Below are 60,703 nucleotides of genomic sequence, written 5' to 3'. Positions count from 1 at the left end.
TTAGAGACTTTACAATTGCCCCAAATAGGTGAATACACATGGCAGTGATGCATATAACATTTTGTTTATAAATCTTAAAAATTGAATTAAGCAATTTCCAAAATGTTAATGTGAATCACGAGAGAAAAAGCAATCAAGAAATGATTTAAAATTTGCTACTGTATATACACATGTAAGAATGTATTAAGAAGACTGAATCTTTATAAGCAGGTTAGATTGGGGGGGGGATGAATGTGGAGTATAAACATTTATAATTTGAATCATTTATTGTTATTAATTAATTTAAACTTGTCAATGAATACTACTTATTGATCCCAAGGTAGAAATATGACCTCTGATCGTATCTCAACAGATCATTGTCAATTATGCAAGGTGTAATGTAATTTTTTTTAAGAATAACATTTTTTACCAGTTTATAAAAGTTTTTAGACACCCAAATTATATTTTGATTTTAATAGATTATTCGACAAGGAGGGGGTGGGGGGGGGGGGGGGGGAGAACAGTTTATATTTGAGTTTGTTTGGGAGTGGGGGTTCCAAGTCATATATTTGACAATTTTTTAATGTAATTTAAAATGAGACTAAGCCATACTACAGTCATGAACATGAATAGTATAGAACAAAACACAAACTAATACATGTAAATGTATATATACATAGGAAGTATTACAGAACAGATGATTGATCCATATCTTGGTTCTTAAATTGAATCATATATCATGTACATATTATATTATTGTTTCTTTGTTCAAGGCATTTAAGATGGTATGTAGGTCATGATCCCAAGTGCTCTTCCTGAAATTATCAAATATCATAAAAACCATTGAGATCCCCACCTTAATCCAAAGATATTATTCCTCCTTAGGTCATGCAGGCGCATCAGATCATTATGGCATGTAAGTCATGACCCTAAGGGGTCATCCTGACCCCCTTAGAATCAGAAATTGTCAATTATCTTTAAATTATTGATGTTTGATGATCCTATCTCTATTTAATCTTTATTAATCATTAAGTCTCCTGACTGAAGTTTGGAGACTTACTGTTTTTGTACGGTTCTTAATACGTGTATATATTCTTCATCTTCTTTTTCTTCTTTCCCGCTCTGAGTTGTGCACCCTGGTTTGATTTTTCTCATTTTGGGTTAGACAACCACTTTTCGGGGGGCGGGGGGGGGGGGGGGGGGGGAGGGGGAGGGGGGTGTCAAAAGGGTGTGGGGTCTAACATTGAACCTTGTAGGAAGAATCATAGACTCTATTGTAAATGGTAACTTGAAAACGGACAAAGATAATAATATAGGGTTTTCATAATCATATATTGGCTGTTACTGGCAATATATAGGGTTTATTAGATCTGATCCCTGGGGTCATCCCCACCCCCCAGGAATTTGAAATTACCATATATCTCAGAAACTGTTATAATCATGACCCCTAAACCATATATATTCATGTTTCTGATGTCAAGGGGCATCAAATGTTATGTAGGTCATGGGCCCTGTGGGTGGTCCTGACGCCCTCAAACAGCAAGTCCCTTAATATCTTCAAAACAGTTGAGATCCCCACCCTTAAACCATATATATTCTTGTTTCCTTGTGTCAAGGGGCATCAAACGGTATGTAGGTCATGGGCCCCGGGGGAGGTCATGACCCCCCTTGAACAGGAAGTGCACGAATATCTCGAAAATGGTTGAGATCCCCACCCCTTAACCATATATATTCTTGATCCTTAAAGGGCATCAAAAGGTATGTACCGGTAGGTAATGGGCCTCAGGGTTAAATTTAATTTTTCAAAACCGTAATGCACATCTATGGAACAGTTCCTTTCATATCCCAAGATATGATGTGTCTATCCATTAAATCATAAAAGGAGTTCTAGGATCTATGTTTTTTTTTTAAGTGATAAACGTCAATTTTCTGCTACATTTTGACTCCCTGGATGAAATTTAAATTTTGAAAACCTTACTGCACATCTATAGAACAGTCCCTATCATATCCCAAGATATGATTGTCTATCCATTAAATCATAAGAGGAGCTCTTGGATCAATGTTTGTTTTTTTAGTGATAAACGTCAATTTTCTGCTACTATTTGACTCCCAGGATGAAATTTAAATTTTTAAAACCTTATTGCACATCTATAGGACAGCCCCAATTATATCCCAAGAGATGACGTAGCTACTCCAAAAGTTGTACGAGGAGTTCTGGGAACCATATTTTTTTTGCCAAAAAACGTCATTTTTTGTTGCCCACTGATCCCCTTAATTAAAAAAAAAATTCTGGAACCTGATCATGCCTCAATATGACACCCCCAATCATATTCTAGAAGATCATTTGGCTACTGCTTAAAAAAATGACGTTTTTTAAACCAGTTTTTTTGTAAAAAAACGTCATTTTTTAGCCATTAAATGACCCCCAGGACAAAATTGAAAATTCCGAAACCATATTGCGCATCTATAGGATACCCTAAAACATATTCCAAAGAGATGATTTGTCTACTTTTGAAAATGTAGTAGGAGTTCGAGGAAGAAGGTTTTTGGTGAAAAAACGTCATTTTTTACCAATTATTTGACCCCCAGGACTAACAGAGAATTTTTGAAACCTTTTTACAAAACAACATGATACCCCAAATCAAACTCCAAGAGTTCAGTTTGCTGGTTTATAAGATGTAAGAGCAGTTTGAGAAAGTAAAACGTGACAGACGGACGGACGGACGGACGGACAGACAGACGGACGGACGAAACAGGGTAACAACAATATACTTGAACTTTCTTTAGAAAGTGCGGGTATAATTAAATGAAATCATAGAACATTCATGGGTACTTTGACATCTATGTATCTTTAGTGTTTTACAAAAATTGATTGTTTTTGATTTACATTTAGCGAGGAACATATAAGGTAATCAACCTTACAACCAGAATAAAATGTTATGAAAACGTTTTGTGCTACCTGGGTAATCATGTGCGGATCCAGCCTTTTATCGGGCGGGGGGGGGGGGGGGGGGTTGTTAGAGAGATAATTGGGTGTTTAATGATGGGGTAGTACTTTTTTCCAGGGGGAGGGGGGGCATTCCAATCCAATTCTCCCCCACCTACCTCCGCGCATGGTTGCTTCCCTTTACAAATCAAATATAGACTACAATAAAGCAGCGTGTACCTCATTTCATTGTGACCCAGGTCATTTTGGTATAAGAAAATATAACATTTTAAGCACGCAGTTTATCCTTAAACCAAAATATTGGTGAATGTGTGATATATGTGAAAAATAGTTACTACTTTCGGTTTAGCATTAAGAACTTGCATATAAAATCGTCCATTGCTGATCGACTTTATAATCTGGTAATCTTAATTGTACAAAATCACGAACTCACTATTACGTCAGGGAATATGTCACTTATTTACCATCATCAGATATAGATACAATTATTCTAACTTACCATCAATGTACTCTAAAAATGAGTTCATTCAGCCATTATCGCTGGGAGGACACCTGAGAAAATATTGTGCAATTTACTTCCTGGTTGTTAATATAGGTAGAGATCTGAGGCGTGTTCAGCAGAGCGAGTCCTCGCGACCAATCGCGAAACAAGGCGCGCACACGCGAGCACCTGCTGCATTGAACACGTCTAAGATTTAAATAACAAGAGATGAATCTTCTGACCTCTACCTTGAATAAATAGAATAAAGTTTATTTGCACGTAGCAACGGGGGTGAATTGGGGGGGGGGGGGGGTTCAAGGGCCTGTCCTTTCTACTTTTTTTCCAAGCAAACATTATTCATATAGAAAATATAGTTTTAAAGGATCTCCACCCGACGCGTATTATAACCAAAATGAAGCACAATGAACGACAATGAACCAAGATGAAAACAGAATTAACGACAATGCATTTAATGGTATATTTATTAAGTATACAGTCATAACATTTTGATATAATGTTTAAATAAAAAAATTCCATTCGACGGTTTTCACGTAATTGCAGTTTTTTCATTGACTATGCTCGTATAGTTTTTAGCTTACCTGAGCTGAAAGCTCAAGTGAGCTTTTCTGATCACATTTTTTCTGTCAACAAAACTTGGAACAAAGCAATCTTAGGCAAAGGGGATTCAAAGTTGTAAAAAAGGACACGCCCTATTTTAACGGGAGATAATTACGAGTTATTGAAAAATTTTGAGAATTTTTTAAAAGTTTTTTTCTCAAGATTTGAACGCATTCTTAAGAACTGTAGATTCAAATTTAAGAAAATCATGATCCCTGAGGGTAGGATGGGCCCACAATGGGAGATTAATGACATAGGAGTTACTCAGTATAAAGAGTAAATCTTTAAAATTTTCTTCTGAAAAACTGATTCGCCAGGAAAGCTGAAACCTTTGTGCAAGCATCCTCCAGTAGAGTAAATTCAAAGTTGACCCCCGGGAGAAGGGTGGGGCAACAATGGAGAATCGAATTTCTACTAAAGAATATAGAGTCAATCTTAAAAAATCATCTTCTCAGAAACCAGTCAGCTAGGAAAGCTGAAACTTGCACACAAAGCTTAAGCATCTTCTTCCACAGGGGCTGGTCTGCGACTGCACGCGTTCCAAGTGCTCCTGCCCGCATTGTTCCGCTTCACCTCCACAATCGACCGCTTCAATCCGTCAGGCGTCCATCTGAGGACCACAGTACATTCATCCGTTGAGTCTTTCTAAAGCACATGGCTTTTTCTGTTCATTCTCCTCCCCTTCGCCACTGATATTTTCTGTTCATGCCATCTGCATTGCTATCTTGTTTGGGATAATTTGCTGCCATCTATCCTTGCAAATTCGTCTGAGGCATTTGATCTGAAAGATGTAAATCCTTTTTTTTGTATTGGAGACATTCAAGTCTCTTATCCGTGTAACAATAAGGACAATACTAGGCTTTTGAAGAAAGATACTTTGATAATTCTGCTGATATCGGTGGCCTTCCATATGTTTGCTAGTCCCCCCCCCCCCCACCCCTCAAAGGATGCGCCAGGCACCACTATTGTTTTCCTGATGCATGTCAGCTGTGCCTTCCACGTCCACCTCTTCAACCCTCTGGTTCCTAATTCCTGATTGGGATCATGTAGCAATCTTAGAAAAACGGTACAGTTTTAAAATAATTTTAAAAGAAAATATACCCAGAATAAAATTTATTCTAAATATATTTTCTTTTAAATTATCAAATCTTCAGAAATAAACAATAATCAATATACGAGGATAGCATGCAGGGATATTCGAGGGTTGTTCGGATATTATTGAGACGACACAATTAAATATCTCTCTTTCTAAGAAGCGAATTTTAATGAAAATTGGCTTGAACATTGAAGAAACCTAACACGGATCGTGCGATGTAATATAATAAATACTGTACATGTACATGTAGATATCAGTTATTGTGTTCTAACATAATGTTAGTAACATTGTCTCACGACATATACGTAGTACAATTGATGTATAGATAATTGGATACATAATTACAATGTTCACTGTAGATACTTGTACGCTCTCACTGTGTTGGTGTCATATTGTCCTACCCAGAGATTGTTTTCATCATCTACACACATACTACGGGGATAATCTACCCCTTGTTGTGGTGTGAGTAGTTGAGACAAGAACTGACCGTCCTGATCCAGGAGATGAACTGTTTCACTAATATCATCACACACCAGGATGTGACCGAGTACATCAGTACATATTCCACAGGGACCAAACTCTAACCCCTGACCTATGTAGGAGAACCTGTGTTGTCCTGATTTATCCACCACCACTACAGCAAGTTTGTTAGAGTCTGATACACAGACATCACCATTGGTGTTTTCTGTGATGTGGTGTGGATACATGTACAGTGGCTGTCCTTTGTTGTCTCTCTGTATGATCTGTATTTCTGTCCCTGTCCTGTTGTACCTGGTGACTTTACCAATCATCCCCACCAGTATGTCCCCGTTGATGTGGGAGGAGTGTATACTGAGTGGATTCCAGTCTCCTGTTTTAATGAATTCAGTGATTGTATTATCCTGTGTAATCCTATTGATGACGTTCTTGCCTCTGTCTGTATAGATCAGATCCCCGTCCTGTGTGACTGTGTGGTAGCCTTCATATTCACCACTGGTTTGTATCTTCTGTAGCTGATTCCCCTGTAGATCTGTTTGTACAAGGTTACCCCTACTATCACTGACCCAGAGTCTGCCTGATTTACCCAGTGATATATGAAATACATCATCAACACCTGGTACTGTGTACTCCCTGACCTTGGTGACAGAGGAAGACAGAGACAGTGTTTGTTTCACGTCAGATTTCTCTCTGTCTTGTTTCCTCTGTTTCCCTGTAGGTTTCAACTGTGTAGAGGCAGTCTCCATGGGTTTTATTTTTCTGTTTTCTGGTTTAGTGTTGGGGACAGTTATTTTACCCAGTAGTTTGGCGACATCTTCCTTGCTGGTGTATTTACCAGCAGTAAATACCGGTAGGACTGGTTTGGATGTCTCTGGTATGGGTCGTATAATCAAGGTTTCTGATTTGAGAGCAAATGTTAATTGTTCTATGTTTGAGGGAGATAAGTAACCATAATATGTTTTGATTAAACCATTGAGAGAGTTGATGTAATCATCTATTTCTTGATTTTGACCGTTCAATGTTTGTAATAATGACTGTTCTATTTTGTCGACTTGTTTCATTTTATCTAATGTGACTGCATCTACCAGTTTTTTTACAGACTCAGCTTCAGCCTTTACGGATGTTCTAATACCTGCCATGATCTTCTTAATTTCTGTGACATCTCCAGCAATTACCTTTTTTAGATCTTGAGAAGTAGGCTCAAAATAGCTTCTAATGTTGGCAATTTCCTCGTTATATATCGAAACCTTTTCATCAAAGACTATTTCTAGGTTGGTAAACAAATGGCCGCGGTGTTCTTTGGAGCCTGTACATTTAGAACAAATGGGAATCTGGCATTCCCTACAGAGAAGATCTATTTCTTTTGTGGGGTGGATCTTGCATTTCACTACAGGAAGCGGTCGTTTGCGTTGTTTATAAGGGACCACTTCATGGTTCTTGGTTTTCTTATTCTTCGGATGTTCATCTCTGCATTGTTCACACATTGGTAGGTGACAGTCATTGCAGTAAAATTGGCAGTTTTTCTCACAGTCTTCAGTGCCACACACCAAATAATGCTGGGCGTCGGGTGGTATTTGGGATTCAGATAATGCCATCTGAAAAGAGAAAAATTGTCATTCTTTTCGCACGGTGTTGGTGTTCAAATGTCATTTTAGAGTGCGCGCACGGTTTTAGATCAAGACATTGGGACACTTGTAATTTTAATTGTCAATCTGTTTGAATGTATGTGGACTTTAATAAAGCGTGTAATAAACTTGAAATTTTTCTAAAAATGCCATGTAGATACATGTAGGTACCAGAATATAAATTGTGATTCAGGAACTTTGACTGATCTATTGAATTTTTTTTTTAAAATAATATCTTTTAAAAAGAACATGGGTACAATAGGCGTGTAAAATGCCCATATGAGGAATAATTAGATACTTCAAAATTAAAATATCATTAAGTCTTATACTTTTTAGAAAAAATAAATTAAAAACAATGTATAATTAACGTAACATCTGTTTGTAACCCTTAAATATTTTAAATACTTCCAATACTTCAAACTGGCGTATGCGTGTCCAAACCTCCAAATAGTGTCAATTGTATAACTTTAATGCATTTTCTTTCGTAGAGTGGGTATGAGCTCCGTATTTTTGTCAAAGTCTACATGCAGTTTAATGGAATTTAAACCGTTTTTAATCAACAAAAATGTGGAGAGATGACCCACTAAACTTTAAAAATGTCATTTTGTGGCCCTACAATTGAACGTTTTAGAAAAATAATACAAGTCCGTAAATTCGTGGCCAACGTCTCATATAGCATTTAAACACCGCACTTTGTTGTGAATGAAATGGCCCAGTGGTTAGAGAAATAGACATTTGTTGACTTTATAAAACTTGGGTTTTTTAGTTGTGGATTCGATACCACAAAAACTTTAAAAAAAAAAAAAATTCTTATCTTTTTTGAAATATTTCAAACTGAATACTGTACTGTTAACTTGTATAATAACATATCAAATATATTTAATTGAAAAACTGTTAAATTGACACGTGTCACAAGAGAGATATTTCACAGTCAAATATTATTTTCATTTAAAATAATTCTTGGCTATATTTCATGATAATAAAAATCATTGTATTAGAATGCGTATTTTCATAGGTTGCATAACCATTGGAGAAAAACACACATGTCAGCAAATTTTGTTAATAGAGATATATCAAAATGTCAACATTAAAAGTCACACTTAAAAACATATTACATTACAATAGCAATAATTTAGACATTTCTTTTAAAAAGTGGCGCAAAACATTCGCAAAAATGAATCATAGTAAGAAATGTGCCTTTTCTCCCCAAAAGTGGCGCAAAACATTTGCAAAAATGCATCATAGTTAGAAATGTGCCTTTTCTCCCAATCAGTTTGATGCCATATACACAAGATAATTGATTTTCAAATATAACGATGTCAATATTATCTGTCACGGGTACAGTTTATGTGAAAATTATTAATACATGTACCTACACATTATCTTGTGAAAAAGGTAGCAGAAAATATATTTTAAAAAAATAAATAAAACGAAAAATAGGTATAAAAATGAAAAAATAAAATTGATGCCAAATGCTGTTGTAATAGCAAAGATTGCATTGAGGGCAATTCTGAGCAATGCTTTAGGCAAAACAGCAATGCATGATTTCTTTCATAAAAAATTTAACGTAAACTGCCGATTGTACCTTACAATCAGTTTAAGATTTCTATATCATTTGTAAATCGGGTGCTATTCTTGACAATTACGAATTTCAGTTATTTCAGATTATTTAACAACATTAACATTGCAAGCTGTGAGCGAATTGTGTGCTTTTGAACATTGATATTGCCGCACTGAACAAAATTGAAACAATTTAACATTGCGAACTTCAGAATTGTTTTTACATATTATAATGATATTATTAAATAACATTTTTGAAATAAGAAATGTGTTATATGTTGAAAAAATTAGTTCAAAGTTCTTATTTTTTTATTTATTTGTATGCAATGCATAATGAAATGTATCATTGCGTTATAAGTGAAAATGAAGTTGTTGAATTTTTTTTTTGACGTTACCGAAATTAACACAAACACCGTGCGCGCCGTCTCAGTTAGTTAAAGGAAGCTGTCGCATTTATTTTGATTTATTTTGCTATATAAAATTATAAGGTAGTCAATAATTTTACCTACCCCCCCCCCCCCCCCCAAAAAAAAATACAAGTATATACACATATACGCACAAAAAACAAAATGCAAACATAATTAAGTGAAATCATAGAACATTCATGGGTACTTTGACATCTATGTATCTTTAGTGTTTAATAAAAATTGATTGTTTTTGATTTACATTTAGCGAGGTACATATAAGGTGATCAACCTTACAACCAGAATAAAATGTTATGAAAACGTTTTGTGCTACCTGGGTAATCATGTGCGGATCCAGCCTTTTATCGGGGGGGGGGGGGTTGTTAGAGAGATAATTGGGTGTTTGATGATGGGGTAATACTAAGAATCTTGAATTTTCCGGGGGGGGGGGCATTCCAATCCAATTCTCCCCCACCTACCTCCGCGCATGGTTGCTTCCCTTTACAAATCAAATATAGACTACAGTAAAACAGCGTGTACTTCATTTCATTGTGACCCAGATCATTTTGGTATAAAAAAAAATATAATATTTTAAGCATGAAATTTTTCTTTAAATAAAAAAATAGGTAAGTGAGTGTAATATGTGAAAAATTGCCACTACTTTCGGTTTAGCTTTAAGATCTTGCATATAAAATCGTCCGTTGTTGATCGACTTTATAATCTGGTAATCTTAATTGTACAAAATCACAAACTCACTATTACGTCAGGGAATATGTCACTTATTTGCCATCATTAGATATAGATATAATCATTCTAACTTACCATCAATGTACCCTTAAAATGGGTTCATGCAGCCATTATCGCTGGGATGTCACCTGAGAAAATTGTGCAATTAACTTCCTGGTTGTAAATATAGGTAGAGAACTGAGGCGTGTTCAGCAGAGCGAGTCTCCGCGACCAATCGCGAACGCGAGCACCTACTGCATTGAATACGTCTAAGATTTAAATAACAAGAGACGGATCTTCTGACCTCTACTTTGAATAAAAAGAATAAAGTTTATTTGCATCAGGCACGTAGCAACGGGGGTGAAAGGGGGGGGGGGGGTGGGGGGTAGTTCAAGGGCCTGTCCTTTTTTTCCCAAACAATATTATTCATATAGAAATTTAGTTTTAAAGGATCCCCACCCCGGCGCGTCTTTTAACCAAAATGAAGCTCAATGAACGGCAATGAACCACGATAAAATCACAATTAACGACAATGCATTTAATGGTATCATTTATTAAGTATACGGTCATAACATTTTGGTATAATGCTTTTCTGATGACATTTTGTCTGTCAACCCAACTTGGCACAAAGCAACTTAGGCAAAGGGGATGCAAAGTTGTGAAAAAAGGACCACGCCCTTTATAACAGGAGATAATCAGGAATTATTGAAAAATTTTGAAGAATTTTTAAAGTCTTTATCTCAAGAATTATTTGGCCGGTGTAATGACGAATAATGACTCGCATAGAATAATTACCTGGGGTCATTTTTCGACGTAGAATAATGACCCCCCGTTGCCGTAGAAAATATGGATTTTTCTGAAGAAAAAAGACCTAGGGGTCATTTTTCTTCATGTTAAACGTGAAAAAAATGACCCCATAAAAAATGACCCCCGCAGTAAACAAGAATAAAAATTGGTTACAGTACCCAGTATCCCGACAAGGTATCTGACTTTGAAATTACTGTAATTTTCACTCTGTGCAGTTGATGTTGAAGTTATAAACACCGAACTTTTAAAGAAATCGCTGTATATATTTTTGTATCCGTAGCAAACACACACAAACACACTTACATTGCCACAAATTGATTGTTTAAAACAGTTACGTCTCTTCTCTCGTCGACATATGGCGGGAAATAACGCTGCACTTGTGTAGACATCTGCTAAACTATACTTGATTCTTTTCCATGAATAATTCTTAACATCATATTATATAGTTTTATTATTTAAAGATGATATTTCATTTACGAAATGTATGCACAGCTTGCCTGATTTTATATATCGCGATTTTACAAAGGGTATTTGGAAATCTGTGCAGGTGGTGCTACTGTTGCAAAGCCATTCCGTAATAAATAAGAAAACAAATGAAAAACAAATTGTACACATTGAGGAATTAAATTGTTTGATAATTAATAATCAACAATCATGAAAGAATAATTGTTATAATATATTAAGCAATATTCATCGGTGAATGAATTTTCAACAAAGAATGATAAATTTAGTTTTAAAGGTTCCCCACCCTGGCGCGTCTTTTAACTAAATTGAAGCGCAAGGAACGGCAATGAACCACGATGAAATCACAATTAACGACAATGCATTTAATGGTATTATTTTTTAAGTATACGGTCATAACATTTTGGTATAATGATTAAAAAAAATTACATTTGATGGTTTTCACGTAATTGCAATTTATTTTCATTGACTATGCTCGTATAGATTTTAGCTAACCTGAGCTGAAAGCTTAAGTAAGCTTTTCTTGGCACAAAGCAATCTTAGGCAAAGGGGATGCAAAGTTGTGAAAAAGGACCACGCCCTTTTTTAACGGGAGATATTTAGGAATTATTGAAAAATTTTGAGAAATTTTTAAAAGTCTTTTTCTTAAGAATCATATGGCCGGCTGAAACTTATTTGGAAGCATTCTTAGCTACTGAAGATTCAGAGTCAAGAAATCATGACCCCTGGGGGTAGGATGGGGCCATAATGGGAGATTTATTTTTGACAAAGGAATATATAGAATAAATCATTATAATTTTTCTTCTTAGAACCTTATTAGCCAGGAAAGCTAAAAACTTTTTGTAAGCATCCTCCGGTAGAGTAAATTCAAAGTTGACCCCCGGGAGAAGGGTGGGACCACAATGGAGAATCGGATTTCTACATAGGAATATAAAAAGTAAATCTTAAAAAATCATCTTTTCAGAAATTAATCAGAAAGGAAAGCTGAAACTTGTGTGGAAGCATCCTCAGGTAAAGTATTTTCAAGTTTTTGTTAATCATGATCCCCAGCGGTAAGGTTGGACCACTGTGGGGGTTAAATATTTACATAGGAATTTATAGAGTTAATTTTTAAAATTCTTCTTCTCAGAAACCATTCATCCAGAAAAGCTGAAACTTCTGTGGAAGCATCCTCAGGAAGAGTTTATTCAAGTTTGTTCAATTCATGATCCCCTGGGGTAGGGTGGGGCCACAAAGTGTGTGTGTGGGGAGGGGGGTTAAATTTTTACATAGGAAAATGTAGTGTAAACAAATGGTAAATCCTTAAAAATCTTCTTCTCAAAAACTAGTTGGTCTGGAAAGCTGAAGCTTGTGTGGAAGCATTCTCAACTAGTGTTAATTCAAAGTTGTGAAAATCATTATTCCTGAGGGTAGGGTGGCGCTACATTTAGAGTTGAATTTTTACATAGTAAAATATAAAGATAAAATCGCCTTCTCAAAAACCTATTGCCAAGAAAAGCTGAAACTTGTGTGGAAGCTTCCTCAAGTAGGAACTAGATAGATTCAAGTTTGTTCAAATCTTGATCCCCGGGGGTAGGATAGGGTCACAACGGGGATGGGGGAAATTTAATACATAGGAATATTTAAAATCAATATTTAAAAAAAAATATCTAGAAAAGCTGTAACTTTGGTGAAAGCAACCCTATGTAATGTAGATTCAAATTCATTAAAATCAAACTCTTGCGTATGTTTGGGCCACATTTGTACCACAATTTTACAAAGGAAAACATTTTAAATCACAAAAACTGAAATTGTGTACTATATGGTTTTACTTATATGTAAGCATTTTGACAAATGTTGATTTTTACAATTGCTTGGCTTTGGCCACTTGGCGATTCTTGGGCCTCACATGGGGGTTCCAAGTTTGATGTAGGTTTATGTTCCTTAGTAAATAATTGTTTGGGATCTTGTTGAGAATTGCAGTGCTCAACATCTGATGTGATTATAAAATCATCTTAAAAAGGGACTTGATAAAAAACATAAGAATATCCAAGGGGAAAATGGATTTTTATTTATACAGGGTCTACATGTATCATACAACATTGTCCAGATTGTTTGTATTATGACTCAATTAAGCTAATTGTTTCATACCTATTTTTGCTCAGGTGAGTGATGTGGCCCATCGACCTCTTGATAATTAAGAGTCGCTACAAAAATAAAAATGAATATAAAATTAAATTTCTACCGAACCATTTTTGTACATGTATAAGACAACAGAAAGACAATACTTTTGTATTTTGCTTCAGTTATACATGTGCTCTCTCATTTATTTATTGCACAGTTCATAACTAACGGAAGTATAAACATTGTATATAATTATGTAGAAAAAGTTTGGAATTTATGCTTTTAATATAGAAACAGCTAAACAGAAACCCACACCACCCCTTATCGATTGGTCGAAACCTACAGAGACCTAAGAAAATTCCCGGACTGCACGTATTAATCACGATGATGTCGAACTCAAATTCCCATAGGAGATGATGTGGCTGATCAGCTTGAGGAATTCATTGAATATATAGCAAATTTTTAATAAAAATTTACACGTATTTGTATTATCTTTTTTGAGTTTATCCTGGCAAACGTGATATTATGGAAACTGACATAAACTGAAGAGCATCCCGTGATTTAGCGTGAATGTAATGCGCATGTGCAAGATTGTAAAATCAGAAAAATTCAGACGATTTCCGGATTTTTTAAAGGAATTTACGTTGATTATTAATTAGCGAAGCCTGATTGAGAAAAAATAAAAACAAATTGGTAATCACCAAATACCAAAAAAAGTTAAAAATATATAAAACAAAAGACAGTACTCTTCCGATTTCTCGGTATTAAAGCACCAAAAGTTGAGTCTATTATTTAGTATAGTAGTTTAGATTTTGTTGATCAATACATGTTAGCATAATTCATGTAGTAACGCAATATTATGAACAAGTGTATACATAAATATGACTTTCACTTTCTAAATAAATGATCTCTTTTTGCCATCATAATGTGTCATTATATTTAGCTTTAAAGCTGATTTGTGTTTGGAGAAAGGTGACATTTCAACTTGCCATAATGCAAACCGTAAATCAAAGTTGATAAAGAATTTGGCTTTTTAATCACTAATTGCATCAAACATTGAATCAAGGTGAAGAAGAGGAAAGGAAATCCAAACTCTGGCAATGGGATTCTAGAAATTCCAAGTTCCTCTTGGTTTAGCGGGTGGGCTGGAAGGCGTTAAGGAAAGACGGGAGGTGGAGGAGGAGGAAGATATCTGCCATTTTCATCGTCAACATTGTCTATCATTATTCGAATGTCGTCCTGTTGTTCGTTGTAGCTACTTGCAACAGCTTCTGTCCTTTTTAATTGTTCCTCTAGTTGCAGAATATACTCATTCCTTTCATGCAACTGTTATTTTTTAGCTTGAAGTTGTCTCTCCTTGGATTGAATATTGGAACTTAATTCCGCAACAGTTTCTTTAAGCTTTTACTTGGTCACTCGGTTGTTGACTATGTTGGAATAAGTGCCTGAAGCTGGCATGGCTCTGGGATGGTATAAACAAGCTTTAGTAAGGGGATACTCGCTTAAGTGAGAGGTGTTGGAACAAACCGTAGAATCTTCCACCAGTGATCTTCCCTTCCTTAGGCAAATGGCGGTACTTAACGAATGATAGGGAGAAGTCCTGTATAAAAATGAAAGATTTCATAAAAAAGAAGATTTCTGAGGTGTTACGGTTGTGCGATTTTTTCAATATGGAAAACTGACAGACACAGGGACGCGTACCCTGTTTGGCGAAAATACGAATTTGTAAGAACTGACCAATGAAATTCTTTCATTAATTTTTTAGGGGTGTATAAGTCACCAGCACATATGGGTTCATGCGAGGTGCGTAATACAATGGTGAATTGGATAACATAACAATTTGACAATGCATGGGAGGTGAAACTCGGACTATACTTAATCCTTCTGTATTTTTCAGCAACCCCTTCAAGCTCTATACTGCTGTTGTTTGTCCGTTTTTCCCGCTTTAATTTCTCTGCTGAATTCACATAGGCCATCTTCTGCTGCTCCCACAATTTTTCTTCTCTGTTTTCAAATTTTCTTTCTGTTTTCCACCTTTTTATTTTTTAGGTGCTCCGCATCCAAGCAGTCTCGGATTTAACTTGTTCTTGTTTGTGCTGAGGTGTAGCCTTAATCGGGTTTTCACCACGTAGTGGTCGCTGTTGTTATCCGGTCTTCGCTGGACTTTAGTGTCAAAACAGATTTTCACTGCCAACTAATAAGAGTTAAATTGATTTTCACTCTTCAAGTAGCAGGTACCCGTATTAATTTGTACGTGAATGGAGAACAATGTTCTAGTGATCATAATTCCGTTGTTCACGTAGCCTGTCTCCATTCTAAATCTCATTTTATACCAAATCCACGGAACCCATTGCTTTTGTAACCCTTAAAATCATTCGCTGCCTTTGCGTTAAGGATGTTACTTATTTCGGTCTTGTAGCATTTATTCACGGTTTACTGTTGCGCCTAATAAACTGGTTTCTTTTTCCTATTCGTTTTAATTATGTGACGCATACACTTGGATAACGGGCGCAGTCTTGTTTAGAATCGTGCTTTTATATGTTTTTTTGCTGACGTTTGTCTATCCCATGAGTGATTTTACAGCCTGTTGAGAAATAATTTAACAACTCCTCCCTCATGCAGTTCTTTGCTGTAAATGGCGGTCTGACGGTCAATCAGCACTCACTGATTCCCAGCTAGTATTCCCCCATCTCTCTCGCAATCGGTACCGATGGCACTCCTCTATACATACTCTTTCTTACTCCACTGTCCAAGATTGAATTTTTTCTTTAGTTGTCGTAAGGGATCTAATCAGACGCTAGCGTTATTTAAGACTCCCCCCCCCCGTTTCTCTACTGCCATTGATGGAGATTTCCAGCTCCTAATTGGTTCTTTTTTGCTCTTTGATGTCTATAACAGTCTTATTTGTTTTCCCGTGAGGTTGTAGTCAGCCTCTTCAAACGTTTTAGGACCAGTGGTTTTCGGTCAGTGTGTCTTTTGCTTATGCTGCGCTGGTTCACTGTTCCTACTTCAGTGTATCTCTTGCACCTCTCAATAAATGAGGAATCCTTTATCCGCCACCCGGGAGACGCGCTTCCTAGGCATGCAGCTCCATCCCCAGACAAAAGTAGTAAAACAATCCATCAGGGCAAAATACATAATTCAAGTGATAACTCCCCCTGAGGGGTACAATATTGAAAAAAAAAAACCTGCCAAATAAAAATGTTTTATAATTTGTATGATTTTAAATGTCAAAAAATGAGCTTATCTTAACTTGTTACTATAAACGTTTATGATATAAAGAGTAAGCTCTCTTGGCTAACTTGTAATAAGTGTTATAATACTTTCTTCATGAAGGTAGCAATGATTTTTATCTATTATGTATAAAATGAGCCCATCATACAAAAATCATTTTTCTTTATCATCCACGTTATTTTTATTGTAACTAAACCAGAATATTTTCAATCGAATATTTTTATTTCAAACAATGCTAGGAAAACTTGTTTTTAAAATGAACTTATTTTCAATTTATAAAGTTAATAAAGAGCTATAACTTATGTAGCGTCATGTGCTCTATGAAGGTATTCAGCATCGCAGATAAATATTTATATACAAGAGCTGGTGCTAAGGAAATGGAGAGTGGGATGAGGGTTATGAATTATTTAGTGTAAAATGCATTTACACGTAAAAATTGTTTTGCAACCCTCACTATATTTTTTCAATCAGTGCGTGACAATTGACCAACCTTATAGGCAATGTACATAAAAACTGTTTTATCAGAAAGAAATATATCAAATTTGAAATCTCTATTACTTTAATATCTTGCATTTACATTCGAATATAATGTAATTACAATAAACAAAAAGATCATAAATTTTATTGATATAAAAAACATATTGGTAGGAATAAATTGTGTTTTTATAATGTACTGATAGTATGTGCATGAATGATGCGTCTTAGAATATTGATGCACCTGACAGGCTTGAATGCTGAATCTGAGGCATAGGTTTCGGATGCTGGATGAAGTAAAGGTTTTTAAAAAGGTCACATATTTTATAGATAATAGCTTGCATAGTTGATCTAACTAAATCATAAATGAAACGCAGAGGTAGCTTCAGATGCAGAGCCTAATCTTCATTATCAAGGATGCTAAAAAAAATCGCCTACCCTACTCAAATATACTTGATGGATAGATGTGTTTGTTGTTAAGTGATATGACATGATTTCTATGATAAAGTATTGTATAATATGATACACTATTGTTTAAAATAATACAATATGATATATGTTGTATTGTAAAAAGTTATCTGATACGATATGATATTGTATCAATTCTTTTATGTTTTATGACATGATATTGTATCATGATATTGTTATGTTAAGCATTTTATATTATGATACAATATTGTATAATTAATATTGTACTATTAATTATTTAATCACATGTTACTGTTACATATGATATTGCAATATATAATATCGTATCGTTTGAAACGATATTGAATAATTTATAATATTGTATGAAACGATATTGTATAATATGATATTGGATTCTTTGATATAGTATTATATCACATGAAATTGTATTATTTGATATTGTTATATTATATAATATAATATAATATATCACATGTACTTTATCACATGGTATTGTATCATTTGATATGATACAATGTTATATCAAATTCTTTTGTATCATATGATACAATTTATTATGTATCAAATTTAATACAGTATCATTCAAAACAATTTTACACTATATAATACGATATAATATCATATGTTACAATTTTATGATGTATTATATGAAATGATATTGTATCATATAATACTATATTGCATTATATATTATGATATTGTATTATGTGATAAAATACAATTCTTTATAACATAATACAGTGTCATATCATACGTAACAATGTCATATATCATCATTGTTTATTATAGTATTTATTGTATTATATGATATATATTGTAAGTATGATAGGATGCAATATTGTATTTTATATTATTGTATTGATATACATTGTATCTTATGATACCGTATGAAATGAATATATGATTATCATACAATTCTTAACAGATGATATATGATATTGTGTCAAAACAGTATCCATGAATATTCAAGATTATAAAGTATGATTTTCATATAAAATGATAACGGTGGTCTCATAAAGGTGATGCCTCATAAGGGTGATGCCTCGTCTCGGTGAGCTTAGTAATCTGAGATTACCAATGTTTTCATTTCGACATTTGTGCATGTTTACAGACGAAAAATGAAACATTTGTTACAGTTGAAATTTTAAGATGCAGTAGAAAACTTCAAATGCTAGCATTTTTTTGGAGCAATTAACTTTTAAAACCTGAAGAAATTCCGGTTCTCTAGGTATATGTTTGTTAAATCAATTAGATCTCATATTTTTATTTAATACGTGTACAACTGTACAGACTTCTTTTAAATAATATTTAAATTCAATTTGTTCAAGTTGATGTTTTTAAATTTTTTACTATGTACGTAATATATAAAATAATAGATACCCGTTTTCCTGATCACAGCCTGTATCAGATTCAGTCCTCGACCAATATCATCCCATGGGCCTTCATCCCTCGGGCTGATATTAGAATCTCGGGCTGATACAAGCTGTGATATGGGAAAGGGTTTTTATCATTCTCTATTTATTTCCGTCTCCAAAAAATTAAACCACTCAGAATAATTCGTCAATATTATTGATGATGATTGATAATCTAGAGGTATCAGGTAAAAGTATAACTTAGAACGATAGGATAGAAGAGTCCTGTTATTATATTAAATCAGATCAAAATTGACATAGGAGCTAAGAGGACAACTATTTCTAGTTTGCAAATTCATGCACATGCATGCACTTTGGGCATTAATGTTCCCTCTCCCAATTTCAATTTATATCTATGATAAAAGAAATTTGATGCATACACACACTTTTGTCTTACTATCTTGCCTATATTATTTTTTGTAAATTTTAACCCGTTCGACTCATGCAATTAGGTATTGTTAGAAATCGCATTTTCGTCGGACATATTAATGCTAGAGGACATATTCTTTTCATTTACTGACCAGCAGATAAAAGCGATTTGCATCTCTCTCTCTATTTGTCTCTCTCTGTCCGTATGAGTCGAAAAACTCGTTTAAAAATGACATAAGTACAATATTACTGAAACATTATGAATTTCGAAGTCAATCGTATTGGTCCCACCCTGGGAGTAAAATATGAAACAGAAAGGAAGCAGGTTCAGACGGGCGAACGGACGGACTATCAGAACCCAATGGCATGTACCTTGTAAACTAGTTCATGTACTAGTACTAGTTCATGTAGTACAACCTCTTACAACATCGATCTTTAATTCTGTCCATGCCAGAAGGCACAAAGCTTAATCATCTTGGGACTGGTCTGCGACTGCTCGGCATGCTGCGTTCCAAGTGCTCCTGCCCGCATTGTTCCCCTTCATCTTAACAATCGGCCGCAAATCCATCAGGCGTCCACCTGAGGACCACAGCAGATTCATCCGTTGAGTCTTTCTAAAGTACATGTACATGGCTTATTCAGTTCCATCTCCTATGGCTCTTCGCCACTGTTGTTTCCTGTTCATGCCATCTGCATTGCTATCTTGTTTGGAATAATCTGCTGCCATCTATCCTTAAGAATTCGTCTGGGGGATTTGATCTGAAAGATGTAAATCCCTTTTTTTGAATTGGAGACATTCAAATATCTTATCCGTGTAACGATAAGGACAATACAAGACTCTTGAATAAGGTTACTTTGATAATGCTGCTGAATAATATCGGAGGCCTTCCATATGTTGGCTAGTCCCCTCAACCCCCCCCCCCCCACCCCTCAAAAGATGCGCCAGTGACCACCATTATTTTCCTGATGCATGTAAGCTGTGCCTGCGTCGTCCACCTCTTTAACCCTCTGTTTCCTTATACCTGATTAGGATTATGAAGCAATCTTAGAATTTAGTCAATAATTATACATGTACTGTCTTAATATCTTTTGATTGGAAACACTAACAAAATTGAAATGCTATTAGAAATGTCTTCAAATAAATACTGTCAATTACAAATTTCAATCGTCATATTACCATTAATATTTATTTTATGACTGACTAAAATCTTGACTTAAGTCTGATATTGTTTCATGCATCCTGAGACCTGTATTTTAAAGTCACAACGTCGAAGTTCTTGACTGTAATGACTTAGTATCATGGATATTATTCAATGTTTAATCAAAACCTTTGTACTATCAATGCTTGGTTATAGATGGACAGGTGCAATACACACATATCAGGCTTGTTTGTTGACTTGGAAATCAAGGTTTCAAGTATAAACGTATTTGGGAAAGGTCAAATTTTAATAAATGAAAAAATACCCTATACTGTACTTCCACCCTGAGATAAAAAAGATCATAATGCTCTACAACGTAAGCGAAATGGTCGACACACATACAAAGTGCTAAAAACAGGGAGCATATTTTTAAAAGGGACTTATATGTCATCTTCCTATTCGGACATGCACCTTCTCCCTTCAAATCTCCTTCTCTCTATCATCTATCTATCTATCTATCTATCTATCTATCTATCTATCTATCTATCTATCTATCTATCTATCTATCTATCTATCTATCTATCTATCTATCTATCTATCTATCTATCTATTCATGCTTCTCGGCCCAAATAGCAGTGTGTTGAATAGAACTATCAATGTTCAGAGACGTTGATTGCTGTTTAATAACAATTCTATCATAACAACGGTTTATAAGGGGTGATATATTAATTAACAAAATGCACATTTTTGTAATAATTCTCTTGGAAAATCTGATATCTATTGCTTGTTGAATTTATTAATATCTATTGAAGAATGCAGTTTCAAATCACTAAAAATATTTTTAATACACCAGTCTATATATTTATTTGTCAAATCTTCAGCAATTAATAATAATCCATGAATCATTATGAGAGGATAGCATACAGGGTTATACACACGGATCGTGTGATGTAATACAATAAGTACTGTACATGTAGATATCAGGTATTGTGCTCTAACATAATGTTAGTAACATTTTCTCACGAAATATACATAGTACAATGGATGTATGGATATATAATTATAATGTTCACTGCAGATACTTGTACACTGTCATTGTTTTGCTGGGGGTCCGTCCCACCCAGAGATTGTTCTCATCATCCACACACACACTACGGGGATGTTCTACCCCTTGTTGTGATGTGATTAGTTGAGACAAGAACTGACCGTCCCGATTCAGGAGATGAACTGTGGCACTGATACCATCACACACCAGGATGTGACCGAGTACATCAGTACATATTCCACAGGGATTAAACCCTGACCCCTGACCTGTGTAGGAGAACCTGTGTTCTCCTGATTTATCCACCACCACTACAGCATGTTTGTCAATGTCTGATACACAGACATCACCATTGATGTTTTCTGTGATGAAGCGTGGGTTATCATACAGTGTCTGTCCTTTGTTATCTCTCTGTGTGTTCTGTATTTCTCTACATGTCCTGTTGTACCTGGTGACTTTACCAATCATCCCAACCAGTAGGTCACCGTTGAATTGGGAGGAGTGTATACTCAGTGGTACCCAGTCTCCTGTTTTAATGAATTCAGTGATTGTATTATCCGGTGTTATCCTATTGATGACATTCTTGTGTCTGTCTGTATAGATCAGACCCCCGTCCTGTGTGACTGTGTGGTAACCTTCAATTCTACCATTGGTTTGTATCTTCTGTAGCTGATTCCCCTGTAGATCTGTCTGGACAAGGTTACCAATATTATCACTGAACCAGAGTCTGCCTGATTTACCCAGTGATATATGATATACACCATCAACACCTGGTACTGTGTACTCCCTGACCTTGGTGACAGAGGAAGACAAAGACAGTGCTTGTTTCTCGTCAGATTTCTCTCTGTCTTGTTTTCTCTGTTTCCCTGTAGGTTTCATCTGTGTAGAGGCAGTCTCCATGGGTTTTATTTTTCTGTTCTCTGGTTTAGTGTTGGGGACAGTTATTCTACCCAGTAGTTTGGCGACATCTTCCTTGCTGTATTGACCAGCAGTAAATACGGGTGGGACTGGTTTTGATGTCTCTGGTATGGGTCGTATAATCAAGTTTTCTGATTTGAGGGCAAATGTTAATTGTTCTATGTTTGAGGGAGATAAGTAACCATAATATGTTTTGATTAAATCATTTAGAGAGTTGATGTAATCATCGATTTCTTGGTTTTGTCTGTTTAATGTTTGTAATAATGACTGTTCTATTTTGTCAACTTGTTCCATTTTATCTAATGTGACTGCATCTACCAGATTTTTTACAGACTCAGCTTCAGCCTTTATGGATGTTCTTATACCTGCAATGATCTTCCTAATTTCTGTGACATCTCCAGCAATTACCTTTTTTAGATCTTGAAAAGTAGGCTCAAAATAGCTTCTAATGTTGGCAATTTCCTCGTTATATATCGAAACCTTTTCATCAAAGACTATTTCTAGGTTGGTAAACAAATGGCCGCGGTGTTCTTTTGAGCCTGTACATTTAGAACAAAGGGGAATCTGGCATTCCTTACAGAGAAGATCTATTTCTTTTGTGGGGTGGAACTTGCATTTCTCTACAGGAAGCGGTCGTTTTCGTTGTTTATAAGGGACCACTTCATGGTTCTTGGTTTCTCGATTCTTCTGATGTTCATCTCTGCATTGTTCACACATTGGTTGGTGACAGTCATTGCAGTAAAACTGGCAGTTCTTCTCACAGTCTTCAGTTCCGCACACCAAATAATGCTTGGCGTCGGGTGGTATTTGGAATTCAGATAATGCCATCAGAAAAGAGAAAAATTGTCATTCTTTTCGCACGGTGTTGGTGTTAAAATATCCTTTTAGAGTGCGCGCACGGTATTAGATCAAGACATTGGGACACTTGTAATTTTATTTGTTCGAATGTATGTGGACTTTAATAAAGCATGTAATAAACTTGAAATTTTTCTAAAAATGCCATGTAGATACATGTAGGTACCAGAATATAAATTGTGATTCAGGAACTTTGACTGATCTATTGATTTTTTTTTTAAAATGATATCTTTTAAAAGGAAGATGGATACAATAGGCGTGTAAAATGCCCATATGAGGAATAATTATATACTTCAAAATTAAAATATCATTAAATCTTATACTTTTTAGAAAAAATAAATTAAAAACAATGTATAATTAACGTAACATCTGTTTGTAACCCTTAAATATTTTAAATACTTCCAATAGGTTGATTCAAACTGGTGTATGCGTGTCCAAACCTCCAAATAGTGTAAATTGTATAACTTTAATGCATTTTCTTTCGTAGAGTGGGTATGAGCTCCGTATTTTTGTCATAGTCTAAATGCAGTTTAATGGAATTTAAACCGATTTTAATCTACAAAAATGTGGATAGATGACCTACTGAACTTTAAAAATGTCATTTTGTGGCCCTATAATTGAACGTTTTAGAAAAATAATACAAGTCCGTAAATTCGTGGCCAACGTCTCAGATACAATGTAGCATTTAAACACCGCACTTTGTTGTGAATGAAATGGCCCAGTGGTTAGAGCAATAGACATTTGTTGACTTTATAAAACTTGGGTTTTTTGGTTGTGGGTTCGATACCACCAAAACTTAAAGATTTTAAAAAAAAATTCTTATTTTTTTTGAAATATTTCAAACTGAATACTGTACTGTAAACTTGTATAATGACATATCAAATATACTTAATTGAAAAAATGTGAAATTGACACGGGTCACAAGAGAGATATTTCACAGTCAAATGTTATGTGCAACACAAGTAGTATTTTCATTTAAAATAATTCTTGGCTATATTTCATGATAATAAAAATCATTATATTAGAATGCGTATTTTCATAGGTTGTATAACCATTGGAGAAAAACACACGTGTCCGCAAATTTTGTTAATAGAGATATATCAAAATGTCAACATTAAAAGTCACACTTAAAAACATATTACATTACAATAGCAATAATTTAGACATTTCTTTTAAAAAGTGGCGCAAAACATTCGCAAAAATGAATCATAGTAAGAAATGTGCCTTTTCTCCCCAAAAGTGGCGCAAAACATTCGCAAAAATGCATCACAGTTAGAAATGTGCCTTTTCTCCCAATCAGTTTGATGCCATATACACAAGATAATTGATTTTCAAATAAAACGATGTCAATATTATCTGTCACGGGTACAGTTTAAGTGAAAATTATTAATACATGTACCTACACATTATCTTGTGAAAAAGGTAGCAGAAAATATATTTTAAAAAAATAAATATAACGAAAAATACGTATAAAAATGAAAAAATAAAATTGATGCCAAATCCTGTTGTAATAGCAAAGATTGCATTGAGGGCAATTCTGAGCAATGCAATCTCAGTAACAGTTTAGGCAAAACAGCAATGCATGATTTCTTTCATGAAAAATTAAACGTAAACTGGCGATTGTACCTTACAATCAGTTTAAGATTTCTATATCATTTGTAATATCGGGTGCTATTCTTGACAATTACGAATTTCAGTTATTTCAGATTATTTAACAACATTAACATGGCAAGCTGTGAGCGAATTAATATTGTATGCTTTTGAACATTGATATTGCTGCACTGAAAAGAAATTGAAGCATTTTAACATTGCGAACTTCAGAATTGTTTTTACATAATATAATGATATTTTTAAATAACATTTTTGAAATACAAAATCTGTTATATGTTGAAAAATTAGTTTTAAGTTCTTATTTTTTATTTGTACGCAGTGCTTAAATGAAATGTACGTGTCATTACGTTTACGTTATGAGTGAAAATGTAGTTGTTGAATTTTTTTTTTTGACGTTACCGAAAATAACACCAACACCGTATGCGACGTCTCAGAAGTTAAAGGAAGCTGTCGCATTTATTTTGATTTATTTTGCTATATAAAATTATGAGGAAGTCAATAATTTTACCTACCCCCTCCCCCCTAAAACACAAGTATATACAACTTTACACACAATATGTAATCAAAATTCAGTGAAATCTTAAAACATTCATGGATAATTTGACATCTATGTATCTCTACTGTTTAACAAAATTGAATGTTTTTGATTAACATTTAGTAAGTACATAATCATGAGCGGATCCAGCCTTTTACCGCAGGGGGTTGTTAGATAGATAATTGGGTGTTTGATGATGGGGTCGTACTAATAAATAATTTTCAAGGGGGGGGGGGGGGCATTCCAATCCAATTCTCCCCGACCTAGATCCGCGCATGGTTGCTTCCCTTTACAAATCAAATATAGACTACAATAAAACAGCGTGTACCTCATTTCATTTGTACCCAGGTCATTTTGGTATAAAACAAAATATAACGTTTCAAGCATGAAATTTTTCTTTCAATAAAAATATTGGTAAATGAGTGTAATATGTGAAAAATTGCCACTACTTTCGGTTTAGCTGTAAGAACTTTCATAAAAATCGTCCGTTGTTGATCGACTTTATAATCTTGTACAAAATCACAAACTCACTATTACGTCAGGGAATATGTCACTTATTTGCCATCATTAGATGTAGATATAATCATTCTAACTTACCATCGATGTACCCTTAAAATGGGTTCATGCAGCCATTATCGCTGGGATGTCACCTGAGAAAATAATATTGTGCAATTAACTTCCTGTTTGTAAATATAGGTAGAGAACTGAGGCGTGTTCAGCAGAGCGAGTCCACGCGACCAATCGCGAACGCGAGCACCTACTGCATTGAATACGTCTAAGATTTTAAAAATAACAAGAGATGAATCTTCTGACCTCTTATTTGAATAAATATTAGAATAAAGTTTATTTGCATCAGGCACGTAGCAACGGGGGTGAAAGGGGGGGGGGGTAGTTCAAGGGTCTGTCCTTTTTTTCCAAACAATATTATTCATATAGAAAAATTAGTTTTAAAGGATCCCCACCCCGGCGCGTCTTTTAACCAAAATGAAGCGCAATGAACGGCAATGAACCACGATGAAATCACAATAAACGACAATGCATTTAATGGTATTATGGTAACGGTCATAACATTTTGGTATAATGCTTTTCTGATGAAATTTTGTCTGTCAACACAACTTGGCACAAAGCAACTTAGGCAAAGGGGATGCAAAGTTGTGAAAAAAGGACCACGCCCTTTATAATAGGAGATAATCAGGAATTATTGAAAAATTTTGAAGAATTTTTAAAAGTCTTTATCTCAAGAATTATTTGGCCGGTGTAATGAAGAATAATGACCCCCATAAAATAATTACCTGGGGTCATTTTTCGACGTAGAATAATGACCCCCTTGCCATAGAATATATGGATTTTTCTTCATGTTAAACGTGAAGAAAAAAAAATGACCCCGTAAAAAATGACCCCCGCTGTAAACAAGAATAAAAATTGGTTACAGTACCCAGTATCCCGACAAGGTATCTGACTTTGAAATTACTGTAATTTTCACTCTGTGCAGTTGATGTTGAAGTTATAAACACCGAACTTTTAAAGAAATCGCTGTATATATTTTTGTATCCGTAGCAAACACACACAAACACACTTACATTGCCACAAATGATTGTTTAAAACAGTTACGTCTCTTCTCTCGTCGACATATGGCGGGAAATAACGCTGCACTTGTGTAGACATCTGCTAAACTATACTTGATTCTTTTCCATGAATAATTCTTAACAACATATTATATAGTTTTATTATTTAAAGACGATATTTCATTTACAAAATGTATGCACAGCTTGCCTGATTTTATATATCGCGATTTTACAATGGGTATTTGGAAATCTGTGCAGGTGGTGCTACTGTTGCAAAGCCATTCCGTAATAAATAAGAAAACAAATGAAAAACAAATTGTACACATTGAGGAATTAAATTGTTTGATAATTAATAATCAACAATCATGAAAGAATAATTGTTATAATATATTAAGCAATATTCATCGGTGAATGAATTTTCAACAAAGAATGATAAATTTAGTTTTAAAGGTTCCCCACCCTGGCGCGTCTTTAAACTAAATTGAAGCGCAAGGAACGGCAATGAACCACGATGAAATCACAATTAACGACAATGCATTTAATGGTATTATTTTTTAAGTATACGGTCATAACATTTTGGTATAATGATTAAAAAAAATTACATTTGATGGTTTTCACGTAATTGCAATTTATTTTCATTGACTATGCTCGTATAGATTTTAGCTAACCTGAGCTGAAAGCTTAAGTAAGCTTTTCTTGGCACAAAGCAATCTTAGGCAAAGGGGATGCAAAGTTGTGAAAAAGGACCACGCCCTTTTTTAACGGGAGATATTTAGGAATTATTGAAAAATTTTGAGAAATTTTTAAAAGTCTTTTTCTTAAGAATCATATGGCCGGCTGAAACTTATTTGGAAGCATTCTTAGCTACTGAAGATTCAAAGTCAAGAAATCATGTCCCCTGGGGGTAGGATGGGGCCATAATGGGAGATTTATTTTTGACAAAGGAATATATAGAATAAATCATTATAATTTTTCTTCTTAGAACCTTATTAGCCAGGAAAGCTAAAAACTTTTTGTAAGCATCCTCCGGTAGAGTAAATTCAAAGTTGACCCCCGGGAGAAGGGTGGGACCACTATGGAAAATCGAATTTCTACATAGGAATATAAAAAGTAAATCTTAAAAAATCATCTTTTCAGAAATTAATCAGAAAGGAAAGCTGAAACTTGTGTGGAAGCATCCTCAGGTAAAGTATTCTCAAGTTTGTGTTAATCATGATCCCCAGCGGTAAGGTTGGACCACTGTGGGGGTTAAATATTTACATAGGAATTTATAGAGTTAATTTTTAAAATTCTTCTTCTCAGAAACCATTCATCCAGAAAAGCTAAAACTTCTGTGGAAGCATCCTCAGGAAGAGTTTATTCAAGTTTGTTCAATTCATGATCCCCTGGGGTAGGGTGGGGCCACAAAGTGTGTGTGTGGGGAGGGGGGTTAAATTTTTACCTAGGAAAATTTAGTGTAAACAAATGGAAAATCCTTAAAAATCTTCTTCTCAAAAACTAGTTGGTCTGGAAAGCTGAAGCTTGTGTGGAAGCATTCTCAACTAGTGTTAATTCAAATTTGTGAAATCATTATTCCTGAGGGTAGGGTGGCGCTACATTTAGAGTTGAATTTTTACATAGTAAAATATAAAGATAAAATCGCCTTCTCAAAAACCTATTGGCAAGAAAAGCTGAAACTTGTGTGGAAGCTTCCTCAAGTAGTAACTAGATAGATTCAAGTTTGTTCAAATCTTGATCCCCGGGGGTAGGATAGGGTCACAACGGGGATGGGGGAAATTTAATACATAGGAATATTTAAAATCAATATTTTAAAAAAAATATCTAGAAAAGCTGTAGCTTTGGTGAAAGCAACCTTATGTAATGTAGATTCAAATTCGTTAAAATCAAAATCTTGCGTAGGTTTGGGCCACATTTGTACCACAATTTTACAAAGGAAAACATTTTAAATCACAAAAACTGAAATTTTGTACTATATGGTTTTACTTATATGTAAGCATTTTGACAAATGTTGCTTTTACAGTTGTTTGGCTTTGGCCACTGGGCGATTCTTGGGCCTCACATGGGGGTTCCAAGTTTGATGTAGGTTTATGTTCCTTAGATAGATAATTGTTTGGGATCTTGTTGAGAATTGCAGTGCTCAACATCTGATGTGATTATAAAATCATCTTAAAAAGGGACTTGATAAAAAACATAAGAATATCCAAGGGGAAAATGGATTTTTATTTATACAGGGTGTACATGTATCATACAACATTGTCCAGATATATTGAATTATGACTCAATTAAGCTAATTTTTGAATACCTATATTTGCTAATGTGTGGCCCATTGACCTCTTGATAATTAAGAGTCGCTACAATATGATAAAATAATATGATATGTATCATATAGAATTTTATTTTGCTGCAAAACTTGCTTTGATGATGATTCTGTTTATAAATAAACCTTCATAATATACCAAATTAGATTAAAACATTTTTTAAAAATAAAAATGAATATAAAAATTGAATTTCTACTGAACCATTTTTGTACATGTATAAGACAACAGAAAGACAATACTTTTGTATTTTGCTTCAGTTATACATGTACTCTCTCATTTATTTATTGCACAGATCATAACTAACGGAAGTATATAAATTGGAATTTATGCTTTTAATATAGAAACAGCGAAACAGAAACCTACACCCCCCCCCCCTTTATCGATCGGTCGAAACCTACAGAGACCAGGCTTGGGGCGAATTACATTGTAAAGTAATGCATTACATTACCATTACTTCATGAATTTGGGCATTAAATTACCATTACCATTACTTGATTTTCTTGAGGTAATGCATTACATGCAGTACATGAGTAAAGTAATGCATTACCATTACTTTGTTTTAAAAAGTAAAGCTTATAAAGAGTTTTTGCAAATGTTTCAAATATAAAACACTCTTTTAAAATATCTACAGGTTCATGTTCAATCAGTATCAGGTTCAAATTCAATGACTATACAAGAGTTATTCTTTATTTGCTCAATATATAATCATCTTGTGGCATTATGAGCAACATATTACATAAGTAAAATGATATTTATAGACATTTGGCATGATACAATGTAGGATACGAAATAGAGACACAGAATTACATGCATAACAAAAAATAATTCATGGAATAATGTTGCGGTATCAAAAGCTTAATAGAGATATTTCCCCAGATTAAACAAATCTTTATAATTTTGGACACTTAATTGTATAAATTCATAAACAGATGGTTTTTCCCAGTTATATATCTTAAGATACGGTATTTTAATCATATTTCTTTCTTCTGAGGACACTTTAAGACAAAAGATTGCTGTTGCACTTTATGATCGAAGTTTTAAAGGGTTCATCTTTTAACTGCATCCTGTAGTTTGAAAATCTTCCCAGCTTTACGTACTAAATAAATGTTTTACAGGAGCAGTCGAAGCTTGGACTGAAAAGTACTGTTTGACGATCTCTTTCTTAGGATATATTAAGTGCAATAATAGAACAAATACATGAATCTTGTATTTTCTATCAGTCCAAACTAATGTACAATGTACTTAATATACGAGAGAGAGAGAGAGAGAGAGAGAGAGAGAGAGAGAGAGAGAGAGAATAAGTAAGTAAAAATATTTTCAAATGGGTTATAATACTGGAAGTGATATTGATTTTCATCATGGATGGACAGTGCATTCATTTTGCTTTTAAAGGTGCATGTCTGTCTCCTATACTATTGGGACATAGTGAAGGGAAGGGGATTGGGGTGTTTAGCACTTCTTATAACAATAGATTGTTTTGATACTTAGATTATCCTGGGGGGCATAGTGTGTTGTTGACACATTTCTTATTGAAGTGCACACCAATTAGAGTAAATTGTTTAAACGATTAAAACTCTTAATAACAACACTCTTGAAAATGTGATGAAATTGTGCTGATAAAAGTAATATTATAACAATTCAAAAATAAATCTTTAAAAATCTTTTTAATAATACAATTAAAACATTTTTAAGGTCTTCCGTTTCCAACGGAAGACCTTATAGTTTTCGTACGATTTCTTCTTCTTATAATTTTTTTCCACAAATTTTGTGCACGAGATTTCTCGAAAACTGTCCGACCGATTTCAACCATTTTTTCACAGAAGATGAGACTTAATATAAAATTTATACATTTTTGAGATTTTTACTGTCGTCACTTCCGGTACCGATTTATCGGCCATTTTGCACATTTTTACGACCTTTTTTGTGCAGAGTTGATCTCAGAAACTATCAGAGATATGACTATGAAATTTTCAGGATAAGTAGTCTATAGTTTGAAGTTGTGCACTATTGTGTTGTTTTGCGCTAGTGGCGCTATTTCTTGGAGCTTGCCAAGGCACGAAAATTGGGTACGAATTTTCATTCAAAATTTTCACACGGTTTGATTTATATCTTTTTATCAGTTGATATTTTGTTAAGACATATATAAAAAAAGTGGTAGAGAATCAAGAGTTCTTTCCAACAAAATCCAGAAAAAGGGGCTGGCCCCTTTATTTAGGGGCTTAGGCACTCTTAAACTCTATTACAAATAACTTAAAAACGATAAAGATTTTGTAATGCATTATAGAACCAAAGTTGTTGATCGTACCAATATCTATTAGAAAAAACCACTGCCACGCCCATTTATTACGTAATTAAGGATTTTTAGGGGCCAAAGTACTCAAACTTTGACGCAATATAACTAGAGAAGTAGACATATTTTGTTAGACATCATAGAAGAGAAAATGGTTGAATTAATGATTTAAATCGATTCCAGTTATCAAAAAACGAATTTCTGTCCCCATTAGGAATCTAAAGGGCTGGCCCCTAAAATATTCAATCATTTGTATCTCAAAAATGATCAACAATTTTAGATGGGTGTAAGAACAAAAAATGTTAGTATTCTTAAGACCTTTTCAAAGAAATAAAAAAAAGGGCTGGCCCCTTAAATTAGGGGCCAAGGCACTCGAAAACTCTATTACAAATAACTTAAAAACGATAAAGATTTTGTAATGCATTATAGAAGCAAAGTTGTTGATCGTAACAATATCAGTTTGTAAAACTCATTGCCACACCCATTGATGACGTAATTAGGCATTTTTAGGGGAGTAAAACCTTAAATCTTTAATGCGCTGTATGTGAAATGTGAGTGGAAATTCTGAAACTTCATTGATATTTTAATGGTATCGTTTGAAAAATTGAACGGAAGACCTCCTCGTTACTCGTAACGAGATCGTATCTAGTTATCTCAATAATTATTTCTTTCTTCTTTAAAAATAAATTTAATCAAATTCTATTTCAACTATTCATTTATTCATCACATTTTTTAAAGTGAACATGCATAAATAAGCATAATAATGCATAGTTATGCCATGTAATGCCAGCATTACACTAGATTTTAGAAAGTAATGAATTACATTACCATTACTTGTAATGCTATTTTTGAGGCATTACACATTACTAGCATTACTTTGAAAACATGTAATGCATTGCAATGCATTACCATTACAATTTGCATTACACCAAGCCTGTCAGAGACCTAAGAAAATTCCCGGACTGCACGTAATAATCACCATGACGTCGAACTCAAATTCCCATAGGAGATGATGTGGCTGATCAGCTTGAGGAATTCATTGAATATATTGAAAATTTACACGTATTTGTATTATCTTTTTTGAGTTTATCCGTGCAAATGTGATATTATGGAAAGTGACATAAACTTAAGAGCATCCCGTGATTTAGCGTGAATGTAATGCGCATGCGCAAGATTGTAAAATCGGAAAAAATTCAGACGATTTCCGGATTTTTTAAAGGAATTTAAGGAGGCCGACTTTAGTTTGCATTGCGCATGTTTTTGCGCATTCTAATAAAATACAGTTGATTTATACCTCTTATAAAATTTTTTCGATATTATTTATAAAATCGAACACAATAAACAAAATACAGATAAAAATATTAAGATTTTTAAAGGAAATTTTTATTTTTAACACGATTTTTACGTTGTGGGTTAGGGGAGCATTGCCATTGCGCTTTTATGACGTTATGATAAAATGAAGCTTTGTAGGAGTACGTTATAAGAAATTACATAAAAGAAAAAGTAAAAATTGTATGCTGTTGAAATTTTATATACAGAATGATGCTATCCTCGAGGACATTTTCCTCATTTTTGGAATGAATCCATTATACCAATCATCATTCGTGATGATCCAAATATATAGCAAAATTTGGTACATTTTAATATTTTGAGATGGGCCCCACTAAAAACCAGACGGTAGAATTTTGTGTTTTTTACATATAAGGTAGGAAATGATATTACTAATCATATATAACAATTTGAGAAAAAAAGCTATTGTAGTATTCCTATATATTCCTATAGTAAATGTACCTCTATTTTGAGATGGTCCCTAAAAAGAACCAGACGGTCGATTTTCATGAACTTTCGCAAATAAACTAGAGTTGGTTAAAATAACATATGGTTTAAAAATAAAGAGTTTTGCTATTGTAGTTTTTCCGCAAAAAAGCCCAAATCGGCCTCCTTACGTAGATTATTAATTAGCGAAGCCTGATTGAGAAAAAATAAAAACAAATTGGTAATCACCAAGTACCAATGAAGTTAAAAATATATAAAATAAAAGACAGTACTCTTTCGATTTCTCGGTATCAAAGCCCAAAAATTTGAGTCTATTATTTAGTATAGTAGTTTAGATGGCGTTGATCAATACATGTTAGCATAATACATGTAGTAACGCAATATTATGAACAAGAGTATACATAAATATTACTTTCACTTTCTAAATAAATGATCTCTCTTTGCCATCATAATGTGTCATTATCTTTAGCGTAAAAGCTGATTTGTGTTCGGAGTGTCTGTGATCTTTCCTTCCTTTTGGCCAATGGCGGTACTTAAGGTGGAATAACACACCTGGAAAAAGTCACTTAAATTAACAGGACATAATTTGGTAATAAAATGATAAATAAACTGTACATATGTCAAATAAGCGAAAAAAATCAGTTTGGGGATAAAAAATGAATATCCAAAATAATTATTTCAGTAAGTAACAACAAAAGCCCATGTTTCAATATGGAAAACTGACAGACACAGGGACGCGTACCCTGTTTAGCGAAAATACGAATTTGTAAGAACTGACCAATGAAATTCTTTCTTTAATTTTTAGGGGTGTTTAAGTCACCAGCACACATGGGTTCGTGCGAAGCGCGTAATACAATGGTTAATAGATAACATTACAATTTGACAATGTATGAGAGGTAAAACTCATACTATACGTAATCCTTCTGTATTTTTCAGCAACCCCCTCTAGCTCTTTACTGCTGCTGTTTTTCCGTTAATCCCGTTTTAATTTCTCTGTTGAATTCACAGAGGCCTCTTCTGCTGCTCCCACAATTTCTCTTCTCTATTTTCAAATTTTCATTTTGTTTTCTACCCTTTTAATTTTAAAGCGCCCCGCATCCATGCAGTCTCGGATTTAACTTGTTCTTGTTTGTGCTGAGGCGTAGCCTTAATAGTGTTTTCACCACGTAGTGGTCGCTGTTGTTTTCTGGTCTTCGCTGGAATTTAGTGTCAAGAACATATTTTCACTGCCAACTTATAAGAGTTAAATTGATTTTCACTCTTCAAGTAGCAGGTACCCAAATCAATTTGTATGTGAATGAAGAACAATGTTCTAGTGATCACAATTCCGTTGTTCACGTAGTCTGTCTTCATTATAGATCTCATTTTATACCAAATTCACGGAAACCCGTTGCTTTTGTAACCCTTATAATTGTTACCCGCCATAGCGTTAAGGGTGATACTTATTTCGATCTTGTTGCATTCACAGTTTACTATTGCTCCTAATAAACTGGTTTCTTTTTCCTATTCGTTTTAATTATGTGACGCATACACATGGATAACGGGCGCAGTCTTGTATAGAATCGTGCTGTTATATGATTTTTTTACTGATATTTGTCCATGCCATGAGTGATTTTACAGCCTGCTGACAAATGACTTAGCAACTTCTCCTTCATGCAGTTCTTTGCTGTAGATGGCGGTCTGACCTTCAATCAGCACTCACTGATTCCCAGCTAGTATTCCTTCATCTCTCTCGCAATCTGTACCGATGGCACTCCTCTATACATAGTCTTTCACACTCCACTGTCCAACATTGAATTTTTCTTAGGTTGTCGTAAGAAATCTAATCAGACGCTGGCGTTATCTAAGACTCCCCTCCCCCGTCTTTCTACTGCCACTGATGGAGATTCCCAGCTCCAAATTGGTTCTTGTTTGCACTTTGATGTCTATAACTGTCATATTTGTTTTCCCGTTAGGTGGTAGTCGGCCTCTTCCAAAGTTTTAGGACCAGTGGTTTTCGGTCAATGTGTCCTTTGCTTATGCTGCGCTGGTTCACTGTTCCTACTTCAGTGTCTCTTGCACCTTTCAATAAATGAGGGATCCTTTATCCGCTACCCGGGAGACGAGCTTCATAGGCATACAGCCCCAGCCCCAGACAAAAGTAGTAAAACAATCCATCAGGGCAAAATACATAATTCAAGTGATAACTCCCCCTGAGGGGTACAATATTGAACCCTGCCAAATAAAAATGTTTTATAATTTTTATAACTTTAAATGTCGAACAATGAGCTTATATAAACTTGTAACTATTAACGTTTACAATATAAAGAGTAAGCTCTCTTGGTTAACTTGTAATAAGTGTTATAATACTTTCTTCATGAATGTAGCAATAATTTTTATCTATTATGTATATAATGAGCCCAACATACATAAATCATTTTTCTACATCGTTATTTCAATTATCATCCACGTTATTTTCATTGTAACAAAACCAGATTATTTTTAATCGAATATTTTTATTTTAAAAAAAGGAAAATTTTTTTTTGAAATAAAGTAATTTTCAATTGATAAAATTTATTAAGAGCTATTACTTATGGAGCGTCATGTTCTCTATGAAGGTATTCAGCATCGCAGATAAATATATATACAAGAGCTAGTGCTAAGGAAATGGAGAGTGGGATAAGGGTTAATTAGTATAAAATTCATTTACACGTAAGACTTGTTTTCAAGCCTCTCTATATATTTTCAATCAGTGCGTGAAAATTGACCTACCTTATAAGCAATGTATATAAAATTGTTTTATGCGAAAGAAATATATATTACTGAAACTATCTTGCATTTACATTCGAATATAATGTAATAACAAAGAACAAAAAGATCCTAAATTTTATTAATATAAAAAAACATATTGGTAGGAATAAATTGTGTTTTTAGAATGTACTAATAGTATGTGGTCTGAAATATGAAAAGAGAATTAAGACTATACATTGACAAAAGACATGGAGCTCCCGATGGATTAGCACAAAACAACCCCACAACTATCAAACATATAAACAAACACCAAAAGAAACACTAACAACACATACAAAAAGACTCCATTACTTTCAAATACAGTTGGCTTCGCACGGTCTTTCAAGATCACTAGTTACTCAACCCAAATCTGTTTTATATTTCTTTAGTGTTCTTGAGATTAAAGTAAACGTTCGATGATTATTAATTACCAACACAGTATGTTACTATTTGCTACCATAATTATGTTTCATAGGCGTCAGAACCGGGGGTGGGGGGGGGGGGGGACTAGGGGGCAAGCCCCCCCCCCCCCCCCCCTCCCCACACTTTTTTTGCAAAGTTAGACCTAACCATTAGAAACATAGCATGATAGAGGGTTCATCCCCCCCCCACTTTTTCTCGCAGGAAAGATTATCGTTCCTAAATTAACCTTGGATTCAGAAGGATACTAGCCCCCCCCCCCCCCCCCCACACGGATTAGGATTTCCATGATTTTGGGAATTACTTTTTTCTCAATATTTCTGAGGATTAGTTTAGCCCCCCCCCCCCCACTTTCAATTTGCTTCCGACGCCAGTGTGTTTGGAATGGGCCCAATGTTGGCTGTGAAGTGTTATGAATGACACATTTCCTTTAGTGGTGATGCTTTAGATATAAAGATTGTCATGTGGTATTTAAACACCTACTCAATGTTTTAATATACTGCATGTTGTTATAAGCAAATCCAGAAATATATTCAAGATAGGGTCCGAGAAACGATTTCGTTGCCTAATTTTTGAAATTTTACTTTAAATGTCAAAGGTTTTGATAAAATTTCCAGATCTGGGTATCTTTATCACCAATACTCGAACCACACCGTTATTTTCATCTGTATTAATTAATCAGTAACAGTACCAACAATCATGGCGAATATCCACCAATTAATCAATATTGCTGCTCCTCTCAAAATAATGAATCACCTGAATGATTGACACTTTCTACAAACATATAAATTAATTTCTTTTTTATCTTAAAGTAATCAGAATCGAAGGTGATTTTTAGAACAAAAATCAAATGACCCTGTTAGTAATTAAAGATGTCATCCTTTTGAACTGAAGTTCTCATTCGCATTGGTCTTGTTGGTGACTATGTCTGATCCAAAGTTTATCAAATGTTTCCAAAAAAAACCCACACCCCAATTCATTTACAAAATCACCCGCCCCTCTAAACACCCCCCCCCCCCCCTCTAAAGAACCCATATAAAACAACCCCCAATAAAAAAAACCTAGTAGTTATATACAAGCCATATTATAAAATCTTATTATTTATATAATGAACAATCTAGTAGATGATGCAAAAACGTATTTATATATTTATCATCAATTTTAAAACTATAAAAATATGTCTTGCTCGTGAACAGAACACTTGAATCTAGTAGATGACTCAATTACGCATACATTTATCATCAAATTTAAATTAAATGAAATTGTGAAACTTTTTTGTTCTTCTACACATTGAAAAAATATCAACGAAGCAGCCTAGACAGCATTCATTTCCTCTTAAATGATTAAGTTTCCGAGAAGGAAAATACTTGACTTTAAAACTGCACGCCTTATCTTGTCGTTTGATGCATGTTGGACGCACACACAAGCAGTATCAAACTGTTATATATTATGTAAAGTCAATGCGCTTAAAATACTGAGAGAGAGAAATAGGAAGCTATATGAGGTATCTAAAGGCATACATGTGGGATTGAAGCAGAGTTGAATAAGGTGAGATACAATCATATGTGTTATTGCTTTTTTCGATAAAAATACGTTTTTATTCTGTTTATTAAAATAATGTAAGACATTGTGTTTATATACTTCTCAAATATCACATATTTGTATTCTTAAAAAAAACGACGAATCCAGGAATATTTACACATCATAGTATCAGAAGAAATTCTAATTTAAAAATCTTTATAAAGGATCCTCTACTTGGATGAAATTGATGGCTGTTTAGTATTACAATGTTATCACATGGGTACTTGATAAGTCGCCCTTCTATGATATACTGATACTCCTTAATGGTTTTTTCAAGTTGCTACTTTACAATTCTCATCATAATTAGTTTGAAAGAGTTAATGTAATTGAAAAAAGAATTAAAAGATTCAAGATGATTTATCTTTTGCAATACCATCATAATGTTTTTGTTTGTGTAGTTCGTTTTCTTTGAATTTGTTTTGAATTCTGTAGATTTGAATTCCATTGATCCTATAAAAGGTATTGTTTCTCTACCATAGAGGAAATGTACCAATCAGTATCCAGAATGATTCACAAGATGCCAAAACCTTCAAAGAAATCAAGTAAGGTTTCAAATTCTGAAACAAAAATTGGGAAGGTAATCTCTTCTCCAAATTTACTGCAATTACCTTCAGGACAATTACAGCAAAGTGCAGCAACGCAAAAACGGTCAAAATCCACATCATATATTGCGGAAAAAGAACACGCGCCTCTGGAAAAAGTTAGTTTTTGCAAATGCATTGAAAACATTGAATCTAAAATGCAGAACACCAATATCAAAAACCACAAATTTGATATGAAGGGAGATGCCATATATCAAAACGAAGTGTTCTCAGATGGTAAGCACCCTAGAATAATTACTGGACAGCAGAAGAAGTCTCCGCCAAAGCGCCCTCCTCCGCCTAAAGTGTTGCCCGAAAAGTACCAAAACACCGTGTATGCAAATTTACAGCGGAGAAAAAGTGATTCGGAGATAGGTGGTACAAGACATGTATATGCAAATTTGGATGATGGAAAGATAGACACATGTGAAAGTAAAACAGCGGAAGATTTGAATGTTTATATTAATCAAGATATCCAAACAAAAGACCTTGAAAATGTAATCGATTGTGATCAGTATGAAGAAATAATGACAGTATCTCTTGAAGAAACTTACATCTCGATGTCAGGAAACGATGAGGACGTAGATGAAAATGGCTATGTGACGATGTCTCGAAAAAGAAGCATGACGTCATGATACACTTTCAGCTCTTTTTTTTATTGAGTTTTGTACAAGTTTTTAAATGCTGCAAACCTCCTACAGTCATTTCAATAAAATCAGACCGTAGGTTCAATAAACATATGTTAAAATCCACTGTGAATTCATCTCGGCGTGACATTAAAATTCGTTACATGATATAATATGAATGAACATGAATGCAAACATTTGAGATTATATATATATATATATATATATATATATATATATATATATATATATATATATATATATATATATAAGTAATGATACACATTGTGTCAAAACCTTAAATTGAATATATCTACTTAAGGCGGATATTACACACCAAGTTCCGCTGTTTGAAACTTAGACGTGATAACTAAAGCCTTTGTTTTCAGTATAAGAGATGAACTACATGTATTATGTGTACATCTTCTAATATTTTTTTTATAAAGTTATCGTCTTTTTGCACTGAGAACAGAACATGTTATTATGTAGTCGTTTATTGCTCACATGAGTCGAAGAATCAAACGAGCCTTTCTTATTAAAATTTATCGGTTGTCTGTCGTCGTTAGCGTTGTCCTTGTTGTTTCGTTACCTGTCACGTTTTATTTCCTTCTCAAGAACCACAAGAGAATTTCAACTAAACGTGGCACAAAGCATTATTGTGTGAAGGGGATTAAAGTTTGTTAAAATGAAGGGTCAGACTCTCTTCAGAGGGAAGACAATTTTGAATTATTGAAAATATGTTTGTATTTTTCAAATTTCTTCTTGTCTTAAACGATTCGGTAAGAAAAGCGGGGGTAGGATGGGCCAAAAATGTGGGATCAAATATTTTACATAGGAATAAATGGAGAAAAACTTAGAATCTTTTTTTTCAAAAACTATTTTGCCAGAAAAGCTGTAACGTGTGAAAACATCTTCAGGTGGTGTAGATTTCAGTTTGTTAAATTCATCACCCTTGGGAATAGGAAAGGGTCACAGCAAATGGAGGGGGTCAAAATGTTAACAAAGGAATATATAGCGAAAATCTTCTTAAAAACCAACAGGACATAGAGCGGAAACTTATTTGGAAGCATCATCAGGTAGTGTTAATGTAAGTTTATTTAAATCATTATCTCCAGGGAAAGGGCCTCAATGGTGACAAATTAACAGAATTTTTTTTTCTAAACTTTTATTCTCCAAATTTGAAACAACAAAAGGAGCTCAATGTTTTTATTTGATACTCTGAAGACGGTCTAAAGCGTTTGTTGTCAATTGTTGCTTAGATGAGTGGCGTGACCCCTGGGTCTTTTGTTTTTGTTGTCATAAGAGAGCCCGGTTTTTATTTGCAGATTTATACTACTATCATGCATTGTATATACATGTACATATTAGCGGAATACATTTATAGTTATACTCTACAAACTGATTTCTTAGGAAAGACAGAGTATGATTTGACGTAATGTTTATAAAAAAATTTTTTTTCCTGCTATTTTTTTTTTGTTCAAGAGTTATTGAACGTGGTTACTGTTTGACAGTAGTGTACATATATTTTCAATAACAATTTACAACAATCATTAAAAAAATATGCAAAGAGAAAATATACTATCAAAACATCACACATGTAATAAAAAAATCCCACATATATCTTACATGTACAAGAATGTAAAAGCTTTAAATATGATTGAGATCTACAAAATAAAGACAATTCTCATATTGGTCAAATTGGCCGTTTGTTTACCACTTGTTAAATTGTTAACTACGATTGATGTCAATACGTGTAAATTAATAACACGGTATACATTTCCGTATAAATGTTTTTAAACAAATGAATCTTGTCTTGTTTTAAATTTCGGTTGTTCATAAAATCTAATGCAGAGAATTCAAACACACGAAAACAGGACACTTGAGAAAAATGATTTACAAGAATATGCGTTTACAAAATCACTTGCTTTAAATTATCATAATTGGAGGTTTTACTTGGTTTTCAGTGTGGTTATTTCAAATAATAGCAAAATTAAAAGAAAGACAAAAAAGAAAATTTATTTAGAGGATGACTGCACTAAACTCCGTATTTTGGGTCTGTCCTTTTTCGGTCACTTTTGTTACGTTTATTTCTAGCTCTATTTTACTTCAAGTCATATCATTGTTATAGAGTTTGGTAAATTTCAAATAGAAATTAAATGCCACAATGGTTTTAAACTGCGATGTTATAAAGTAAGTCGCCATTTTCTTACCCTTACTGCTCTTCAAATATCTTAAATTTAGATTTGCCGATCATTAATTGAATATAAGGTTAATAAAAATGCACGGATGATGCATGTACCAATTCAATTCTTTATTCACTCAAGATCCGTTCAGTGGTCAAAATCAGTATATACAAATGAACACAAAAACAGAATATCAGGTATAAATTGACATCGATTTTGGCAAGGAAAGTGACCGTTTTAATTAGCCTGTCAAATAAACAACAAGGCATAGACATACGTGTTATTTGGGTCTTGTCCTCCGATCCCTCAATTTCTACCTCTAACTAAACAAACTGAAAACAGTACATGCGGTACAGTTAAGGCGGCCAATAAAAATAACGGCAAATTTTTGTGATTAAAACACGTATACTTTAGTTCAACTGACATTACCTTTTTAAAATCAATAACAGTCACTCAAATGCAATATATTTCTAAAAAATATATATATAACAGTACAAAATTTTATGTTGATATTGGTAACGTGACATGGCAGTCGCATGGTACAAGCACATGAATTTGCGGTTTTGAGGTCATCTAAAAAATCAATATTGCAAGGGAATTATCATGTCAAAATTCACAACTGAATCATAAAATAACTTGATGTTATATCGTGGATTTTGAAAAACGTTGAGAACTTTGTAAGATAAGATTATTTGATAGTAGAAACCGTAATTTATAATGCATATGTTGAATAATTTTGAAGATCACAGGCTTAATTTCATTAAAAAAATAATTAATTTGTAAAATTTTACAAGGATTGTAGAAGTTTTTAAGTTACATAGCATATTTCAAATTTACATGTAAAAGTTTGCCAGGATCAGTTAACGAGGCTGGGGGGCGGCTGCCATTTTAAAGCGTTTTTATTTCTACACAAAAAAGATTTTCACTTTAATGTTCTATAACTCTTACATCATACTGAAATTGTCTAACGAAAGAAATGGATATGAAGGTATTGAAGCATTATTTAAAGAGTCATTTGATTGTAAACCAAGGGTTACAAGATGCCGAAAATCATCTTAGCTGTTATTTAGCACTGTTCTAACTAAGGGAGATAACTTGTAAAACTCCAAATATTTTACTAAAAAAAATTTTTTTTTTTGTTAATTTCACCATCGAAATTTTTTTAAATGCTAAATCTTTATTACACACGCATTGCTTATTATTATGTTAAAATTTAGAAAGATTCTTGTGGCTACTTTTTTTTGTTTTACATATTTGGATTTTTTTGACATATATATTTTTGGCAAAATTGTGATATTTTTTTTTTATAACAAATAATGAAAAGTTTTTGTTATTGTGTTAATTTTTTGTGATGTTATTGGTATGTTTTTGCATTAATTATTATTTCATATATTTTTCATATTCATTTTTTTTTTACATAATGTGCAATTTTTTTCCAGATACAATAAATAATAAAATTAATGATAATTGCGATGTGGTCTTTCATTACATTAAAATGTAAATTAAGATTGTATGGAACATTTCTGCAAATTTGGTGAATTTTGGAAACTTTTTTTTTTACCCCCCCCCCCCCCCCCCCCCCAGCCTCCTTAAGTGTTTTCCCTTGCAATGAAGTGATTTATTTAGATACTTAGCTCTAAGATATACGATATATTACACAAAACCGAGGTCGCCTCTTTACACAATGCATACTTATAACTTAATGAAAAAAGACTATATAGTTAGCATTCTACTAATAATAATGTTAACAAAATATTCATTTTTAATTTTTTGTAAATCTATGACATTTATTTTTCTTCGCTTAAAACTGCATGATAGCCTTCAATCACTTAACTTAATACGTTGAAGCATATAATTATAACGTCATATTTTGTAGTACGACATCTCGCCAATTTTTCAGTGTGTACGATGTAACGGACATCAAAATTGTAAGTAATAGCATTTGTTGTTTTCAATTAAAAGATAAGCATAAATTAATTTTGCTAATAAATAAATTAATAAGCACTTTTGAGGTTTGTAATATACTGTGATGTCATAACGCACATTTCCCGTACTTTTTATCTGAACGGAATTTATTGACAACCTTAACTTTGCTGCGCACCGTACTTTTACTTACAAGTTTACTTTATTCATTTTCGCTGGCCAAGGGTTTTCGGTCCATTTTGCTCCCCATAAACCTTTGGCGGATTTCATTACGAAAACTCGGTGATGTGGTGGTGCTATCTAGCGAGCAACTCGAGTTGCGCCCTTGCATATTTACATTTTAATCGAATTAAACAACGGGTTATATACACACCATGACATAAATACAACTTTAAAACATGTTGACTACCGAATATCGGAATATGATTAACGATGCTATTAAATACGAATTATGTTATAACCTAAGAAAAGCTCGGAATGTTTTATTCATAGTATTTTGTAAGGACCTGTACAAGGAGTGAAAAAGTCGTCAATTTATATGAAAGCTTTTATGCCATAAAACCAGGCATCGTTGTCATGAATATTGCAGACCAAAGAAATTAAATAAAACACAGCTCGTTGAACCCTTAAAAGCAACAACCATAAGCAGTAACGTATATACAAACTTCTACATTCGCCATGTTTACTTCCCATGATACCACGCCAGCCTTGACAAGTTTGTAGAACTATGTTCAATCCCAGTAAAATATATAGGTTTTTGAAAGCGATCTGGTTGGACCATCGTTGGGGAGACACTGTACTCGAGAAGGTGTCTCAACTTGCTGAAAGCACCGAATGTTTTTCCAAAGATCATAATGTGTTTTCTTGTAAAGTTTATATTTTCAAGCACTGCGAAAACCCTTGGCTAGCGAAGATGACCTTATAAGGAACGAGAAAACTCTATTTCAAGAACAAAACTTTGTATCAAATTTACGCTGATTTATTTTCCGAGATTCTGAAATCGTCGCGAACAAAGCGGAAATTGGAAACACGCGAAAAAAAAATTAACCTGATATACGGTATAATACGACCCCCCGTGTGTAATCTTTTTTCAGAATGTCCATATAGCTCTGTAGCTCTTTATTTATTTTTTTTTTATTTTGAATTTTTGATCAAGCTATTCAAACAAAAACAACAAAACAAACCAATGATTTGTAAACGTTTATTATCTAATGAATGAAACAAGTCGTTTTCTTTCTTTTTCCTGTATATTCGATAATGGTATACACATGGATCATGGCTTTATCAGCAATCAATATCGTTTTCGATCTTTAAAAGAAAACATAAAATTAAAATATTTTTAAAAGAAACATATACATTTTAAATATCAATAAATACTTTGAAAATATTTTTACCATAAAACCGTATTTTGCAGCAAAGATTTGACATGTATAACCGTTGATAACAATATGTTCCTCGGGGACATTCCCCATATGGACCACAAAAACTCACTGCCAATTCTCTGTATGGTGGACAATGGGGATGAACTGCTCCATCAACAAAAACTTTTTAAAAATGACTAATTAATTGGATGGGTCACGATTTGAGATAAAAACATTTAATTAAATTTTTCATCTACTTATTAGGTGAAAAATGAAAACAATGACAATAACAAACCTCAACCATCTCTAAAATCCATAAAATGAAATACAAATTGAAAGCAGAGCAACACAGATCTCCAAAAAGATAGAGGTAGGATCGGGTGCCTAGGAGGAGTGAGCATTCTCTGCTGAACGATCGCACCCGCCGTGTGCTCCTTGTAACAATTGGGCATGCCACAATCGAGGCAAATGTCAAAATCGGGAAAATGTCATAATAGAGAAAAACAAAAGGTCGATAATTTGGTTTGTTTGTCATTGTTAAACCAACACGGACCTCTATCACATTGGAGGTAGGATCAGGTACCTAGGAGGAGTGAGCATCTTGTGCTGACCGGTCACACCCGCCGTGTGCTCTTTGTCGTAATCGGGAAAAAACGGAAAAGTCCATAGACAATAAGGTGATGAATTATGGCCTAACAATAAGTATGAAAACGTCAGTGAGCATGCGAACCAGTGGATGATTGTATTTGCTGACAAGGTCGTTGTATCGACCATAGAAATTACAAACAGATGACTTCAAACGAGATTGTTTATAGTCCTGTTTTATCAAGTTGACGTGTTTGGCAGTAGCTTGCCTCGCCTTAGAAACTGTTCATATTGCTATTGGTTCATGGTCAAAAAAATTCCGTGGTCTAATTTCATGCCTACTACAAATCTCAAAGTTCTTTGTGATGCAAGAAAGAAGTGTCCTTTTTCATCAAATATGGATTGCTTAATGGAAAATACAACATTTAAAAAAGAACAATTTGTAACAAACAGTGGTAGTTGTTTAATGTTGTTCATAACTAACCTTTAAAACTTAAAAATATTTTAGCGATATACCAGATATAGAACGTCAGTTAAAAGCAGCAAGGTTCGGTCTTGTTCAGAAAACAAAAGAATTTTACCATTGTATCTCTCTTGGAACTCGATAACTGAATTCTGAATTTAGTATTTAAGAATTATTTATTCAAACTCCATTTCAATAATAGCGAGCGCAGCTCGCCGGCGCGCAGCCCCGGAGCGAAGCGAGCTCTACTGACAAGGCGTGTATGCATAGAAAATTCGGACAGGTTGTACATTCATTCAACGGAGTTTTTGGCGTCAGTAAATCGGACCAGTAATGCATTGTTAAATTGTCCCAGTAGTTCCCTGTAATCATGGGGGGGGGGGGGGGGGGGGGGGGTGCTAGTATGCCTCTGAATCCAACTTCTCAATTTTTCAAGGTAAATTTAGGAACAATAATCTTTCCTGCGAGAAAAAGTGTGTGGGTGGGGGGGGGGGGGGGTGAACCCTCTATCTTGCTATATGTCTAATGGTTAGGTCTAACTTTGAAAAAAAAGTAGGGGGGCCTAAGCCACAGCCCCCCCCCCCCCCCCCGGATCCGACACTATCCTCTCAAAATCTTGCAAAGGCTAAGCTAAAGAACAGCTGAAGAATAAGGACATTTCTTCAGATATGGGAAACAGTTGTAAATTGCACTCATTTGGATAAATGCGCACATTTATTTTAATCACTATAATTACGGTAATTTCAAATTTTTTTAAAAGGGGGTGGGTGGGTGGGTGGGTGGGTGGCAGCCACATCCAAAAAATCGTTGCATACAAAAAGAAAAAAAATCATGAAAATTCTAATCTTTCAGCTTTTTAGCAGTTCAATGGTTTCTTTATTTTCACTTCCATTTATTACATGCGGGGGGGGGGCACCATGTTCTTTTTAAAGATATGATAAGCAAATATTTTTAAGCGTAAATTAAAAAAAAATTAAACATTATTAATTTTTTTTTTAAATGGAGGGGCAAATCCATTATAAGTCGATTTTTAACGGGGGGGGGGGGGGAGCTCTATGTTGAGTCAAGTTTAATATGTAAATTTAGAAAAAAATGTCTACTGCAAAAAAAGGGGAATGAACTGACGTTACACAGAGGAGATACAGTGCAATGAATACTCATATATCAAAATCTTTATTATTCAACAACATTGTATCTGAGATTTAACTACTGTTCTACTTAAAAATAAATAAACTATAACAAATCTTATAAACTATAAATAATGAAAATTTACTGAAAAATAGGTATGTCTTATTTTTGGGCATTCAAATTTTACGTTGTTAATTTCATTTTTATTGATTTATAATAATTCATTGTTTGATCACATGCTGTGCTCGCCCCAACGGTCGCACCGTAAAACATATCATTTCATTTATATCATATAATCAATTTATGATCAATAAAATTCTAAAAAACATATGTCCAATATATCATTGTTGTCCGATTTCTACCAATTGCAAGAATAAAGTTATCATCGTGGAATTTAAAAAAAAAAATAACAATGGTAAAATTGAAATGAAAAAACAAATCACGTATGTATCACTGGTAACTATTTAAATTATTATGCATAAAGTTTAATTGACTAAAAACAACAGGAAAACAAAGAAAAGATTGTCTGCAAATAACAGAATTTGGCCATATTAAAACTATATAAATGATGGAGCAGTTTACTTTAACTGCATCTATTCTTCTGATGAATGAGCCTAATATTTGCTAAATAAGCACTAGATTATAATGATGACAATATATACTCTACACTAACTCTTACATTTAAAAAAAAGCCCTAGACTGACAGTATAATACATTACTATAAATTTTCAAGACACATTTTATGATGCTGACATTAAAAAAAAGAAATAATGTGTTTTAGCCTTGTCAATGATAATTTGCTAAAATGGGTTGTTAATTTTGAACTGAGATATTTTATTGGTTTATATAAAGGACTTAACTACTAATTTCTTTTGATATAAGATGACTGTGAACATAGAAATAGTGAAAAATATCAAATTTTTAAGTAGATTTTTTCTTAGAAGTAACAGTTGTTTGCAAGTTTTAGGTTATTTTAACATGATTCTTCAAATAATTTGTAAATTAAGGTTGTCGACTTTAGTTTTCATTGCGCATGTTTTTTGCACCATCTAGTAGAAAACAATGTATTTGTACCTACTAGGAACATTTTTTATCGATGCTATTTATTAAATTAAATTGAACCCAATAAACACATTACAGAAAAAAATATTTATATTTTTTAAAGGAAAATTTATCTTTAAACAGCGCTTTCTCTGTTGTTTGGTAGATTAGCATTGCCATTGTGCATGTACGACGGTATGATAGAATGAAGCTTTGTTTGAGTATCTTGTAAGAAATACCATATTTGAAAAAGTAAAAGGTGTTATCCTTGGAATTTTTACCCACACATAATTACATTGTATGCTATTGTTATTTTCTAGATTTTTGATTGAATCCATTGCACTAATTTACATTTGTAATACTCCAAATGTATAGCAAAATTTGATGCATTTTGATAATTTGAGCTATTCAAAATCTGGATTGTGGAATTCTATATATTTTATGTATAAATTAGATAAAATAATTTTAATCACATAGTTATACAATTTGCAAAAAATTGCTATGTTTACATTTGTAATACTCCAAATGTATAGCAAAATTTGATGCATTTTGATAATTTGAGCTATTCAAAATCTGGATTTTTTTTAAATCTGCTACGAACTGCGGAAGTTCCTAGATTTTTTTTATTATTAAATGTAAATGCATTTTGAGATGGTCCCTGAAAAGAATCAACTGGTAGATTTTCTTGAAACCTCGCAAATACATCGCAAATACAAATCACATTTTCAATTTGCGAAGATTTGCTATTGTAGTATTTTTTAAATCTGCTTCGAAGTGCGGAAATTTAAAAATTCCTAGATTTTCCTGTTAGGAAATGTAAATGCATTTTTGAGATGGCCCTTTAAAAGATTCACCTGGACGTTTTTCTTAAAACAACGCAAATACACTAGAGTTGGTGTAAACGACATGTGATTAAATACAAATACAAATAGTGTTTTCATTGTGGTTTTACGCAACCCCCCCCCCCCCACCCCCCCCAATCTGCTTCCTTAAGGTGGCTCTATACACCACTTTTTGATGACGCAGTACGCAAAAAAGTAAATCTGGAAACATGCATTTCCGGTACTGGCTGATTTAAACTGAGGTGAATTGTATGGGGACCGCTATTTTGAAAAATGTGTTAAATGAATAGATTTAATTTGATAATTGGAAAATTCATTACTTACAAGTAATGTGGTATGTGACACCTTCACGTTGTGTGGTATTATTTATCGAAATAAACAATAAAATTAAGTATAAATTTTTAAAGAGTTTCTTTAGCATCATCGATATGTTACACCGTAGCGCAGTGGGTTAGTGGGTTCACTACAAACCAATAGGTCATGAGTTCGATTCCCGTTGAGAACAATAAAATTTTTAACTTTCCAAAAATTTCTAAAACATATTTTTTGGTTGAATACCGTGAAAGAAAATTCTAAACAGGTGAAAATATTTCAATTATAATATACTTTAATGCACATTAATATCGACACCTAACGGGGATGAGAGGGTTGCTTTGAATTTCTCTCAGGTTGGGATACATAAATCCTATTAGCCTAGTCAATGTTCCCCTTTATTTATTTGACTTAGTTTTGCACTAAAGCGAATATATTCACTTATACAGGGCAAAGTCTATAATGAAATATGCATGTATTTATCATTCCAACATTATATTTTAGGAAATTTTCTTCAACTCAGAAATGAAAAGTCCCCAAGGTGTTTGGGCTTTGGGACTTAGGAACGATAACCCTTACATGAGGAACTTTCATACCAAATAAAATTTTGTGTTTATTTGCAATTGTTTTCATTCAATTTTTTATTTCACATTTATTAAAATACATTTTCTTATAACATCAAGCAACTTTTTCAGATGATTTGTCATCTGAACAAATATGTTTTGGGGAAATACTAAAAAAAATTGCAATAATAACTTTTTTGAATGTTAAGAAGTGTTATATTTTTTTTTATGTGTCCGAAGGAAATATCCATCATATGACAAAATAATTTCTCTCAATTTGTTGATAGCTGTCTTTTTAAAAAATATTTTACAAAAACACGAAAAAAACATTAAAAAATTCTTTAAAAATACCTATAGTATCCCTATCGTCATTTTGATATTTGATAAGTATATGTTTTGTGGTCTTCTATTGAAAATTTGAATAAACTGTGGTTGTATAGAGCCACCTTAAAACCAATAATAGATACACTGCCTTCCAGACATTTACTACTGTAGACTGTAAATAAGATTATTCTTATTGTAAGTAACCGCATGAAACGATCACTTTATACTTATTTATTAATAAGTATTTGATTTTTAATAAACTTTTGCTAGTAGTTGAGCTTATTCTGACTTACTTTAAATATAAACCATAAAATACTTACCGACTGCTAGTGATACAGCACAGACAATCAAAAAGACAAAAGTGGACTTCATGTTCCGTAAAATATTTTGAAAATGACCACTAAGTAAGTCGCTTAAATAAGTTAACAAAATATTGTAATCAGTGACACCAATTAAATCGTACACATATTTTAATCTGAATTTAATTTGCATGCACATTAGATCTACATAAATAGTGAGGACATTTATTATCAGAACATCAAAACAATTATTGTTTTCATTCATTTAAGTAAGGAAGCATATCGGGGCCTACACTTGTTGCGTTTCAACTTATATATTCTCCTTTTTATTGTATTATCAACATATAAAGTATTGTGACCTATTATTTATGCAAATCAATTGAATTGTATCGTGTGATTTCTATATAATTTAAATTACCTTATTGATTTTTACCAGTTTTATTGCTATCTGCGCTATCGACTTTAAAAAATGTGAAGTTTGAAATGTTGATCCATGAATTTGAACTAATTATATTGAGATAGAATATTAGACCAAGAACAATAAAATAAATGCTTCATAGCCATGTCGATATCAATATGCTTTCATTTTTAGGGAACATACTGCGAAAATATTATCGAATGAACTTCGCAGGCGCGGGTGTTCCGAATGTGACATGTAGACTGCCATTGACAGTTTGATATAAATCAGAAACAAAGAGCAGTAATTACTTTATGATAATTGCAATTAGTATAAGTATTTGATCTATATCTAAGCATTATTTATGATCTTCTATGTTTGGGTTACTCTCTAATAAAAATGTGATATAAAGTTTGAGACGGATAAAAGTAATTGAACATTAATACTACATTGACCCCTTTACTTACACGTATTGTATTACTCCCCACCACCACCACCACCACCACCGCCGATCCCACCGCTACCATCACCACCAAAAAATATGTTTTATTTGCCAAAGCGTCGAAACAAACTATACAATAATTGTATTTGCTTTTAAATAATTATAATCATGAACTGGCATGCGCGGATTTAGAGGGCGGGGGGTAAGGGGGTCCGGAACCCCACTGTAAAGTTCAAATGTCTTTAAATTACATTTTAAAATTACTAAAAATATGCCTCGGAACCCCCCCCCCCCCCGGCAAACTCAAATAACTGTCGGACTCGTCCTGGAAAAAAATTCTGGATCCGCGCATGAACTGACAGCATGAGTGTTGCCTTTTCTCGTTATCATGATTTGATGCAAATCTTTTTACCACGCGAATAAAGAAAACACTCACATTAAATCATCGTAATGAGAAAATGCGAAGCTTATACAGTTTCGCGGGGGTGTTAAGGAAGCATATGGACAATTTAGCGTCTTATTTTGACTGTTATATTCAAAATCGTGAAATTAAATAATTATTTTGAATAAGATCAAAAACTTAGTATTATCCTTTAAAATAGATGTCAGTGCAATAAAATCGGATAGTACATTACTGCCACATCGCTGCATTATCACGTGACAACTATAAATAGCTTACGTATATTCCTTAACATAAAATGAGATAGAACAACACTACCCCGCGGTTTAAAAAATAAAATAATTATACCAATTGAAAGCAAAACATCTCAGTTTAATCAAAACCGCTGCTAGAATCCTATGTTTTTCCTCATTAAAAAGTTATTAATCCAGATCTCGTAAAACCTTCCCAACTTTTATATAGTTTGCACGAAAAACGGCAAAATGCATCAAAACAACACACAACCTGTGATTCTAGCAGCACTTTTCACTTTTAAGCATTGATCAAACTAACGATACGTATAAAATTTCAAGTTCAATATATACGGGGTAGTGTTGTTCTAGTTGGATTTTTATACCGTAAACAACGACAGAGGAAAGCCTGGCCGAGAAATAAAAGCAAATTTACATACCTTTTAGCGAATGATTGATTAAACTAACATCTCCTCCAGTATTCTTATGTTCAATTCTCAAGAAATCACACCACAATACTTTATTAGAGTTCTTAGATTAGTTATATTTTGAATATGTTTACAATGCTTTCCGATCAAATTCACACGACATTCAACTTTTAGTCATGACGTCATCAATGTGTAAATCTACGTAATACAAACTATAGTCTGTCCCAAGATATTTTTGCCGCATATTTTCTTAAATTATTCTATATTTATAAATACCTCTTGGTTCAGACGATGTTCATTCAATAGTATGAAAAAATCCCAAGATTTCCCCTTTGAAACGCCCCCTCTAGCTTGTCGGGTATCAGTACACGGCTAAAAATAAAAAGTCTACGAGGTTTTTCCATTGCCAAGGAGATGAAGACGCCCGGATGATAACGTTGAAAAATTGCGCGAGGGGTCCCGAGTATTTCCGAATGGAGAAAAGATGTCAACATTCCCCATTATAAATCTCCGTAGGAAATCTGTTTTCGTTCCTGTGAATTTTTACGAGGGAAAAATGATGATGTGTGAATGGAGTTATCTTGGGAATTTTCCCTTTCATCGATTTTATTTGCACTTCAGTCACAGGTATGTGTATTTTTATTAAAAATCGTTCAAATATGCAGCATAAATATCTTGGGACAGACTATAATTTCTGGAAAAAAATTGTCTTCAGTATTCTTTATTTGTTTTTGATCTACGTTTCGTTGCTTAGATATTTGAATATGTACATAATAATTAAGATTTGTGATTTCACGGAATTACATGTAACTCAGATTCCATATGCTTCCTTAACACCCCCGCATTGTTCATTATTTGGAATTGTAGTAACATGTAGATTACATTGTAGTTTAAATCATAATTGATAACACCATATTAAAAAAAATGAATAGGTGGTAGGTGAAAATACCTATTCTTATATATAATATCTCTGTTTGAATAGGTGGAATCATCAGTTGAGTAGTTGGAAATGGTGATGTAACGTTATTGCAAGAAATGCCAAATCAATCCTTCGTTTTGGATAAATATTTTCAATATCATTTAAAAACATTTTAAACCACTGTAGAGTCAGTTTTACAATGCGTATAATCATGTGCAGACTGATTAATTTTATTAGATAATGTAAATTCGGTTTATGGAGAAGCAATAAGAAGAGACCGTAGGAAATTACGGCGAGAAAATCGAGAAATTTTATTATAAAACATGAAGTTTAATTGACAGAATGACGAAATATATTGGCAAAACATACATGTAGGATGTCGTAACAATATATACAATATCTTACTTTTGTTTTAATAAAAAAAACAGTTAAGCAATTAAAACCCAGAAATATTGCGTTTAAACCTAATTACTTTTGCGGCACAACCAATAATACGTTTAAACGCAATATTTTTTTGCAATTAAATGCAATTCTTTTTCGTGATATCGCAACCTTTTTGCATTTAAAGGTGATGGTCTTTGCTTTAAACCATAATCTTTCGCCAGAAAGGAAAAAAACCTATTGTGTTCAAGGGCAAAGGATTGCGTTTATACGCAATAGCTTTTGCGTTAAAATACAATATAAATAAACTATTTAACTGAACTTTTCTGTGGTTCTTCACTTGGAATAACTGATAATGCTGAATTATTTTTTCATAACCTGATATATAAAAGAGAAAGAAGAAATATATATAAAAGAGAAAGAATAAGCTAATATTTAGTAATACATTATTTTTTGCGTTTAAACGCAATAAAAATTGATTAAGCTGATGAACTGGTCGCAATGGGCTTTCGTATGCGTATAATTAAAGGTGAAGTAAATTATTTCGACAGAACGGAGTGTACGGAAACGTGTTGACAGTTTCTGTCATGGTTCTATTATTTATTGTACATAAATGAAGTAGAAGTAAATTGATAAATATAAAACAACGATCAAGTCAATGACAAGGTTTCTAAGTCAATGATAATGTTATAAAGACAATGACAAATGATATTGAACTGACGTTTTATATGATAAATGATTTTTTTACCTATTTATTTCGTAGTTGTTTTCAACTAATTAAAAGAATCACATCAAAATTCTAAGAAATGAATCTCACTTATAACGACACAGTAACCAAATCATCGAGAGGGAATGATTGAGAATAAACGATGTGCAAGGCGTTCAAAATGCAAATTAAAACTTAATGTAAATAAATAAATTAAACATTCCGTACAAATGCGTCGTTATATGCATCCACTGACATTCCTTTCAATAATGATTTTGAATTTCGTTGATATATGGATTAAGGGAGTAAACAGTTACGGTTTGAATTAATAAACAAATCGCTATTGTGTTTAAAATTCAAATTCCGTTCTCTAAATGAAACTTTTCTCTTAAATAATGACCCATATGATTTTCCTTGAATTACAGAAAATTAGAAATTTGAATTTTTGATGCTGTTGATTTGTTTTTTGCATATCCATCAACAGAAGACAACACTCGAAGGATTTCCACGGAAAATTCTTCTGATTAATTTTAATCCTTAAATAGATTAATGCTAAATTAAATGTTTCTCTTTTAAGAAATCAACTCTTTCTATTTTGTTTCTTCTTTGGGTTTTTCAATGATTTTAAAGAGACATGGACAGAATTTACAACTAGTAAATAAATGATTAAAAAATTGTTTTGATTTTATGAAAAGGTACATTGTAATTGAAACATAGTTACCTCTAAACAATTTGTGAAGGACTAGGATTAAACTCTTAGTAGTCAGGTCTACAAAAAAGATCCGTTATTAACGAGGCTGGGGGTGGCTGCCATATTAAAGCGTTTTTATCTCTACACAAAAAAGATTTTCAATTTAAGGTTCTATAACTCTTACATTGTACTGAAATTGTCTTTTGAAAAAAATGGATATGATGGTATTGCAGCATTATTTAAAGAGTCAATTGATGGTAACCAAGGGATACAAGATGCCAAAAAAATAATTTTATAGCTGTTGTTCAGCACCTTTTTAACTCTTCAAAGGGAGGTAACTTGTAAAACTACAGATATTTTGTTTAGATATTTTCTTTCTTTCTTTTTTATTTTAATTTCACCATCGAAAATATTTTTAATGCTCAATCTTTATTACACATGTATTGATTATTATCATGTTAAAATTTGGAAATAATCTTGTGGGTACTTTTTTTTTCTTTGCATATTTGCATTTGTGTGAAAAATACATTTTTGGTAAAATTGTGATATTTTTCTTTATAACAAATAATGTTAAGTTTTTCATATTGTGTTAATTTTTTGTGATGTTATTGGTATGTTTTTTGCCCTTATTAATATTTCATACATTTTTCATAATTTTTTTTTACATAATGTGCAATTTTTTTCCAGATGCAATAAATGATAAAATTTATGAAGATTGTGATGTGGTCATTCGCATCAAAATGTAAATTAAGATTATATGAAATATTTCTGCAAATTTGGTGAATTTTGGAGAATTTTTTTTGACCCCCCCCCCCCCCCCCCAGCCTCCTTAATTGTTAGAAAACATAGAAAACATGAGAAAACATCAGAACCAAATGGCATGAATTTCATCTACGTCCATTTATAGGTCTTGGAATATTAGCAAAATAATGCTACTTTTTACATAGTCATCCACATCCAGTTTGATAATTATTTCATCGCTTGCTATTGTACAACAGCCATTTTTCGAGTTTTCGTGGTCTTGATGATAACGCACTAGATACGCCGTAGGAGCGCGGTATAAACGCAGAAGAAACGCCACGAGAGCGCGATGAACGCAGCAACAGCTGTTTGGGGTCGCAGCCAAATAGAAAAAAAAACTTGTTCAAACGCTGTTGATGCGCAGTGAGAGCGCGATAGAGACGCAGTGAGATCCAAAAGGATTTCTTGAGGTCTCCGTGCAAGCGCAATTGACTTATCACTGCGTCTACACTGCGATTAGCTGCGTTCATTGAGCGCGCCGACGGAGCTCTCGTGGCGCTGTTGGAGATATTACGGCGCTGACACGGCGACCTCACTACGCTTCTACGGCGTGTTTATCAGAACGCCGAGCCACGGTGCGTGCTTTGTGCATGTTCAAAGTGCGCGCCATTGCATGGCGTTCTTAAGACCCTTTCACATTTGGCGCACGATACGACGCGACAAAATATTCGTGCGACCGAAAAAATTAAATATGAATCGTAAATTGTTGCCAAAATAATCGCATTTGAAAAAGTATTCGTACGAAATTTGCACGATCTAAGCGAGCGTTGTGCGATGTAAACGCATTAAATCTTGCGATATATCTTGCGTCTATCTGCGACTGTTGTACAATGAAAGCGACTGTTGAAAGATAATGCATTAAGGTCGCGCGAGAGACCAGGTGATTGGACGATTAAACCTGCGCCAATGCGATTGGACGTACGATCATGCGTTCCATGGTACGAATGCTCGTGCGAGTCAGAGGGGGTATTTACCGCCCATTTCCGACGCTCTTCAGTAGACATAATTGAAAGCAAGAGAACACGCCCCCAAAGAAGAAACAGAGATGCAGCAGCATTTATTATTATACCTCAATATGATAATTCTATTATATCTAATTCATCTAAAAAGTCACATGAAAGGGCGATTTCATAGCAATGAAAAGGCCGATATGAGCATACGATGTAGACAAAGATATAAAAATATTTCGTCATTGTGATTCTCCTTATATCACAAAATCAACTTAATTATCTATGATTTGAAATTATGAAAGAAAAGTGAAACAGTAACATAGGAAATCAAACAATCACGACGTTATTGCTATTGAAAAGTCGGACAATTTTTAGAAATCAACGTATTTTGTTTAATAATATGTTGATCGATATAATAAAACGTTTATTGCTTTAATGTTCATATGGCGAAACCTTCGGTAAATATGATTTTTATTGGAGTAGTAAATATTTCCCTCACCATCATGCAATAAATGTATATTGTCAATTGTGGTCTGAAACAGAGATGCTTATACAGGGTATAATCATGTACTTTGTACTATTGGCATACTGAGTCTGATTAGTCGTGAAATGATGGTAAAGCATTGCAAGATTACATGAGAAATGTTGAGCAACAGTCTCATGGTCGCAAAACAAACGTATATACAGCGGCGACTCATCTTACATCTTACGATCTTTAGAAATCGTGCATCACTCTTGCGAGTATACAAAACGTTGTAAAACTATTGTTCATGCGTTGCACTGCGATGATTTGGATCGCATTCGGTCGCGTCTGAATAGTGTGCATGTCCACTATTTTGAGGAGACTTGATGCGAGCACTAAAACGCATGCAACGAATGCGAGACCTCGTGCAACGTATGCGAGACCTCGTGCAACGTATGCGAGAGCTCATGCAACTTATGAGAGAGCTCGTGCGAATCTAAAAAATTCTAATCGCAAAGTGTTGTAAAGTGCTCGTGCACAAATTGTGAAAGGGGCTTAAAATGTTCAAGGCGATCCCACCGCGACGGACGAAGATGCCGTTGCGTTTTTACGGCGCTGTCGAAGACTCTAAGTTGCGTTTACCTTGGCGTTTTACATAATTTAAGGACGCAGCGGGATCGCCGTGAGGATGCAGCTCCGGTGTGACTGGGGTTTTATAAGCAAAACACAGGGCTAACAATTCTTTGTCATGTAAACAAGCTCGTGGCCCGTGTTTGTTAACATAGGTTTAATATGCCTGTTAAACAATTCTCATTAAGTTTTCTATCTTAATAACAATTTTAACGTTAAGAAAACCCCAGTTCCCTACATTTAGCACATTCATTTTAGGTTCAAATTTGTATTTTTTACTTTGACATTCAAAAGGTCAACAAAAGTTTTGTTTACTGAAGCATTGTAAACATTAAAATAATTTTTGTTTACCTAAATCGTGACTACGCTCTCTTAAAATCAATATTAGGTAAATAAATTAACCCATACACTGAATACAACGGGAAATTTTTGAAACATGCATATGTTGTTAATATTTAACAAAACTTTATCAACACACCTTGAACATCTTAGAAATTCTAATGATCGATCAAAATTAATCGTGTTGTTCACCTTAGCTTTTATACAATTGACATTTGTATCAAGCTTTTAAATCCTAATTTTGCTTGGTTGTCCACACAAGTCACCTATCATTTACAGACGATATCCTATATAAGTGCAAATTCATTCATTCGCCCACTCTTCTTGCATATTGATTATGAACGCAGTAGCAAGAATAGCCTTGAACATGAAGACCACCTTCATCTTGATCGCTCTAGTTGTGTTTGCACTTTACCTGATTGACAGTAATTATTAAAATCTTTAATGACGTTAAAGGGGCATGGTCACGATTTTGGTCAAATATTGTTTTTCGATTTTAATGTTTACAATGCTTCAGTAAGGCATTTTTAATAGGCAACCAAACTTTGAGTGTCATTTGATGAGTTATAAACGAGTTGCAGAGCTTGCAATTGTTCCCTATGTAAACAATGTGTTTGTTTACATTTTGAATGTTGAAGTGAAAAATCAAGTTTTAGACCTAAAATGAATGTACTAATCGTTAGGAACTGTTTATTTATGCTTAAAATAAATAATAAGATAGACAACCCAGCCTGAAAAAGATTTTTTACCGGTATATTCGACATATGTAAACAAAACAGGGCACGAGCCTTGTTTACATGACGAAGAATTGTGAGACCTGTATATTGCTTTAAATTCAACGACTGGCACCAAAACTTCATTTGATTATTAGAAATGCATTCCTAAAGCATTGCAAATAATAAAAACAGCAAAACAAAATTTTATCAAAATCGTGACCATGCCCCTTTAAAATATGGAAGAGTGTTTGTAATCTTATATTTTGGTTAATTCCATGCGTTTTCATAATCGTTAGACACTAAAAAAGATAGTGGATTTTTTTCATTTTTGAAGAAGTTTATAAATGATTTTGTTACAAGATACGTAATAAAATCGTAACATTTCATTAAAATCAAGTGCTTTAATAAACAAAATAATTAATTGACGTATCTCAGCAAAATATAATTTTTTTCCTTATGGTTTTATAATTTGTGTATAGGAAGGTTCTGTGCACTTGCTGCTTGTACTATAGACACATTTAATTGTTATTTCAGTTGAAAAATTTGAATATAAATGCCCACCTTTATGTCATTATTCCTGATTCATATGACGTTTTATAACGGTTTCGGAATCTTAAAGACTATTGCAGCAAATTATTTCGTAAGTTCAAATCTTAATTCTTAATTACAAATATAGAGGGTAAAATATGTGCAAAAAAATAAAGTATATGTTTATATATTTTATCCTTTAGAGTTTCATTTGTATTGTTTTATCACAATGTGCGTGCATATAAATGTAAGTCGTACATAAATAAATATGAGTTGGTGAACATCTCTTGTTGATTTTTTTTGTGTAGGTTTACATGGATATTTTATTATATGCTAGTATGTATGAAAACATAATGTGTGTTGTTTGTTTTTATTGTACAGTGGGTCTTCAAATATTCGGACGCCAGATATCCGGACGCTTAAGTTTTATTTGGAAACAGAATTTTTATACGTTATTTTATCTGGAATTCCATGTTCCGGATCCAGACAGTTTATTTTCACCACAAAACACTATTAAACTTTAAATTTTGCTTCATTTAAACAGACAATAAAATTTGATGACATCCCCGGACCCGCTTTCAATAGAAAGATCACACCTGTCAACTGAGTTTCACTTTTTTTACGTGCGAAACCCCCATGAGTAGCTTGTATAAACACTCTGACTTCCTAAAAACTTTCACATTACCGACAGTGCTGGCCAGATAAGATTAGTCACGATTCACTGCACGTGGCTTGGGTATCTTAACCTGTGAACCTGTCAAGTGCAATTGCTTTTTTAAACATCCGTTTACTTCAAAGGAAGAATGTGCTTACAAAATCAAGAAAACTGGAAAGTTTTACATATCTTTGTGGTTCTACCATATTTAAAAGTTATTTTTAAAACGAATTGTTTCATTAATGGAGTGTTAGATTAAGTCAAAACCGGAAGGACGGGAAGTAAAAACAAAACAAAGCATGTTAACTTATCAGAAATGCATTTTTGGATCTCTCAATTTCACAGTGGGTAAACGTTAACTTGATCAACGAAATCGACTTTTTTTTAAAGACAAGATAAATACATTTTCAAAAAAATCATCAATTATTGTGGAAATTGGCGTGTCTAGATATAGACCGTTAAAAACATAACGTAAATGAGCACTTATAACACTTGGACACAATGAATTTAGATTCGGTTATTATTTCTGTCCGGTTAATATGTCCTGTCAAACTGACAATATAAAGCAGGGTTCTTTGTATTAAAAAGTGTCAACGGAAAACTCTAATTTGCTGCTATTTATTATGAAAGGTAATGAAAACTTAACAGTATTAAATACTTTATCATTATTGACAACGATAGACACTTTTCCGGACGCTTCACCTATCCGGACCATTAGACTTGGGAATAAAAGTGTCCGGATAACTGAGGCTCCACTATACATATATAATCTAT

General features: G+C 33.6%; 1 protein-coding gene and 1 pseudogene across 1 annotated transcript; one reads left to right on the top strand and one right to left on the bottom strand.

Annotated features, from left to right (window-relative positions):
- Positions 1 to 5,494: 5,494 nt before the first annotated feature.
- Positions 5,495 to 23,130, bottom strand: LOC128158842 (uncharacterized; annotated as a pseudogene).
- A 15,346-nt stretch (positions 23,131 to 38,476) lies between these two features.
- Positions 38,477 to 39,420, top strand: LOC128161039 (uncharacterized; the record flags this gene model as incomplete). The annotated part of the gene is made up of 1 exon (XM_052824294.1): positions 38,477 to 39,420. A coding segment is annotated over one exon (762 nt), but the record flags the coding sequence as incomplete, so codon positions are not given.
- Positions 39,421 to 60,703: the final 21,283 nt, after the last annotated feature.

Source organism: Crassostrea angulata, chromosome 8 (assembly GCF_025612915.1).
Source record: "Crassostrea angulata isolate pt1a10 chromosome 8, ASM2561291v2, whole genome shotgun sequence".
Taxonomy (NCBI): Eukaryota; Metazoa; Mollusca; class Bivalvia; order Ostreida; family Ostreidae; genus Magallana; species Magallana angulata.
The sequence above is the reverse complement of the archived record's forward strand: the minus strand, read 5'-3'. Positions and strand labels throughout refer to the sequence as shown.